Source organism: Coregonus clupeaformis, unplaced genomic scaffold (genome assembly GCF_020615455.1).
Source record: "Coregonus clupeaformis isolate EN_2021a unplaced genomic scaffold, ASM2061545v1 scaf1650, whole genome shotgun sequence".
NCBI lineage: Eukaryota > Metazoa > Chordata > Actinopteri > Salmoniformes > Salmonidae > Coregonus > Coregonus clupeaformis.
The window spans coordinates 43,141-115,229 of NW_025535104.1; the positions used below are offsets into that span (position 1 = coordinate 43,141).

Here is a 72,089-nt window from a genome sequence, read left to right on the forward strand (position 1 = left end):
CTCCACAGAGGAACTATGTACCAGTGCTGACCTTCTAGGCAGAGTTGCAAAGAAAAAGCCACATCTAAGACTGGCCAATAAAAATAAAAGATTAAGATGGGCAAAAGAACACTGGACTTTTTCTTTTCAACTCTGCCTAGGTCAGCATCCCGGAGTCGCCTCTTCACTTTTGACATTGAGACCGGTGTTTTGCGGGTATTATTTAATGAAGCTGCCAGTTGAAGACCTGTGAGGCGTCTGTTTCTCAAACTAGACACTCTAATGTATTTGTCCTCTTGCTCAGTTGTGGACCGGGGCCTCCCACTCCCTCTTTCTATTCTGGTTAGAGCCAGTTTGCGATGTTCTGTGAAGGGAGTAGTACAGCGTTGTACGAGATCTTCAGTTTCTTGGCAATTTCTCGCATGGAATAGCCTTCATTTCTCAGAACAAGAACAGACTGACGAGTTTCAGAAGAAAGTTCTTTGTTTCTGGCCATTTTGAGCCTGTAATAGAACCCACAATTGCTGATGCTCCAGATACTCAACTAGTCTCAAGAAGGACAGTTTTATTGCTTCTTTCATCAGCACAACCGTTTTCAGCTGTGCTAACAATAATTGCAAAAGGGTTTTCTAATAATCAATTAGCCTTTGAAATGATAAACTTGGATTAGCAAACACAACTTGCCATTGGAACACAGGACTGATGGTTGCTGATAATGCGCCTCTGTACGCCTATGTAGATATTCCATTAAAAATCAGCCGTTTCCATCTACAATAGCCATTTACAACATTAACAATGTCTACACTGCATTTCCGATCAATTTGATGTTATTTTAATGAACAACAAAAGTGCTTTTCTATCGAAAACAAGGACATTTCTAAGAGACCCCAAACTTTTGAACGGTAGTGTATATACTGTATATACTGTATTTCTTGAGCTTTAAAACCTTATTCCTTGTGATTTATTTTGGGACTGTATTATTTGTACACATTTAACCCTTTATTTTTGGGGGCACAAATCTACCTCCATATTTACATTCATTTGTATTGGACACCTTCAATCGAGTCCCGTGACACTTGTGGGGGTCATAGAGCGAAACAGAGAACACCATTGTGTTCCCTACAGAAATTTTTGTGAGAAGACATATTTTCGGGATGTCTCATGGTCTGACAAACACAGCTGTAGCTTGGCGACCTTCCACTGCAGATGCGGAAGGCCGCCATAGGCGAATGTGGTGGATTGAGACACAGCCCATGCAAAACACCTGATATCTCTAGCTTAAAATGACAGCTTTTGATGGGGATTTTTTTAAATTATGCAGATCAGAGATGTCAAGATTCACACCTTACATAATGCAATTTCAGAATGTGGGGAGGTCCCAGTGAAAGTTGTGTACCTGCCTCCACCAATCCAATGCATTTAAATTATGGGAAGTAGGGAGCAAGTGCACACTTCAGGAGAAAGGAGATATTATTGGTACACACCCAGATGCTCTGTTAATCAACCACATTGGTCCACCACAAGGCTACCTTGGTCCAAACTGTCACATGGTCCAGTTTTACACTTGTTGTTGATAACAGAAGGTATAGTCCCATGGGTGGAACTATGAGAGAAAAACGTCTACCCTTTTCCACCCTCTCCTCTTCTCCACCCTCTCCTCTTCTCCACCCTCTCCTCTTCTCTCCCTCTCCTCTTCTCCACCCTCTCCTCTTCTCCCCCCTCTCCTCTTCTCCACCCTCTCCTCTTCTCCCCTCTCCTCTTCTCCCCCTCTCCTCTTCTCCCCCCTCTCTCTTCTCCACCCTCACCTCTTTCCCCCTCTCTCTTCTCCCCTCTCCTCTTCTCCCCTCCTCCTCTCCCCCTCCCTCTTCTCCCCCTCTCCTCTTCTCCTCCTCTCCTCTTCTCCCCCCTCTCCTCTTCTCCCCCTCTCCTCTCTCCACCTCTCTCTTCTCCTCCTCCTCTCTCCCTCCTCTCCTCTCTCTCTCCCCCTCTCCTCTCCTCCCTCCTCTTCTCTCTCCTCTCCTCTTCTCCCCCTCTCCTCTTCTCCCCTCTCTCCCTCTCCTCTTCCCCTCCCCTCCCCTTCTCCTCCTCTCCTCTTTTCACACTCTCCCTCTTCTCCCCTCTCCTCCTCTCCACCCTCTCCTTTCTCCACCCCTCTCCTCTTCTCTCCCTCTCCTCTTCTCCCCCCTCTCCTCTTCTCCACCCTCTCCTCTTCTCCCCCTCTCTCTTCTCCCCTCTCCTCTTCACCCCCTCTCCTCTTCTCCACCCTCACCTCTTCCCCCTCTCCTCTTCTCCCCCTCTCCTCTTCTCCCCCTCTTCTCCCCCCTCTCCTCTTCTCCCCCTCTCCTCTTCTCCTCCTCTCCCTCTTCTCCCCCTCTCCTTCTCCCCCCTCTCCTCTTCTCCACCCTCTCCTCTTCTCCTCCTCTCCCTCTTCTCTCCCTCTCCTCCCCCCTCTCCTCTCCTCCTCCTCTCCTCTTCTCCCCTCTCCTCTTCTCCCCCTCTCCTCTTCTCCTCCTCTCCTCTTCTCCCCTCTCCTCTTCTTCCTCCCTCCCCTCTTTCCTCCTCTCCTCTTCTCACACTCTCCTCTTCTCCTCCTCTCCTCTTCTCCCCCTCTCCTCTTCTTCCCCTCCCCTCTTCTCCTCCTCTCCTCTTCTTCCCCTCTCCTCTTCTCCTCCTCTCTATAAACTCATCTGCAAAGAGAGGTTCACCTTTCCACGGAAGGGGAATGTGTGTACACATGGGTGTTATTGCATCATACCAACTATAAGCCTATCTTCCCCATCACATCACGTGTGTTGTTGCACCATACCAACTATAAGCCTATCTTCTCCATCACATCATGAAAGGTCATGTTGATGTTCATTTCTCCTCTCTTTTGCCCCTCCCCATCTCTCTCTCTCTCTCTCTCTCACTCTCTCTCTTAGTTCAATTCAAAGGGGTTTCATTGACATGGGAAGCATATGTTAACCTTGACAAAGCAAGTGAAATAAACAATCACAAACAGTAAACTTTAAACACACAAAAGTTTCAAAAGAGAAAGTAATTTGAAATGTTAATAATTTAACTATATAAAAAAACAAAAAATAAAAATGAGTGTATCAGTCCTGACCTGTATAGGCCGTCCGGTCAATACACTGTAAATGAAATATAAACTAGCTGGCTCCACTAGGGCCCTCTCAGCCAGCTGGCTCCACTAGGCCCTCTCATCCAGCTGGCTCCACTAGGGTGCTCTCAGCCAGGTGGCTCCACTAGGCCCTCTCAGCCAGGTGGCTCCACTAGGGCCCTCTCAGCCAGCTGGTGTTTGTAGGAGAGTGTGAGCTGTCTGTGCAAAAAGTAGAAGTACAAATGGCTGAGAATTTTGATAACTATATAAAAGAAAGATTAAAGTATTTTCACTGCCTGGAACATTAAGCCAATATTCTATAAGAGGTGAACTCAAGCAGTAGAAAGTTAGAGGTGATATTATATAACACACTATGTGAAACATTGCTGCAAGACAGATCAGTTTGCTGTGTTTAGCTGGGCTCAACCACTGATCCAAGATAAGTTGCTAAGATGTTTATCTCACATCATTGAAGTAAGGAACTAATGAGATAGAAATCATATAGCCTAGCAGTATTTTCCACTCTTCAGTCCACTCTTCATGACAGTAGACTTGTATAGCTCAGTGGAGCCCCAGTTAGAGACAGATATGATACCGGCAATGTTATTGATGATCCTGTTCTGGAGCATATGTTTTGATATTGTAAGATATATGATCATTTGCAGGGTTAGTAAATAACATGCAACTGGATGCACACAGTAAAAATCTGTCTTAAAGCAGGACAATGATGTAATCACCAGTAAATGTAATTTACTGTAGCATAACTGTCACGATCGTGACGGAAGCGGACCAAGGCGCAGCGTGATAGGCGTACATACTTTATTTAGTACACACGAGAACCAAAACAATAAACCAAACGATACGTGAAGTCCTAGGTCATAACACAAACCAAACGGAACAAGATCCCACAAAATAACTGTGCCAAACAGGCTGCAGAGAGGTGGTCCCCAATCAGAGACAACAAGCTACAGCTGCCTCTGATTGGGAAACCACCTGACAACATAGATCTAAACGATCTAGAACACAAACATAGAAAACTAAACAATGAAACCTACACACCCTGGCTCAATATTAAAGAGTCCCCAGAGCCAGGGCGTGACAGTACCCCCCCCCCAAAGGCGTGGACTGCGACCGCGCCAACCAAACACAAGAGGGTAGGGGCCGGGTGGGCATTCCGCCTCTGTGGCGGATCCGGCTCCTGGCGTGACCACCACTCTCTCTCCACCCCCCCGTAGCACCCTGATCTGGTCTGGCCCCGCTGGCCGGAGCGGGACTGGACACCGGTGGAGCGGATTGCTCTGGCTCCGGAGTGGAGCAGCTGCCCGGTGCCGGACTGACGACGCGCACCACTGGCTTGGTGCGGGGAGCAGGAACGGGCCGTGCCGGACTGACGACACGCACCACTGGCTTGGTGCGGGGAGCAGGAACGGGCCGGACCGGCTGGCGACGCGCGACCACAGCCTTGGTGCGAGGAGCAGGAACAGAACGGACCGGCTGGCGACGACGCGCACCACTGGCTTGGTGCGGGGAGCAGGAACAGGCCGGACCGGGCTGACGACGCGCACCACAGGCTTGGTGAGAGGGACAGGAACAGGCCGGGCTGGACTGTGGAGACGGACTGGAGGTCTGGAGCGGAGAGCTGACACAACCCGTCCTGGCTGAATGCCTATTTCCACACCATCTGTGTGAGGCATCAGCACAGGACATACAGGGCTGTGCACTCGTACTGGCACTACAGCACGTGGCACTGGCGCAGGATATCCGGGACCGAGGAGGGGTACTGGAGGCCACGAGCGTTGAGCCGGCATACTCCGTCCTGGCTGCATGCCCACCTTAGCACGACACGTGCGTGGTGCTAGCACAGGACGTACAGGACTGTGCCGGAACACTCGCGGCACAATACGTGGCTCCGCATAACACGGAACCTGCCCAGTCTCACGCTGCCTAGCCTGAGTACGGGAGTTGGCTCTGCTTCTAGCTCTAGGCTCCGCCAACCACCCTTCCAGCCCCCAAACCTGGTGGCTCTCCTCTCCTAGTCCGCCGATTCGCCCTGTAGCTGCCTCCAGCAGCCCCCGGCGGCCCACGCCGTGTGCCCTACAAAACAATTTTTTGGGGTTGCCTCGCGTGTCCGACGTCGGCACGGTTGGCGCCGGTTTCTCCCCTCTCCTGCCTGGGCATTTACTTTTGCCCATGGCCCTCTGCCCGCGAATATGTCCTCCCAAGACCACCATTCGCCCACCTGGGACATCGCCAACTTCTCCTGTTTGGCACGCTGCTTGGTCCTCTGGTGGTGGGATCTTCTGTCACGATCGTTGACGGAAGCGGACCAAGGCGCAGCGTGATAGGCGTACATACTTTATTTAGTACACACACGAACCAAAACAATAAACCAAACGATACGTGAAGTCCTAGGTCATAACACAAACCAAACGGAACAAGATCCCACAAAATAACAGTGCCAAACAGGCTGTCTGAGTATGGTCCCCAATCAGAGTCAACGAGCTACAGCTTCCTCTGATTGGGAACCACCCTTGGCCAACATAGATCTAAACGATCTAGAACACAAACATAGAAAACTAAACAATGAAACCTACACACCTGGCTCAACATTAAAGAGTCCCCAGAGCCAGGGCGTGACAATAACTGTCCATCTGGGGACAGGCACTAATGTCATTTAAGGTGTGATGATGTATGTGATGTTGTATATTCAGTGTGTCAATGATTGATTGTATCTGTCCCTATGGAAATGAATGAGAGTATATATTATGTATCTATTTAATATTCGTCTTAATTTTCTATGGCCTCCCGAGAGGCGCAGTGATCATAGACACTGCATCGCAGTGGTAGAGGCGTCAGTACAGACCTGGGTTCGATCACAGGCTATATCACAACCGGCCGGGATTGGGAGTCCCATAGAGCGGCGCACAATTGGCCCAGCATCGTCCGGGTTAGGGGAGGGTTTGGCCTGGGTAGGCCATCATTGTAAATAAGAATTTGTTCTTAACTGACTTGCCTAGTTAAATAAAGGTTTATTAAAGGTTCAACAGAGCAAGGGAAGGGGGGTAGCTAGAGGTCTGTTACCCAAGTCAACTGAGTCAAGCTCAACAAGCCTGATGCTATGTCAGGAAGAGAGAGAGAGAGGAGGAGGGGAGGGTAGTGGAGAGAGAGAAGAGGGGACAGAGGACGGGAGGGGAGATAGAGAGGGAGATGTCAAAGGGCTGCGAGATGAGCAGAGAGAGATGGGGTTGGAGGAGAGAGGATGGGTGGGGGGCGGAGGAGAGCGTAGAGGAGAGAGAGGGAGGGGAGGGGAGGGGAGGGGAGGGAGGGGAGGGGAGGGGAGGGGAGGGAGGGGAGGGGAGGAGATAGAGACCCCATTTAGCCATACACTAGGTTTAGTTGTGTTTCTACACACCCCATTTAGCCATACCCTAGGTTTAGCTGTATTTCTACACCCCCAAACTACTTCCTGCGGCTATTGGACAGAGGAGGAGGGGAGGGGAGATGGAGAGTGAGAGAGAAGAGGAGGAGAGAGAGGGAGATGTCAAAAGAGATAGGGCTGACAGACTAACACGCAGTCAACTGAATATCTTTTCATAACTGACTTCTCACCAGTGATGTCATCACAACCAGTAACCTTTTCCGCTCTTCCACTCTGGTACGGCTTAGCTTGACGGCTCAGCTTGACCTCTGACCTATGAAATGAATGATTTCAAAAACAGACAAAAGCAAAGGTATTAAATTATATATAAACTCATCTGCAAAGAGAGGTTCACCTTTCCACGGAAGGGGAATGTGTGTACACATGGGTGTTATTGCATCATACCAACTATAAGCCTATCTTCCCCATCACATCACGTGTGTTGTTGCACCACACCAACTATAAGCCTATCTTCTCTATCACATCATGGAAGGTGATGTTGATGTTCATTTCTCCTCTCTTTTGCCCCTCCCCCTCTCTCTCTCTCTCTCTCTCACTCTCTCTTTCAGTTCAATTCAAAGGGGTTTCATTGACATGGGAAACATATGTTAACATTGACAAAGCAAGTGAAATAAACAATCACAAACAGTAAACTTTAAACACACAAAAGTTTCAAAAGAGAAAGTCATTTGAAATGTTAATAATTTAACTATATAAAAAATAAAATAAAAATGAGTGTATCAGTCCTGACCTGTATAGGCCGTCGGTCAATACACTGTAAATGAAATATAAACTAGCTGGCTCCACTAGGGCCCTCTCAGCCAGGTGGCTCCACTAGGGCCCTCTCACCCAGGTGGCTCCACTAGGCCCTCTCAGCCAGCTGGCTCCACTAGGGCCCTCTCAGCCAGGTGGCTCCACTAGGGCCCTCTCAGCCAGTTGGCTCCACTAGGGTCCTCTCAGCCAGGTGGCTCCACTAGGGCCCTCTCAGCCAGGTGGCTCCACTAGGGCCCTCTCAGCCAGCTGGTCTGTGTAGGAGAGTGTGAGCTTGTGCAAAAAGTAGAAGTACAAATGGCAAGGGAAATGAAATAAACTGATAAATCTAGGCCTAGGTTTTATTTACTGTGGTGTTTGTTCTTCACTGGTTACCCTATTCTTATTACAACAGGTCACACATTTTGCTGCCATGATTGCACGCTGCTGTATTTCACCTAACAGATACGGGAGCTTATCAATATTATATTTGTTTTCAAATTATTTGGGGGTCCTTGTAATCTGAGGGAAATATGTCTCTCTCACATCATCGTACATTTGGCAGGAGGTTAGGAAGTGCAGCTCAGTTTCCACCTCATTTTGTGGGCAGTGTGGCACATAGCCTGTCTTCTCTCTACCTATGGTGATTTTCGGGATGCGGAAGGCAGACATACAGGCGGATGAAGTAGATTGAGATGCAGCCCATGCAAAAAAAACTGAAATTGAGTAGTACATTGTACACTCCATTCCACAGACCTTTAAACCTAATATAAACCTAACATTGCAGTGATAATTAATGTCTGGGGGCATTTTTGTTAGTTTCTGCTGTTCTCCAAATAGTATTTGAGAGTTTTTAAGTACAGTAAATGAGCTTCAACTGGTGGGGGGATTTCTACACACCCCATTTAGCCATACCCTAGGTTTATTTGTATTTCTACACACCCCACTTAGCCATACCCTAGGTTTATTTGTATTTCTACACACCCCATTTAGCCATACACTAGGTTTAGCTGTATTTCTACACACCCCATTTAGCCATACCCTAGGTTTAGCTGTATTTCTACACACCCCATTTAGCCATACCCTAGGTTTAGCTGTATTTCTACACACCCCATTTAGCCATACACTAGGATTAGCTGTATTTCTACACACCCCATTTAGCCATACTCTAGGTTTAGCTGTATTTCTACACACTCCATTTAGCCATACCCTAGGTTTAGCTGTATTTCTACACACTCCATTTAGCCATACCCTAGGTATATTTGTATTTCTACACACCCCATTTAGCCATACCCTAGGTTTAGCTAATATTTCTACACACCCCAGGTTTTGTAATGTTTTCCAGTATAATTTTATGTTTGTTTGGGCCAGATTTGTTTGGGCCAGATTGTCTGAGGGCTGTCTTGAGACATTGTTGGGTTAGTAGTGGTTTGTGAACTTAGCTTCAGGACAAGCTGGAAGAAGGGACTTTTCTCTATGTTTATCTCTTGGCATTTCAGGTCTTTGTAGTGGTAGGAGTGGTGGTCGTGTTAGGTGGTTAATCAAATTGATGGCTCATTTGCAGTGGTGATTTTAGCATGTCAATCTTACATTTCCATTACATTTACATTTTAGTCATTTAGCAGACGCTCTTATCCAGAGCGACTTACCGAGCAATTAGGGTTAAGTGCCTTGCTCAAGGGCACATCGACAGATTTTTCACCTAGTCGGCTCGGGGATTAGAACCAGCGACCTTTCGGGTTACTGGCACAACGCTCTTAACCACTAAGCTACCTGCCGCCCCCAATCTTGGTGGGGCAAACAACCATTTTTTTGGGGGGATGCATGCTAAGCGACACCACAACACAATAAACATAATAATAATAATAATTATTATTATTAATTAATCTAAACAATACATTACATGCACTATAATGGTGACAAAAGGTGCCCACAAACTTTTAGGGTCTACATAAAGTTGTCAAAGATACCAAAGATAACCCTGAAGGAGCTGCAAAGCTCCACAGCGGAGATTGGAGTCTCTGTCCATAGGACCACTTTAAGCCATACACTCCACAGAGCTGGGCTTTATGGAAGAGTGGCCAGAAAAAGCCATTGCTTAAAGAAAAAAAATAAGCAACCACGTTTCGTTTTCGCCAAAGGCATGTGGGAGACTCCCCAAACATATGGAAGAAGGTACTCTGGTCAGATGAGACTAAAATTGAACTTTTTTGGCCATCAAGGAAAATGCTATGTCTGGCGCAAACGCAACACCTCTCATCACCCCGAGAACACCATCACCACATTGAAGCATGGTGGTGGCAATATCATGCTGTGGGGATGTTTTTCATCGGCAGGGACTGGGAAACTGGTCACAATTGAAGGAGTAATGGATGGCGCTAAATACAGGGAAATTCTTGAGGGAAACCTGTTTCAGTCTTCCAGAGATTTGAGACTGGGATGGAGGTTCACCTTCCAGCTGGACAATGACGCTAAGCATAGTGCTAAAGCAACACTGAAGTGGTTTAAGGAGAAACATTGAAATGTCTTGGAATGGCCTAGTCAAAGCTCCAGACCTCAATCCAATTGAGAATCTGTGGTATGACTTAAAGATTGCTGTACACCAGCGGAACCCATCCAACTTGAAGGAGCTGGAGCAGTTTTGCCTTGAAGAATGGGCAAATTTCTTGTTTGTTTCACAATAAAAAATGTTTTTACATTCTTCAAAGTGGTAGGCATGTTGTGGAAATGAAATGTTACAAACCCGCAAAAAATCAATTTTAATTCCAGGTTGTAAGGCACTGTCACGCCTGGCTCTGGGGGACTCGCGTATGTTGAGCCAGGGTGTTAGGGTTCTAGTTTTGTGTTTCTATGTTGGTCAGGTGGCTCCCAATCAGAGACGGCTGTTGCTCGTTGTCTCTGATTGGGAGCCATACTTAGGTAGCTGTAAGGCATTCGCTTTCGTGTGGTTTCTTGTTCCTTTTGATTTGTGTTTGTATCGAAGGACTTCACGTTTCGTTTGTTGTTTTGTTCGCTGTGGTGTACAATAAAATAAATATGTACGCATCTCACGCTGCGCCTTGGCCCGCTTTTTTCAAGACGATCGTGACAGAAGAAACCACCACGACTGGGTCAAGCAGCGTGATGAGGAGAAAGGTTGGAATTACGAGAAGTGGAGAGAGAATTGGACGAGAACCATGGAGGCCTGGTCCACGGGGAGAGACAAGCCCAGAAAATGTTTAGGGGGCTCCAGGCGCCGTGGACGCGGGCAGCAGGAGTACGGGATAGAGTGGTTCAGAGGGTTGGCAGAGGAGGCCGCCAGGTTAAGGGAGTTACTGGACACCAGGGGGAAGGAGTATGTAGAGGCACGGCGAGAGGTACTGGGGTGTGTTGCCAGTCCGGTCCGGCCCGTTCCTGATCCCCGCTTAGGGCCAGTGGCGTGTGTTCCCAGTACGGTTCGGCCTGTTCCTGCCTCTCGCACCGAGCCTGTGGTGCGGCGCCAGCCCGGTCCGGCCTGTTCCTGTCCCTCGCGCCAAGCCTGTGGTGCGCGTCGCCAGCCCGGTTCGGCCTGTTCCTGCTCCCCGCACCAAGCCTATGGTGCGCTTCATCAGCCCGGTTCGGCCCGTCCCTGCTCCCCGCACCAAGCCAATGGTGCGCGTCGTCAGCCCGGTCCGGCCTGTTCCTGCGCCCGCGACCAAGCAAGTGGTGCGCTTCATCAGCCCAGTTCGCCCGGCCCTGCTCCCCGCACCAAGCCAATGGTGCGCTCGTCAACCCGGTTCGGCCCGTCCCTGCTCCCCGCACCAAGTCAATGGTGTGCGTGCGCCAGCCCGGTCCGGGCCTGTTCCTGCTCCCCGCACCAAGCAAGTGGTGCGCTTCATCGCCCGGTTCGCCTGGTCCCTGCTCCCCGCACTAAGCCAATGGTGCGCTGTCGTCATCCCGGTCCGCCCGCCCTGCTCCCCGCACCAAGCCTGTGGTGCGCGCGTCAGTCCGGCACAGCCCGTGCCTGTTCCACTGGTGCCTGGTCCGCACCGGTCAGCTGCTCCACTCGGAGCTAGAGCAGTCCGCTCCACCAGTGTTCAGTCCAGCTCCGGCCAGCAGGGCCAGACCGGATCAGGGGCGCTTTGGGGGGTTAGGAGAGGGAGTGGGAGTCATGCCCGAGCCGGATCCACCGCCGAGGCGGAGTGCCCACCCGGTCCCTCCCCTGTTGTGTTTGGTTGGCGCGGCCGGAGTCCGCGCCTTTGGGGGGTGCTGTCACGCCTGGCTCTGGGGACTCTCGTATGTTGAGCCAGGGTGTTAGGTTCTAGTTTTTTGTTTCTATGTTGGCCAGGTGGTTCCCAATCAGAGACGGCTGTTGCTCGTTGTCTCTGATTGGGAGCCATACTTAGGTAGCTGTAAGGCATTCGTTTCTGTGGTTTCTTGTTCCTTTTGATTTGTGTTTGTATCGAACGACTTCACGCTTTCGTTTGTTGTTTTGTTCGCTGTGGTGTACAATAAAAATAAATATGTACGCATCTCACGCTGCGCCTTGGCCCGCTTCTTTTCAAGACGATCGTGACAGCAACAAAATAAGAAAAATTCCAAGGGGGGTTAATAGTTTCGCAAGACACTGTACACAACTGAAATATTTGATTGTTTCATAGTCATTTCCTTTTTTTTTTGGCAATTTAACGTTCACTGTTTTTTGCTTTGAAATTTCCTTAAAAAGCTCTAAAACCATTGTAATGCAATTATTTGATAATGCATTTCATGTTTTTTTATTATCAATTCGAAAACCGTTATTTTTTTTTGTAATCGAACCGAAACCGAACAGACTTAAAAAAGTACAAATTTCTCAGCATTAACACACACACACACACACACACACACACACACACACACACACACACACACACACACACACACACACACACACACACACACATTAGATGTTGTGGGACATAAATGTTCAATTATACCAATGACATTAGTTCCTCCATTTAGCTGTATAGTGTCCTATTAGCATTTAGCTGTATAGTGTCCTATTAGCATTTAGCTGTATAGTGTCCTATTAGCATTTAGCTGTATAGTGTCCTATTAGCATTTAGCTGTATAGTGACCTATTAGCTTTTAGCTGTATAGTGACCTATTAGCATTTAGCTGTATAGTGTCCTATTAGCATTTAGCTGTATAGTGTCCTATTAGCATTTAGCTGTATAGTGTCCTATTAGCATTTAGCTGTATAGTGTATAGCCCCGTGGGCCCTGGTCAATAGTAGTGAGTGCTCTATATAGGGAACAGGGTACCATTGAATATAGGGTGAAGTTTTCCCTACACGCTGATCTTGGGTTAGTTTTGCATTTCCCCCACTAATGGATAAGGTTAGGATTGGGGGAGGAGAAGCTAATCCTAGATCTGTACCTCGGGGAAACTTTACCTGTACTTTCTTCACTGCAGTTTGGTGGAGTATGAAAGATGAACATTGAAATAATTCTCTCTGGGAGAAACTCAGCCAGTTACACCATTACCCACACACTCAGGGAGAATCTCAGCCAGTTACACCATGACCCAGACACTCTGGGAGAATCTCAGCCAGTTACACCATGACCCAGACACTCTGGGAGAATCTCAGCCAGTTACACCATGACCCAGACACTCTGGGAGAATCTCAGCCAGTTACACCATGACCCAGACACTCTGGGAGAATCTCAGCCAGTTACACCATTACCCAGACACTCTGGGAGAATCTCAGCCAGTTACACCATGACCCAGACACTCTGGGAGAATCTCAGCCAGTTACACCATGACCCAGACACTCTGGGAGAATCTCATCCAGTTACACCATGACCCAGACACTCTGGGAGAATCTAGGCCAGTTACACCATTACCCAGACACTCTCTGACGGGGCCCATGTCCACATCTCAGACGGGCCCTTTGTCCTTCTCTCATATGGGGCCCATGTCCTCCTCTCTGACGGGCCCCATGTCCTCCTCTCTGACGGGGCCCATGTCCTCCTCTCTGACGGGGCCCATGTCCACCTCTCTGACGGGCCCCTTGTCCTCCTCTCTGACGGGCCCCTTGTCCTCCTCTCTGATGGGGCCCATGTCCACCTCTCTGACGGGACCCATGTCCTCCTCTCTGATGGGGCCCATGTCCTCCTCTCTGACGGCCCCTTGTCTTCCTCTCTCTGACGGGGCCCATGTCCTCCTCTCTGACGGGGCCCATGTCCACCTCTCTGGACGGGGCCCATGTCCTCCCTCTCTGACGGGCCCATGTCCTCCTCTCTGACCGGGCACATGCCCACCTCTCTTGTGGGCCCCTTGTCCCTCCTCTCTGACGGGCCCCTTGTCCTCCTCTCTGACGGGGCCCATGTCCTCCTCTCTGACGGGGCCCATGTCCTCCTCTCTGAGGGGGCCCATGTCCTCCTCTCTGACGGGGCCCATGTCCTCCTCTCTGACGGGCCCCTTGTCCTCCTCTCTGACGGGGCCCATTGTCCACCTCTCGACGGGGCCCATGTCCACCTCTCTGACGGGCCCCATGTCCTCCTCATTGACGGGCCCCTTGTCCTCCTCTCTGATGGGGCCCATGTCCACCTCTCTGACGGGCCCCATGTCCTCCTCTCTGACGGGCCCCTTGTCCTCCTCTCTGACGGGTCCCCTTGTCCACCTCTCTGACAGGGCCCATGTCCACCTCTCTGACGGGGCCCATGTCTGCCTCTCTGACGGGGCCCATGTCCTCCTCTCTGACGGGGCCCATGTCCTCCTCTCTGACCGGGCACATGCCCACCTCTCTGACGGGCCCCTTTGTCCTCCTCTCTGACGGGCCCCCTTGTCCTCCTCTCTGACGAGCCCCATGTCCTCCCTCTCTGACGGGCCCCTTGTCCTCCTCTCTGATGGGGCCCATGTCCACCTCTCTGACGGGCCCCATGTCCTCCTCTCTGACGGCCCTTGTCCTCCTCTCTGGACGGGGCCCCTTGTCCACCTCTCTGACAGGGCCCATGTCCACCTCTCTGATGAGCCCCTTGTCCTCCTCTCTGACGGGCCCTTGTCCTCCTCTCTGATGGGGCTCATGTCCACCTCTCTGATGGGCCCTTGTCCTCCTCTCTGACGGGGCCCATGTCCTCTTCTCTGACGGGGCCCATGTCCACCTCTCTGTCGGGGCCCATGTCCTCCTCTCTGACGGGGCCCATGTCCTCCCTCTCTGACGGGGCCCATGTCCTCCTCTCTCTGAGGGGCCCATGTCCTCCTCTCTGACGGGCCCATGTCCACCTCTCTGACGGGCCCCTTGTCCTCCTCTCTGATGGGGGCCCTTGTCCTCTTCTCGGATGGGGCCCATGTCCTCCTCTCTATGACGGGGCCCATGTCCTCCTCTCTGACGGGCCCATGTCCTCCTCTCTGACGGGGCCCATGTCCACCTCTCTGACGGGCCCTTGTCCTCCTCTCTGATGGGGCTCTTGTCCACCTCTCTGACGGGCCCCCTTGTCCTCCTCTCTGATGGGGCCCTTTGTCCTCTTCTCTGATGGGGCCCATGTCCACCTCTCTGACGGGGCCCATGTCCTCCTCTCTGACGGGGCCCATGTCCACCTCTCTGACGGGCCCCTTGTCCTCCTCTCTGATGGGGCTCTTGTCCACCAGCTCTTTGGTGTCTTCCTCTCCCTTGCTGTCTATCCTGCTCCATATTGAAAGACACTGGAAATGTTCACACCCCCTTTTATATGGTGACTAATTGTGGTTCCCACTATTTGAAATCAATTAGTAATAATGAGTAGTCATTATGTATGTTCATCATGTATCATACATGTAATTTAAATGTTTATACTTTACAAACATATTTAATTTCTGTAGTTCTCTAAATCCATATATAGTCGACAAACCAGTTTAAAATATATAGCTTTACCAAACGGTTAAGTGATTAACCATTACAGTTTTCCCCAATTGTTAACACACGTATGATGAAACTACATCTCAGATACTCAAAACTCAAAACACTCACTACCCTGGCATTAAAAGCGCCATGCTCTCTACCAATTGAGCTAATGAGGACCACATGGCAATTAGTGATCCAGATTTTGTCAAATGAATGTCAAAAGTATATTTTTTGTTGAGGCATTTTAGCTAATCCTAACCCTTTTCCTAACTTTAACCTAATTCTCCTAACCTGCTACGTTAATTCTCCTAAACTGCTGCACAAATTCTCCTAACCTGCTACGAAAAGTCAAATCTGACGTTAATCTGACAAAAGCTGGATCCTTTCTAGCCATGACCCAACAGCAACACCGCCAGAACAATAGCAGTCTTCATTCTGAAATGAGTCTGGTCTTCTTCAGAAGTAGTGTAGTAGTCTACAGGGTTCAGGACTCACCTTTTAAACACTCCTTATCTCTCATATCATGAGGTTCCACATGTGTTTGGTTACATAGTGCCCAATGTTCTTCTTAGTGATAAAACAGCAAACATTAAGAGTGTTTACTTATCAGACCCACATATATAATAAATATACTAGAATATAATATACTATATTCATATGCTTTTAGTACTCACACATGAATCATATCATGTATGCAGGTCATGTGTTGTTTTGAGACAGCAGTAAAAATATACTGATAGGACAGTTCCTCTTATGGCCACTAGGTGATAGTCTGGTGTCACAGACGCATGACTGCAGTCTAGAACGATGCATTGTCCCAATAATGTCTCCTTTCTCTTAAAGTGTGCACTTGTTCACTTCCCTAAACTGAAATGACTGGTATAAGAACTATGGTGGAAACTCCTCTTGATAACAGAAGGTATAGTCCCATGGGTGGAACGTGGGAGACGAACGTGTACCCCTCTCCCCCTCTCCCTCTCCCCACCTTTCTTCTTCTTCCCCTCCTCCCTCTACCCCCCTCTTTTTCCCCTCTCTCCTCTCCCCCTCACCTCTTCTCCATTCTCCTCCTCTCCCCCTCTCCTCTTCTCCCTCTCTCCTCCTCTCTCCCTCCCTCTTCTCCCTCTTTCCTCCTCTACCCCTCTCCCCCTCTTCGTCTCTTTCCCCTTACATATATAATATACATTAGAGGAGGGGAGGGAGGGAGGGAGGAGGAGGAGGGAGGAGGGAGGAGGGGAGGGAGGAGGGAGAGAGAGATGGGGAGAAAGAGAGGGGAGGGAAAGGAGGAGAGAGGGAGGAGAGCGAGAGATGGGAGAGAGAGAGAATATATTATTATCACTGACATCTCACCAGTGATGTCATCATAACCAGTAACCTATTCCACTCTTGGCACAGCCCAGCCTGACCCTGACATATAACATCAGGCCTGATGAGTTGATCTCCCTCCCCTCTCTCCCTCTCCTCTTCTCCCTCTATCCCTCTCCCTTCTCCTCTCACTCCCCCCTCTCCCCCTCTCCCCCTCTCCTCTTCTCCCTCTCTCCCCGCTCCACCTCTCTCCTCCTCTCCCTCTCCCCCTCTCCCCTCTCCTCTCCTCTCCTCTCCTCTCCTCTCCCTCTCCTCTCCTCTCCTCCCCCTCTCCTCTCCTCTCCCTCTCCCTCCTCTCCTCTCCCTCTCCTCTCCTCTCTCTCCTCTCTCGCCCCTCTTTCTCCCTCTCTGCTCCTCTCCCCTTCTCCTCTTCTTCCTCTCTCCCCTCTCCTCTTCTCCCTCTCTCCCTCTCTCCACTTCTCCCCCTTTCCTCTCTCTCCCCCTCTCCACCCTCTCCCCTCACCTCCTCTCCATCTCTCCCCCTCTCCTCCTCTCCCTCTCTCCTCCTCTCCCCTCTCCTCCTCTTCCTCTCTTCCCCTCTCCCCCACTCCTGAAGTCCCCTCTCTCCCCTCTCCACCCTCTCATCTTCTCCCTCTCCCCCTCTCCACACTCTGATCTTCTCCCCTCTCTCCACCTCTCCTCTCTATCCTCCTCTCCCCCTCTCCCCTTCTCCCTCTCTGCTCTTCTTCTCTCTCTGCTCCTCTCCCCTTCTCCTCCTCTCCCTCTCTCAACCTCTCTCTCCTTCTCTCCTCCTCTTCCTCTCCTCCTCTTCCTCTCTCCTCTCTCCCCACTCTCCTCTCCTCTCACCCCCCTCTCCCCCTCTTCTTCTCCCTTACAATATATAATATATATCTGAGGAGGGGAGGAGAGAGAGAGGGAGGGAGGGAGGGAGGAGGAAGAGAGTAATGGGGAGACATAGAGAGGGAGAGGGAAAGGGGAGGAGAGAGGGAGGAGAGCGAGAGATGGGAGAGAGAGATAATATATTATTATCACTGACATCTCACCAGTGATTTCATCATAACCAGTAACCTTTTCCACTCTTGGCCCAGCCCAGCCTGACCCTGACATATAGCATCAGACCTGTTGAGTTGACTTGGGTAACAGACCTCTAGCTTCTACACCACATCCCCCCTTCTCCTGCTCTAACATGAGACATGGGGTGGAATGGTGGAAGACGAACCTCACCCCCTCATCCCCCTCCTCTTCTCCCCATCTCCTCTTCTCTCTCCCTCTCTCCTCCCTCTCCTCTCTCTCTCCTCTTCCCCCATCTCCTCTTCTCCTCCTCTCCTCCTCTCCCTTCTCCTCCTCTCCTCCTCCCCTCTCCCCTCTCCTATTCTCCCCCTCTCCTCTTCTCCTCCCTCTCCTCTTCTCCCCTTCTCTACTCATCCTCCCTCTCCTCCTCCTCTCCCCCCTCCCCCTCTCAAGCAGTAGAAAGTTAGAGGTGATGTTATAGGACACACTACGTGAAACTTTGCTGCTCTGTCAGCAGTTTCCTGTGGGGGTTTTTCAAAACAGAGCTGAGTTCAACCAGTGATCTAAGATAAGTTGCTGCAAAGTTTATCTCACATCAAAGACCTAATGAACTAATGAGATAGAAGTCATATAGCCTAGCATTATTGTCCACTCTTCAGTCCACTCTTCATGACAGCAGACTTGTATAGCTCAGTGGAGCCCCAGTTAGAGACAGATATGATACCTGCAGTGAAATTGATGATCTTGTTCTGGAGCACAGGTAGGATGCTGTTATACTGATATACACTTATGACAGTTACTGAGATATGATTTGATATTGTAAGATATATGATCATTTGCAAAGCTAGTAAATGAACATCCAACTGGAAGCAGACAGTAAAAATCTGTCTCAAAGCAGAACAATGATGTTATCACCTGTAAAAGTACTTTACTATAGCATAATTGTCCATCTGGGGACAGGCACTAATGTCAGTTAAGTTGTGATGGTGACAGCAATCTGACTGTTGTATATTCAGTGTGTCAATGATTGATTGTACATGTCTCTATGTAAATGAAAGAGAGTATATATCATATATTTTATATTGGTCATCTGTTAGAGCAGGAGGGGGGACACTTTGGACTAACTCCTTGATGAGATCCACAACTAGGGACATTTGTAACGCCTTCAAAAGGCCTGTCTTAATGAATTGGACCTGGAGTTACTATCAGCTCAAAACAATTAGTTTGAATGTCGTATAGAGCTGCTCTTTCTTTTTAAACAATCTTAAGAGCTGTCATTTTATTGTGAGGAACTGTAGTTTATCAGACCTTTTTCGTTCTGTCCTCTGTTGTGTGAGTGATCAGGTCACAGACTCAGGTCTGGTCCAATGATAGAGGTCTGTGACCTGAGTCAAGATCAACAGGCCTGATGCTATATGTCAGGAAAAGAGAGAGAACTAGGAGAGAGAGAGAGAGAGAGAGAGAGAGAGAGAGAGAGAGAGAGAGAGAGAGAGAGAGAGAGAGAGAGAGAGAGAGAGAGAGAGAGAGAGAGAGAGAGGAGGGAGTGGGGGAGAGAGGAGGGGAGGGGAGAGGGAGGAGGAGTGGGAGAGAGAGAGGGAGGGGTGGGAGAGAGAGGAGGGGAGGGCAGAGAGAGGGAGGTAAGGGGGAGAGAGAGGAGGGGAGGGGAGAGAGAGGAGGGGATCTGGAAATTAATCTGGAAATTAATCTGGAAGTGAATCTGGAAGTTAATAGAAATTAATAGGAATACGATATTTAGATCGCAAAAACGTTTATTATGCATGTCAGATTTCAATACTGGCCGATGTCATGACTCGGGAGGATGTCTTCTCTCGAATGAGCCATTGATCATATTTCTGCGATATTCCTACCTACTGAAATTTGTAATTTAACGGAGGGTCTAGCAAATTTTTCCTATTTGTCTGCCTCTTTAGTCCAGGGGGCATTGCATGGTGCCGTTGCCAGAGATATTATAGAAAAGAGATAGAATCCACTGAATGAATGAATGTACAATGTCCCACTCAGCAGACTGTTCGACCAATCGCGTTCAAGTTGTCATACTGCGTCAAGCGGTTGCTAAGCGAATCGTCAGGCAACTTCTCAAAGTCAGTCTATATGTCGGAGAAACGTGCCTCTATTCCTCGAAAGTACATAATAACACGATTCCAAAGCTATACGATACTACAGATAGCAAGTTCATTATTTCACATCTCGCAAAAAGATGTATGTTGCACTTCTTGTTGACGAAATTCGTGCTAATATTAATATTAATATTAGGTGTTTGAGCTAGCGCCCAACAGACTCCCATTCACTTCTTGAAGGAGAGCTCTCCTTGTACCAGAATCACCCAGAATGCACCGCGATGCCCATTGACCTAGTATGGGCAACGTTTCCCATCTCCTCCAAGTATATCTGCTGTTACGAATGTTAGACTCCACTCTGTGAGCGACATCGATCTGCAGGAGATTGTAGACTCCTAAATTGATTGTGTAGTTTGTTTAGGCGATTTTACAGCTAGCTAGCTACTTCACACGCTGATATTGTCTTTGTATTATTGTGTGTAGCCAGCCCATAGAGAGAGCATTGTATTGTGGATTTTGTAGTCTACTTGAGCTGCAACAGAGTTTCCATGTTGCTACCAACCTTATTATAACGTCAAAATGAAACATTTGTTTACAAAAATTGTTTTCACATATTAGTGTAATTAAACACTGTAAATGAAAGTGATGAGTGGCTTTGTGTGGATTTCTCCTTTAATGTGTAGATTTTCATTTTGTATTTCATGATTTTCTTCATTCTTTGGTTGAGTTTGTTTGTCTTTATACTTCCTTGTCGATTGTAGGCCTAAGTATTTCCTTTGATGTATGCCTTTTATTTCAATGCATGTGTAGGATTTATCTGGGATAGTTTGCATTCACAGTCAGCTGTTTTATGCTCCAGTAACTTTCACATTGATGTCAGTATTTGAAGTCAGCCTTTGAATCGTGTATTATGCATCTATTTCATTGCACTGTATGCACTGTTCCACAAGTAGGCTAAATGAGTCAATGGGGAGGTTGAGGTTGAGTAGTACATTGTACACTCCATTCCACAGACCTTTAAACCTAATATAAACCTAATATTGCAGTGATAATTCATGTCTGGGTCATTTTGTTAGTTTTTGCTGCTCTCCAAATAGTATTTTAGAGTTTTTAAGTACAGTAAATGAGCTGGTGGGGGGATTTCTGCACACCCCATTTAGTCATACCCTAAGTTTAGCTGTATTTCAACACACCCCATTTGGCCATACCCTAGGTTTAGCTGTATTTCTACACCCCCAAACGACTTCCTGCGGCTATTGGACAGAGGAGGAGGGGAGGAGAGATAGAGAGTGAGAGAGAAGAGGAGTAGAGAGAGGGAGATGTCAAAAGAGATAGGGCTGACAGACTAACACGCAGTCAACTGAATATATTTTCATAACTGACTTCTCACCAGTGATATCATCATAACCATTAACCTTGTCCACTCTTCAACTCTTGGTCCAGCTCAGCTTGACCCTGAAATATGAAATTAATGATTTAAAAAACAGACGAAAGCAAATGCATTAAATTATATATAAAGTAATCTGCAAAGAGAGGTTCACCTTTCCATGGAAGGGGAATGTGTGTACACATGGGTGTTGTTGCACAATACCAACGATAAGCCTATCTTCCCCATCACATCATGAAAGGTCACCTCTCTCTCAATTGGCATTGGAAACATATGCTAACATTGCCAAAGCAAGTGAAATAAACAATCACAAACAGTTAACATTAAGCAAACAAAAGTTTCAAAAGAGAAAAACATTTGAAATGTTAAATTATTAACTATGTACAAAACAAACACCAACACAAGTGTGTCAGTATGGACCTGTACAGGTCGTTGGTCAATAGACGGTAAATGAAATATAAAATAGTCTATAAATAAAGATAAAATAGTTCATAAACTAATTCAACTACATTTACAGTGATGGAAAAAAAGTATTTGATCCCCTGCTGATTTTGTACGTTTGCCCACTGACAAAGACATGATCAGTCTATAATTTTAATGGTAGGTTTATCTGAACAGTGAGAGACAGAATATCAACAAAAAAATCCAGAAAAACGCATGTCAAAAATGTTATAAATTGATTTGCATTTTAATGAGGGAAATAAGTATTTGACCCCTCTGCAAAACATGACATACAGTGGGGAAAAAAAGTATTTAGTCAGCCACCAATTGTGCAAGTTCTCCCACTTAAAAAGATGAGAGAGGCCTGTAATTTTCATCATAGGTACACATCAATTATGACAGACAAATAAAAAAAAAAAAATCCAGAAAATCACATTGTAGGATTTTTTATGAATTTATTTGCAAATTATGGTGGAAAATAAGTATTTGGTCACCTACAAACAAGCAAGCTTTCTGGCTCTCACAGACCTGTAACTTCTTCTTTACGAGGATCCTCTGTCCTCCACTCGTTACCTGCATTAATGGCACCTGTTTGAACTTGTTATCAGTATAAAAGAAACCTGTCCACATCCTCAAACAGTCACACTCCAAACTCCACTATGGCCAAGACCAAAGAGCTGTCAAAGGACACCAGAAACAAAATTGTAGACCTGCACCAGGCTGGGAAGACTGAATCTGCAATAGTTAAGCAGCTTGGTTTGAAGAAATCAACTGTGGGAGCAATTATTAGGAAATGGAAGACATAAAAGACCACTGATAATTTCGATCTGGGGCTCCACGCAAGATCTCACCCCGTAGGGTCAAAATGATCACAACAACGGTGAGCAAAAATCCAGAACCACACGGGGACCTAGTGAATGACCTGCAGAGAGCTGGGACCAAAGCAACAAAGCCTACCATCAGTAACACAGTACGCCGCCAGGGACTCAAATCCTGCAGTGCAAGACGTGTCCCCCTGCTTAGGCCAGCATGTCCAGGCCCGTCTGAAGTTTGCTAGAGTGCATTTGGATGATCCAGAAGAGGATTGGGAGAATGTCATATGGTCAGATGAAACCAAAATATAACTTTTTTGGTAAAAACTCAACTCGTCGGGTTTGGAGGACAAAGAATGCTGAGTTGCATCCAAAGAACACCATACCTACTGTGAAGCATGGGGGGTGGAAACATCATGCTTTGGGGCTGTTTTTCTGCAAAGGGACCAGGACGACTGATCCGTGTAAAGGAAAGAATGAATGGGGCCATGTATTGTGAGATTTTGAGTGAAAACCTCCTTCCATCAGCAAGGGCATTGAAGATGAAACGTGGCTGGGTCTTTCAGCATAACAATGATCCCAAACACACCGCCGGGCAACGAAGGAGTGGCTTCGAAGAAGCATTTCAGGTCCTGGAGTGGCTAGCCAGTCTCCAGATCTCAACCCCATAGAAAATCTTTGGAGGGAATTGAAAGTCTGTGTTGCCCAGCGACAGCCCTAAAACATCACTGCTCTAGAGGAGATCTGCATGGAGGAATGGGCCAAAATACCAGCAACAGTGTGTGAAAACCTTGTGAAGACTTACAGAAAACGTTTGACCTGTGTCATTGCCAACAAAGGGTATATAACAAAGTATTGAGAAACTTATGTTATTGACCAAATACTTATTTTCCACCATAATTTGCAAATAAATTCATTAAAAATCCTACAATGTGATTTTCTGGAATTTTTTTTGTAATTTTGTCTGTCATAGTTGACGTGTACCTATGATGAAAATTACAGGCCTCTCTCATCTTTTTAAGTGGGAGAACTTGCACAATTGGTGGCTGACTAAATACTTTTTTTCCCCACTGTAGTTCTTGGTGGCAAAACCCTTGTTGGCAATCACAGAGGTCACACATTTCTTGTAGTTGGCCACCAGGTTTGCACACATCTCAGGAGGGATTTTGTTCCACTCCTCTTTGCAGATCTTCTCCAAGTCATTAAGGTTTCGAGGCTGATGTTTGGCAACTCGAACCTTCAGCTCCCCTCCACAGATTTTCATGGGATTAAGGTCTGGAGACTGGCTAGGCCACTCCAGGACCTTAATGTGCTTCTTCTTGAGCCACTCCTTTGTTGCCTTGGCCGTGTGTTTTGGGTCATTGTCATGCTGGAATACATCTACGACTCCATTTTCAATGCCCTGGCTGAGGGAAGGAGGTTCTCACCCAAGATTTGACGGTACATGGCCCCGTCCCATCGTCCCCTTTAATGCGGTGAAGTTGTCCTGTCCCCTTAGCAGAAAAACACCCCCAAAGCATAATGTTTCCACCTCCATGTTTGACGTGGGGATGGTGTTCTTGGGGTCATAGGCAGCATTCCTCCTCCTCCAAACACGGCGAAGTTGAGTTGATGCCAAAGAGCTCCATTTTGGTCTCATCTGACCACAACACTTTCACCCAATTCTCCTCTGAATCATTCAGATGTTCATTGGCAAACCTCAGATGGCCCTGTATATGTGCTTTCTTGAGCAGGGTGACCTCAGCCAGCTGGCTCCCACTAGGGCCCCTCAGCCAGCCGGCTCCACTAGGATCTATCTGCACTTTGCTATGTTCATCTTTCCCTCGATCCTGACTAGTCTCCCAGTCCTTGCCGCTGAAAAATATCCCCACAGAATGATGCTGCCACCACCATGCTTCACCGTAGGGATGGTGCCAGGTTTCCTCAAGACTTGACACTTGGCATTCAGGCCAAAGAGTTCAATCTTGGCTTCACCAGACCAGATAATCTTGTTTCTCATGGTCTGAGAGTCCTTTAGGTGCCATTTGTCATGTGCCTTTTACTGAGGAGTGAGCTTCCGTCTGGCCACTCTACCATAAAGGCCTGTTGGTGGAGTGCTGCAGTGATGGTTGTCCTTCTGGAAGGTTCTCCGATCTCCACAGAGGAACTATGTACCAGTGCTGACCTTCTAGGCAGAGTTGCAAAGAAAAAGCCACATCCAGACGGCAATAAAAATAAAAGATTAAGATGGGCAAAAGAACACAGACACTGGACTTTTTTTGAACTCTGCCTAGGTCAGCATCCCGGAGTGCCTTCACTTTTGGACATTGAGACCGGTTTTGGGGTATTATTTAATGAAGCTGCCAGTTGAAGACCCTGTGAGGCGCCTGTTTCTCAAACTAGACACTCAATGTATTTGTCCTCTTGCTCAGTTGTGGACAGAGGCCTCCCACCCCTTTCATCTGGTTAAAGCCAGTTGGGATGTTCTGTGAAGGAGAAGTACACAGCGTTGTAAGATCTTAGTTTCTGGCAATTTCTCACATGGAATAGCCTAATTTCAGATCAAGAATAGACTGACGAGTTTAGAAGAAAGTTTTTGTTTGGCCATTTTGAGCCTGAATAGAACCCCATAATTGCTGATGCTCAGATATCAACTAGTCTCCAGAAGCCCCGGTATGTTATTTCATCAGCACAACAGTTTCCAGCTGTTCTAACATAATTGCAAAAGGGTTTTCTAATAATCAATTAGCCTTTTGAAATGATAAACTGGATTAGCAAACACAACTTGCATTGGAACACAGGACGATGGTTGCTGATAATGGTCTGTATGCCATGTAGATATTCCATAAAAATCTGCTGTTTCCAGCTACAATAGCCATTTACAACATTAACAATGTCTACACGATTTCCTATCAATTTGATGAACAACAAAAGTGCTTTTTTTCAAAAAGGACATTTCTAAGGACCAAAACTTTGACGGTAGTGTATATACTGTATATACGTATTTTTGAGCTTTAAAACCTTATTCCTTGTGATTTATTTTGGGACTGTACACATTTATTTTACACATTTAACTCCTTTATTTTTGGGGGCACAAATCTACCTCCATATTTACATTCGTGTATTGACACCTTCAATCGAGTCCCGTGACACTAGTGGGGGTAATAGAGCGAAAACAGAGAACACCATTGTGTCACACAGAAGTTTTTGTGAGAAGACATATTTTCGATGTCTCATGGTTGACAAACACCAGCTTGGGACCTCCACTGCAGATGCGGAAGGTGCCAAGGAATGTGGTGGATTGAGACACAGCCCATGCAAAACACCTGATATCTCTAGTTAAATTGACAGCTTTGATGGGGAATTTTTTTATTATGCAGATCAGAGATGTCAAGATTCACACCTTACGTAATGCAATTTCAGAATGTGGGGAGGTCCCAGTGAAAGTTGTGTACCTGCCTCCACCAATCCAATGCATTTAAATTATGGGAAGTAGGGAGCAAGTGCTTACTTCAGGAGAAAGGAGATATTATTGGTACACACCCAGATGCTTTGTTAATCAACCACATTGGTCCACCACAAGGCTACCTTACATTTTAGTCATTTAGCAGACGCTCTTATCCAGAGTGACTTACAGTTAGTGAATACCTTTTTTATTTTTTATTTTTTTATTTTTTTATACTGGCCCCCCATGGGAAACGAACCCACAACCCTGGCGTTGCAAACGCCACGCTCTATCAACTGAGCTACATCCCTGCCGGCCATTCCCTCCCCAACCCTGGACGACGCTGGGCCAATTGTGCGCCGCCCATGAGTCTCCCGGTCGCGGCCGGCTGCGACAGAGCCTAGATTCGAACCAGGATCTAGTGGCACAGTTAGCACTGCGATGCAGTGCCTTAGACCACTGCGCCACTCAGGAGTTTTGGTCCAAACTGTCACATGGTCCAGTTTTACACTTGTTGTTGATAACAGAAGGTATAGTCCCATGGGTGGAACTATGAGAGAAAAACGTCTACCCTTCTCCCCCCTCCTCTTCTCCCCCTCCCCTTCTCCACCCCCTCCCCCCCCCTCCTCCCCCTTCTCCTCTTCTCCCCCCCCCTCTCCTCTTCTCCCCTCTCCTTCTCCCCCCTCCTCTTCTCCCTCTCTCCTCTTCTCCCCCTCTCCTCTTCTCCACCCTCTCCTCTTCTCCACCTCTCCTCCTCCTATTCTCCTCTTCTCCCCCTCTCCTCTTCTCCCCCCTCCTCTTCTCCTCCCCCTCTCCCCCTCCTCTTATCCACCCAATCATCTTCTCCACCCTCTTCTCTTTTCCCCCTCTCCTCTTCTCCCTCTCCTCTTCTCCACCCTCTCCTTCACCCCTCTCCTCTTCTCCCCCTCTCCCTTCTCCCCCCTCCTCTCCCCTTCTCGGGCGGGAGGGGAGTTAGAGAGGGAGATGTCAAAGGGCTGGAGAGATGAGCAGAGAGAGATGGGGGGGAGGAGAGAGGATGGGTGGGGGGCGGAGGAGAGCGTAGGGAGAGAGAGAGAGGAGAGGGAGGGGAGGGGAGGGGAGGGAGGGGAGGGAGGGGAGGGGAGGGGAGGGGAGATAAAGACCCCATTTTGCCACACCCTAGGTTTAGCTGTATTTCTACACACCCCCATTTAGCCATACACTAGGTTTAGTTGTGTTTCTACACACCCCATTTAGCCATACCTAGGTTTAGCTGTATTTATACACCCCCCAAACTACTTCCTGCGGCTATGGGACAGAGGAGGAGGGGAGGGGAGATGGAGAGTGAGAGAGAAGAGGAGTAGAGAGAGGGAGATGTCAAAGAGATAGGGCTGACAGACTAACACGCAGTCAACTGAATATCTTTTCATAACTGATTTCTCACCAGTTAGTCATCACAACCAGTAACCTTTTCCACTCTTCCACTCCTGGTACGGCTCAGCTTGACCCTCTGACCTATGAAATGAATGATTTCAAAAAACAGACAAAAGCAAAGGTATTAAATTATATATAAACTCATCTGCAAAGAGAGGTTCACCTTTCCACGGAAGGGGAATGTGTGTACACATGGGTGTTATTGCATCATACCAACTATAAGCCTATCTTCTCCATCACATCACGTGTGTTGTTGCACCACACCAACTATAAGCCTATCTTCTCCATCACATCACGTGTGTTGTTGCACCATACCAACTATAAGCCTATCTTCCCCATCACATCATGAAAGGTCATGTTGATGTTCATTTCTCCTCTCTTTTGCCCCTCCCCCTTTCTCTCTCTCTCTCACTCTCTCTCTCAGTTAAATTCAAAGGGGTTTCATTGACATGGGAAACATATGTTAACATTGACAAAGCAAGTGAAATAAACAATCACAAACAGTAAACTTTAAACACACAAAAGTTTCAAAAGAGAAAGTCATTTGAAATGTTAATAATTTAACTATATAAAAAAACAAAAATAAAAATGAGTGTAATCAGTACTGACCTGTATAGGCCGTCGGTCAATACACTGTAAATGAAATATAAACTAGCTGGCTCCACTAGGGTCCTCTCAGCCAGGTGGCTCCACTAGGGTCCTCTCAGCCAGGTGGCTCCACTAGGGTCCTCTCAGCCAGGTGGCTCCACTAGGGCCCTCTCAGCCAACTGGTGTTTGTAGGAGAGTGTGAGCTGTCTGTGCAAAAAGTAGAAGTACAAATGGCAAGGGAAATGAAATAAACTGATAAATCTAGGCCTAGGTTTTATTTACTGTGGTGTTTGTTCTCCACTGGTTACCCTATTCTTATCACAACAGGTCACACATTTTTCTGCCATGATTGCACGCTGCTGTATTTCACCTAACAGATACGGGAGCTTATCAATATTATATTTGTTTTCAAATTATTTGGGGGTCCTTGTAATCTGAGGGAAATATGTCTCTCTCACATCATCGTTTATTAGGCAGGAGGTTAGGAGGGGGAGCAGTTTCCACCTCATTTTGTGGGCAGTGTGGCACATAGCCTGTCTTCTTCTACCTATGGTGATTTTCGGGATGTGGAAGGCAGACATACAGGCGGATGAAGTAGATTGAGATGCAGCCCATGCAAAAAACTGAAGTTGAGTAGTACATTGTACACTCCATTCCACAGACCTTTAAACCTAATATAAACCTAACATTGCAGTGATAATTAATGTCTGGGGGCATTTTTGTTAGTTTCTGCTGTTCTCCAAATAGTATTTGAGAGTTTTTAAGTACAGTAAATGAGCTTCAACTGGTGGGGGGATTTCTACACACCCCATTTAGCCATACCCTAGGTTTAGCTGTATTTCTACACACCTCATTTAGCCATACCCTAGGTTTAGCTGTATTTCTACACCCCCCATTTAGCCATACCCTAGGTTTAGCTGTATTTCTACACACCTCATTTAGCCATACCCTAGGTTTAGCTGTATTTCTACACACCCCATTTAGCCATACCCTAGGTTTAGCTGTATTTCTACACACCCCATTTAGCCATACCCTAGGTTTAGCTGTATTTCTATAAACCCCATTTAGCCATACCCTAGGTTTAGCTGTATTTCTACACCCCCAAACAACTTCCTGCGGCTATAGGACAGAGGAGGAGGGGAGATGGAGAGTGAGAGAGAAGAGGAGTAGAGAGAGGGAGATGTCAAAAGAGATAGGGCTGGCAGACTAACACGCAGTCAACTGAATATCTTTTCATAACTGACTTCTCACCAGTGATGTCATCATAACCAGTAACTTTTTCCATATGTGTCTCTCATATCATCGTACATTTGGCAGGAGGTTAGGAAGTGCAGCTCAGTTTCCACCTCATTTTGTGGGCAGTGGGCACATAGCCTGTCTCCTCTCTGCCTATGGTGACTTCTCTCAATAGCAAGGCTATGCTCACTGAGTCTATTCATTATCAATTTTTTCCTCAGTTTTCTATCAGTCACAGTGGTCAGATAGTCTGCAGCATTTAAGGTCACTTTGAGGTTTTGTAATGTTTTCCAGTATAATTTTATGTTTGTTTGGTTATAATTTGTTTGGGCCAGATTGTCTGAGGGCTGTCTTGAGGCATTGTTGGGTTAGTAGTGGTTTGTGAACTTAGCTTCCAGGACAAACTGGAAGAAGGGACTTTTCTCATGTTTATTCTCTTTGGCATTTCAGGTCTTTGTAGTGGTAGGAGTGGTGGTCGCTTGTTAGGTGGTTAAACAAATTGATGGCTCGTTTGCAGTGGTGATTTTAGCATGTCAATCTTACATTTTCATTAAATTTTAGCCATTTAGCAGACGCTCTTATCCGTAGCGACTTACAGGAGCAATTAGGGTTAAGTGCCTTGCTCAAGGGCACATCGACAGATTTTTCACCTAGTCGGCTCGGGGATTAGAACCAGCGACCTTTCGGTTACTGGCACAACGCTCTTAACCACTAAGCTACCTGCTGCCCCAATCTTGGTGGGGCAAACAACATTTTTTTGGGGGGATGCATGCTAGCGATACACCACAACACAATAAACATAATAATAATAATAATAATAATAAAAAAAATAATAATAATAATAATTAATTAATCTAAACAATACATTACATGCACTATAACGGTGACAAAAGGTGCCAACAAACTTTTAGGGTCTACATAAAGTTGTCCCGACAGTGGAGCTTATGGCTGACTTGCTTGAAAATATATAGTTTCTACTGACTCCTTGTGGATTTGTGTAACTGGATCAGAACCACATTCTCCTTCAATAATAATTAATGTTGACATGCGTATTGACATTTGAACCGTACACAAACATAATTTAATTTATGTTCAGTAAATTCATCATGTTTGTTCTTATATCATTAACACTTAACTCTGAGGATAAGCCAGTGGAAGCAAACGAGCTGCGACGAGGAAGGCCTTCATTCAGCACTTTCAAAATGGACACCAACAGAAATTCAGATAGATGTTAGTTCAGATAAATTCAGCAAGATGTTCAGACCTTAATTTTACTCTTCAAGTCACCACAGAGAGAGAGAGGGAGTCAGACTCAGCGGTTAGCCTCCCATTTGAAGTATTGTATTAGGCCTACGTGGTCTAAAAAGGAAGGACAATACAATCACGAGGATCCACTTTTATAGACAATAAACAGACGCACTGACAGCACATTGCACAAACAGAACAACCCTCGCAATATCAACTGGAATTACATGGGTCTATTACTGAACTTTTTGTTGAAAACTAATATTTGAATGGGAAGAGACAGCCGCTGGTAACCATGGTTAAGAGGAGGGGCCTCTATAATATAATGGTGTTGGGTCTGTAACTTACAGACATCATATTATAGTATCACCTGAGCTAATTATAACACACTAAGTTAGCAAAACTATGAATGATGAATGAATGAAAAAATGATGAATAAGATGCTAATGAGATGGACCTATATAAACAATATAACAGTGCAGATGTACAAACTATGGCATATATGACGATAAGCGGTTGAGGCAAGCCATCATTCTCCATTAAGACATGAGCGAGCTGAGACGGATGTAGCGAGCTGAGACGGATGTAGCGAGCTGAGACGGATGTAGCGAGCTGAGACGGATGTAGCGAGCTGAGACGGATGTAGCGAGCTGAGACGGATGTAGCGAGCTGAGACGGATGTAGCGAGCTGAGACGGATGTAGCCTATATGCCGCCTATTCGTTCAGCACTTTTGAAATGGACAGCGACATAATTCAGAACATGGGCCGTTCTTACAGTATTCTCCCTGTACACCAAGTCCAAGCTTCAAGTTCCTTGGTGTCCACATCACCAACGAACTATCATGGTCCAAACACACCAAGACAGTTGTGAAGAGGGCACGACAAAGCCTATTCCACCTCAGGAGACTGAAAAGATTTGGCATGGGTCCTCAGATCCTCAAAAATGTATACAGCTGCACCATCGAGGGCATCCTGACTGGTTGCTTCACTGCCTGGTATGGCAACTGCTCGGCCTCTGACCGCAAGGCACTACAGAGGGTAGTGCGTATGGCCCAGTACATCACTGGGGCCAAGCTTCCTGCCATTCAGGACCTCTATACTAGGCGGTGTCAGAGGAAGGCCCTAAAAATTGTCAAAGACTCCAGCCACCCTAGTCATAGACTGTTCTCTCTGCTACCGCACGGCAAGCAGTACCGGAGCGCCAAGTCTAGGTCCAAAAGGCTTCTTAACAGCTTCTATCCCCAAGCCATAAGACTCCTGAACAGCTAATCAAATGGCTACCCAGACTATTTGCATTGTCCCCCCCACCCCCTCTTTTACGCTGCTGCTACTCTGTTTATTATCTATGCATAGTCACTTTAACTATACCTACATGTACATATTACCTCAATTACCTCAACTAACCGGCACCCCTGCACATTGACTCTATACCGGTACCCGCTTATATATAGCGTCGCTACTGTTATTTTATTTTACTGCTACTCTTTAATTATTATTATACATTTTTTTACTTATCTATTTTTTACTTAAAACGTATTTTTCTTAACTGCATTGTTGGTTAAGAGCTTGTAAGTAAGCATTTCACTGTAAGGTTTACACCTGTTGTATTCGGCGCATGTGACAAATAACAATATTTGAAGTCTTGGGATTTTTATATTTTTGGGGAAAATCATGTATCTGAGAGATTTTGTATCTGAGAGATATAAGAAAGATCAGGAAACACTTTATTTTTATTTTTTACATGTATTTAACACCTTATTTTTGGCACTAAACTATCTCCATATATACTTCCATAAAATTGGTACCGGGAGACCTTCAGACAAGTTTTGTAAAGCTTGAGCAAAACGTGTTTTGAGAGACTCATCTTTCCATAGAGGGGTCATGTTAGTGTGTAGCCCAACGGTTCTGACACTACAGACAGAAGTTGGCGGATCGACAGTCCCGACTTCAGACGAGTCCCGGGACGCTTATGGGGGTCGTAGAGCAAAACGGAGAATATCATCGTGTTCGTGAGAGTCTCATCTTTCCATAGTTTGCAGGCCAAACCGGTTGGATGCTACAGATGTTTTCCTGAGAAGACCCATTTTCGGGATGTTTCATTTTCTGACAAACACAGCTCTAGCTCTGCCACCTTTCACCGCAGATGCAGAAGGGAAATATCTCTAGCTTAAACAGATGGATTCTGATGGGGATTGTTTTTTTAATGTTAATTAGATTTCCGCGGAAATTGTAGGCTAAGGGTTTAATTGTAAATGAAAAGAGCATCTGCCAATCATGGATTGTGTGTGGGGGGTACATATATGTGGTAGTCATATAATAATCATGTTGTGGTCTACATTTTGTTCTTCATCAAGCAGACCAGATAATTAGAGATGGTGGGAGACACTGTTAGGCTATTTAAAATGGAAGAATACAATGTATATACTGTAGCATGAGACTAATACCTCTATATACATTTTAACGGGATTTGAGTGACATTGTCGAAATCGTTTTCATAATAATACCCCAACCTCAACCAAATTGAGATGGTTTGGGATGAGTCGCACCGCATAGTGAAGGAAAAACAGCCAACAAGTGCTCAGCATATGTGGGAACTCCTTCAAGACTGTTGGAAAAGCATTCCAGGTGAAGCTGGTTGAGAGAATGCCAAGAGTATGCAAAGCTGTCATCAAGGCAAAGGGTGGCTATTTGAAGAATCTCAAATATACAATATATTTTGATTTGTTTAACACTTATTTGGTTGCTACGTGATTCCATATGTGTTATTTCATAGTTTTGATGTTTTCACTATTATTCTACAATGTAGAAAATAGTACAAATAAAGAAAAACCCTTGAATGAGTAAGTGTTCTAAACCTTTTGACCAGGACTGTATATCATTTATTTTTCACTTAGACATTATGGAGTGTACATCAATTTAAATCTATAAATATTTAAAACTATAAATATTTTAAAACTATAAATATGAAAAAATCCACAAGGTATTGGACAGGCCTATGAGGTCTAAAGGTCTGGCTTTCCAAGCCATTCTGTTCATCTGCAGACCAGATGACTATAGATGGTGGGAGAGCCTGTTATTTAAAATGGAAGAATATAACTTACTGTAGCCTATATACTGTAACAATGACAATAATCCCTTTATATATAGTTTAAGATTATTTTAGTGTAGTATAAAAAGTGTTCATTAAAACAAATTAGGATGTTTTTTGGATGGATTCAATGTACAGTGGGGAAAAAAAGTTTTTAGTCAGCCACTAATTGTGCAAGTTCTCCCACTTAAAAATATGTGAGAGGCCTGTAATTTTCATCATAGGTACACGTCAACTATGACAGACAAATTAAGATTTTTTTTCTCCAGAAAATCACATTGTAGGATTTTTAATGAATTTATTTGCCAATTATGGTGGAAAATAAGTATTTGGTCAATAACAAAAGTTTGTCAATACTTTGTTATATACCCTTTGTTGGCAATGACACAGGTCAAACGATTTCTGTAAGTCTTCACAAGGTTTTCAGACACTGTTGCTGGTATTTTGGCCCATTCCTCCATGCAGATCTCCTCTAGAGCAGTGATGTTTTACAAGACCATGGTGCTTGCCTATGGAGCAGTGAGGGGAACGGCACCTCCGTACCTTCAGGCTCTGATCAGTCCCTACACCCAAACGAGGGCATTGCGTTCATCCACCTCTGGCCTGCTGGCTCCCCTTCCTCTGCGGAAGCATAGTTCCCGCTCAGCCCAGTCAAAACTGTTCGCTGCTCTGGCACCCCAATGGTGGAACAAGCTCCCTCACGACGCCAGGACAGCGGAGTCACTCACCACCTTCCGGAGACATTTGAAACCCCACCTCTTTAAGGAATACCTGGGATAGGATAAAGTAATCCTTCTACCCACCCCCCCCCCCCAAAAAAAATAAAAATAAAAATGGAAAGTGGTTATCCCGCTGGCTATAGGGTGAATGGACCAATTTGTAAGTCGCTCTGGATAAGAGCGTCTGCTAAATGACGTAAATGTGCCCTTGAGCAAGGCACTTAACCCTAATTGCTCCTGTAAGTCGCTCTGGATAAGAGCATCTGCTAAATGACTAAAATGTAAATGTAAAATGTATGTTTTGGGGCTGTCACTGGGCAACACAGACTTTCAACTCCCTCCAAAGATGTTCTATGGGGTTGAGATCTGGAGACTGGCTAGGCCACTCCAGGACCTTGAAATGCTTATTATGAAGCCACTCCTTCGTTGCCCGGGCGGTGTGTTTGGGATCATTGTCATGCTGAAAGACCCAGCCACGTTTCATCTTCAATGCCCTTGCTGATGGAAGGAGGTTTTCACTCAAAATCTCACGATACATGGCCCCATTCATTCTTTCCTTTACACGGATCAGTCGTCCTGGTCCCTTTGCAGAAAAACAGCCCCAAAGCATGATGTTTCCACCCCCATGCTTCAAAGTAGGTATGGTGTTCTTTGGATGCAACTCAGCATTCTTTGTCCTCCAAACACGACGAGTTGAGTTTTTACCAAAAAGTTCTATTTTGGTTTCATCTGACCATATGACATTCTCCCAATCCTCTTCTTGATCATCCAAATGCACTCTAGCAAACTTCAGACGGGCCTGGACATGTACTGGCTTAAGCAGGGGGACACGTCTGGCACTGCAGGATTTGAGTCCCTTGCGGCGTAGTGTGTTACTGATGGTAGGCTTTGTTACTTTGGTCCCAGCTCTCTGCAGGTCATTCACTAGGTCCCCCCGTGTGGTTCTGGGATTTTTGCTCACTGTTCTTGTGATCATTTTGACCCCACAGGGTGAGATCTTGCGTGGAGCCCCAGATCGAGGGAGATTATCAGTGGTCTTGTATGTCTTCCATTTCCTAATAATTGCTCCCACAGTTGATTTCTTCAAACCAAGCTGCTTACCTATTGCAGATTCAGTCTTCCCAGCCTGATGCAGGTCTACAATTTTGTTTCTGGTGTCCTTTGACAGCTCTTTGGTCTTGATCATAGTGGAGTTTGGAGTGTGATCGTTTGAGGTTGTGGACAGGTGTATTTTATACTGATAACAAGTTCAAACAGGTGCCATTAATACAGGTAACGAGTGAAGGACAGAGGAGCCTCTTAAAGAAGAAGTTACAGGTCTGTGAGAGCCAGAAATCTTGCTTGTTTAGGTGACCAAATACTTATTTTCCACCATAATTTGTAAATAAATTCATAAAAAATCTTACAATGTGATTTTCTGGATTTTCTTTTCTCATTTTGTCTGTCATAGTTGACATGTACCTATGATGAAAATTACAGGCCTCTCTCATCTTTTTAAGTGGGAGAACTTGCACAATTGGTGGCTGACTAAATACTTTTTTTCCCCACTGTAGGTGTTCTGCTGTGTGTCGTGGTGTTTATATGAAAGTGGTAGATTTTGTAATTCTTTACAAGAGAAAGTTCTGGATTAATTTTATTTGGGTGACCTCAGGCCATGGTCTTAGCAACCATCAGTCCTGTGTTCCAATGTCACGTTGTGTTTGCTAATCCAAGTTTATCATTTTAATTTATGGATAGCTAGGGGCTATCCCCAACACTCAGATATAATTTACAAATGAAACATGTGTTTAGTGAGTCCACCAGATCAGAGGCAGACACTCCTAACCGCTAAGCTACCTGCCACCCCATTCAAAATGTAACAAGTACTTTTGGGTGTCAGGTCAAATGTATGGAGTAAAAAGTACATTATTGTCTTTAGGAATGTAGTGAAATAAAAGTTGTCCAAAATATAAATAGGAAAGTAAAGTACAGATACCCAAGTAAGTAATATAATAATTGTGTAGTTCTAGAAGGGTTTATTATATATCCTAGTCAGTAAATATTTAATAATTGTGTAGTTCTAGATACTGTGTGGGTTTATTATATATCCTAGTCAGTAAATATTTAATAATTGTGTAGTTCTAGATACTGTGTGGGTTTATTATATATCCTAGTCAGTAAATACATATCTTCAGGGGTACCTTACTTATTAGGTGGAGGCACTGCACTACATTATTTATTGTTAGGTCCATACATCTTTACACACATTAACCTTCACATTCTGACTACTTACAGACCACCTAGTCTAATAGTCCTGCCACACACCTAGATACTAGGTCCAAACTGATAGGAACTCAGGTCCCTCAGAAGAGAGGGTTACATGAACCTAGGGGAAAGTTCACCCTGGAGCCTACAGACTTCACTGTAGTTTGGTGGGAGTATGAAACATGAAGTAATATCACCTTCATATTACCCAGGCCTAGTACAGTATTTCATCATCCTGTCAGCTAGTTGTGTCCTCTCTCCTGGCCTCCTTTGGGTTTTGAGTAGGAGCCGAGGAGAGAGGAGTCGAGTAATCAAGGAAATGCAATTGAGATTTTCCCATAGAGTCGGCCCCAAATACCACCCTATTCTCTGTAAAGTGCACCACTACCCAAGTCCTTAGGTTAAAGTTCACCAGAGCCATTAAACCATGCAGGTACTCCAGGCACCTGTCTCCTGCTGCTGCTGCCCCTAGGGGTGGGATGTGGGTATTGGAAATGGTCTTACTGTGGTCTAAGCCCCAAGGTGAAGTTTCCACTAGGTCCAGATCAGGATCTGCTTCCCCTCCCCCAATCCTAACATCAACCATTAGTGGGGAAAATCCCAAACGGACCCAAGATCAGTGTCTAGGTGCAACGTCCCCCTACTCCATTACACCCCTCTTGTTGGTGGAGAGAAATGGTGCAGTTTTAAACCCACAACCCTGGCGTTGCTCTACCAACTGAGCTACATCCCTGCCGACCATTCCCTCCCCTACCCTGGACGAATTGTGCACCGCCCCATGAGTCTCCCGGTCGCGGCCGGCTACGACAGAGCCTGGATTCGAACCAGGATCTCTAGTGGCACAGCTAGCACTGCGATGCAGTGCCTTAGACCACTGCGCCACTCTGGAGTTAACCTGTAACCTTTTCCACTCTTCCACTCAGCTTGACCCTGACCTCTGAAAAAACAAACAAAAGCAAATGTAAATTATATATAAACTAATATGCAAAGAGAGGTTCCCATTTCCATAGAAGGGGAATGTGTTACACGATGGTGATAAGCGTATCTTCCCCATCACATCATGAAAGGTCATGTTGATATTCATTTAACATCCCTCTCTCTCTCTGTCTCTCTCTTTCTCCTCAGATCTCCAGGCTCAAAGCGTCAGTCCAGTCCAAAGCGTCAGTCCAGGTAGGAAGAGTATACATCTACAGTGATTATAGGAGTTCAATATTAGTCAACTTTATTATCCCACATGGAGAAATTCATATGTCCATAAACACCATTCTAAAACCCAATATCAAGTACTGTTTTATGGCACTACTAATACTTGTCAACCACAAAGCATTACTGCTGTTAGAATAACAGAAGCCCTGTCATAATCTGTCCTCACCACTGTTTTCCTCTCTGCTGTTTACAGCTGAATACTCAGTCAGACTGGTGAATGGGACCACTTCCTGCTCTGGGACAGTGGAAGCCTTCTACAGAGGACAGTGGTCAGGTCTAAGTCCTTGGTTTGGGAGTATGATGAAAGAGGCTAAGGTTGTGTGTAGAGAGCTGGGCTGTGGGAATGCTGTAGCTGCATCTAGAGGACCTCTGGTTGAAGATGGAAGAAGAGGAATCTCTTCAAGGGAGTGGATGTAGTGGAGATCAGTCTACTCTTAGAGAGTGTGACACCGTAGGAAGACCTGGTGTCTGTTATTATGGATATCATCATGTGATCTGTTCAGGTAAGACACTGGTAATATTGAGAGATTTAATTTGTACATTATACAAGGTTAGCATATATCATGTTTTTTTTTTCATTTCATTTCAAGACAGGGAGAGATGTTAGATGTATTTAAACATTATATTTGTGTTTGTCATATTGGTTTATGGGAGATGTGCATGGGCAGATCATTGTAGTTCAGATGTTACTGAAGTGAAGCTGCCTGATGGATGTCCAGCTGTTTATTTTCTATAAAGTGAAGTGAACTTATTCCTGTCTCCTGCCTGCATTATTCCCAACCCTATACTGAGTGACTAAGAACCAATTTCCACCTCTTACAGTATCAAACATAGCAAACTACAATCTTTTATCCAACATATTTGTGTTTAGTCCTTGACAGTGTCATCAACAAAACTGATTGAATGTTCAACCAACTCTTTTTCTCCAGAGTCTGTGCAGCTTGTGGATGGAGCTGGCCTCTGCTCTGGGAGACTGGAGGTGAAGTCCAATCAGTCCTGGGCCTCAGTGTGTGAAGCTGACTTTGACCAGCAGGATGCAGAGGTAGTCTGTGGGGAGCTTGGCTGTGGGGCTCCTGCAGCTCTACAGGGGGGGCTCTATGGAGAAGGTGAGGGTCAGACCTGGGATAAAGAGTTCCAGTGTAAAGGCAATGAGTCCCTTCTCCTGGACTGTGACACCTCAGACAGAAAAAACAACACCTGCCTACCTGGTAATGCTGTTGGACTCACCTGCTCAGGTAAGAAACAGTTTGTCACTCAATCAACATTGTTTCTCACCTGGAGTGAAGAATATGAGAGGCAATATATAGTGGGCTCCAAAATTACTGGCACCCCTGTCTGGCAATGCACAAACAATACTTACAGAAATATAAACACTATAATTATAGAGAGAATCTGAAAATACCAACATGTGAGAAATACTGTACTATATTAATGTTCCAATGGAACCCACCAAAATCATTTATTGATTAAATTAAAAATCAATGTCCTCCAAATCAAGGTTTCACAATTAATTGCACCCTTAAAGATGATTGTAAATAACATCTACCAAAATTAAACCAGTGTTAAGTGAATATTTTAATCTCAATGGTTGAACTCAACTATTTCAGTGTCTCTGTGCGTCTCTCAAAAGGTTGTAATGCTTTTGGATCAATAAACAGACAGAGTCCCGGTCTGCATAGTCAGGCCTTTATTCATTGAGAATTCTGTTCATCACAATTTCAGAGTCCATCTTTTATACTCACACATCATACAAAAACCCCACCCCTTTTAGGCGGGCTGTTTTCCTCTGCTCTCCTAACCATCAGGTCACACACATATGTTCTTATCATAGGCTGCATTCCTTAGTTATCGCCGTCCTCATACTCCTTAAAAAGCCTAACCGTTTCTCTCCTCCCTTAATTGGGAGGCCTCTTTATCTTGGTTTCTCAGTTGTCTGTAGCCAGTTCTCCTTGTCCTTTGTTGTCTGGTCTAACTCTTACTCACATTGCTAAATAGTGGCTCAATGTCATAATCTTTACTGGTCCTACACTCACACATTCTAACACATTTCACACAGTTTCAGGGTGTAATAATTAGTCATTAATAATTATTCTATCAACCAGGAAATAAATTCCACTTATTTAAGTGTATCTAAGTCTTAAGGAACTATATTGAGCCATTACATCACTTCCTGTTTCACTAGGATATAAAAATGAGGTAACACGCATACAATATCCCTTTGTCATTCAACACCATGAAGAAAACAAAATAACTGGCAGTTCAAAAGAGACAGATGGTCGTAGACCTTCATAAATCTGGTAATGGCTACAAGAAGATCCACAAATGATTGAATATACCACTGAGCACTGTCAGGGCAATTATTAAAAAATAAAAAAGATATGGAACAGTTGAAAACCTCACGGTAGAGGACGCAAATGCATTTTGCCCCCCAGGATAGGGAGGAGGATGGTGAGAGAAGCAACAAAATCCCCAAGAATAACTGTGAACGAATTGCAGGCCTTGGTGGCGTCTTGGGGTCACCAGGTTTCAAAAAGCACCATCAGACGCCACCTCCACAACCACAGGCTCTTTGGAAGGGTTGCCAGAAGAAAGCCCTTTCTGACCCCAAGACACAGATGCAAGCGCTTTGAGTTTGCCAAATGTCATTTACATTATGACTGGAAGAAGGTGCTCTGGTCAGATGAGACCAAAATTGAACGTTTTGGTCAGATACAGCATCGACATGTTTGACGTCGAAACAGAGATGCATACAAGGAGAGGCACCTCATACCCACTGTGAAATATGGTGGTGGGTCAGTGATGATTTGGGGCTGTTTTAATTCCAGAGGTCCAGGGGCACTGGATGGCATAATGAATTCCACCAAGTATCAGGCAATTTCGGCTGACAAAGAAGGCTGGGATTTGGCCGTAGGTGGACATTCCAACAAGACAATGACCCAAAACATACCTCAAGATCCACACAGAAATGGTTCTGTGACAAAAAAATATATCTTCTGCCATGGCCATCTCAGTCAGACCTCAATCCAATCGAAAATCTGTGGGCTGATTTGAAGATGGCAGTTGATAAGCGCAAACCCAAGAATGTGAAGGATCTTGAAAGGATCTGCATAGAGGAATGGTCCAAAATCCCTCCAAATGTGTTCCTTAACCTTGTCAAACATTACAGGAAAAGACTCCATGCTGTTATCCTTGCCTGAGGTGGTTGCACTAAGTACTAAATGAGGAGTGCCAATAATTATGAAACCTTGATTTAGGTGACTTTTATTTTGTATTAAATAATTGTATGATTTTGGTTGGTTCCATTGAAACATTAATAAAGTACAGTATTGTTTATATTTTTTAATGTATTGTTGGTGCAGTCAGGGGTGCCAGTAATTTTGGAGCCCACTGTAGATGTGTTTTAGTGTGAAAATAGTAAGATTACTGTCTCTCTCTCTTCTCTCTGTGGTCCTCTGTAGCTCAGCTGGTAGAGCATGGCGCTTGTAACGCCAAGGTAGTGGGTTCGATCCCCGGGACCACCCATACACAAAAATGTATGCACGCATGACTGTAAGTCGCTTTGGATAAAAGCGTCTGCTAAATGGCATATTATTATTATTATTATTATTATTATTATTCTTTTCTCAGAGCCTGATGATGTGAGGCTGGTGGGAGGAGGCAGTCGCTGTGCTGGTGGAGTGGAGCGGTACGACCAGGGAGAGTGGAGGACTATGTGAGCTTATGACAGGAACAAGGAGGCTGTAGCTGCAGTAGTGTGCAGACAGCTGGGTTGTGGCTCCACTGTTTCAGTACTACCTGGAAACACCACTAGAGGGTTTGGAGTTGAATGTTCTGGGTCTGAGCCTTCACTGAGGGAGTGTGAGAGAATTTATGATCTCCTTCCTGGACTCACAGTGATCTGCTCAGGTAATAACAAGATATTATAATTATATTCAACTGATTTCCTTCATTCATACAACTTCCTCTGCACCTCTCACAATGACTGTTTAGCTTGTAAGTCTGCTTTGCAAAACAGATCACTCAGTCAAGTAGGAATAAAATACAACTTAAATATCCCAGAATGCTTTTGTATTTGAACGTTATCTCACTGAACGTCTCTACTCACTACCACTGTCACATGTCATGTTATTGTCATATCTAAATGAGGAAAGTAGTTGAGGAGCTACGTTTTCTTTTTCTCTCCTCTTGTTCCAGATGTCCTGCTTCAGCCTGATATCAACATATGTTGTCTCAGTGACTGTAGGCCCACTACTCATGTTGCCCTGTGAGGGAGGGTGGCTAGCACTGTTACATGCTGATGTTATTGTCATATCTATAGGAAACTAGTTGAAGAGGTTTTTCTTGTTCTCTTTTATTGTTACAGATCTCCTGGTCCAGCCTGATATCTTCCTGACTGACTCAATGGGAGGGGTCTCCAGGGGCCACCAGGGGCCTGAAGTATTTAGGGGCTACAACTTCACCATCACCTGCTCCACTCAGCCACAGTACCCAGGAGGCTCCTTCCTCCTCACGTTCACCGGCTCCAACAGAACCCAGACCCAGCCAGCTGTCAATCACTCTGCTGCCTTCCTCTTCCCTGCTGCAGATGACTCCCACCAAGGGAACTACAGCTGTGTTTATGACAATTATGTTTTCTCTCATAACTTCTTCTCTGAGAGTGAGCTCCTCACCCTCACCGTCACAGGTAACTGAACATGATCCAGACTTATAACTTTGTCATTGACAGATTTCCCACAGATCTATATGAAGATGACCAGTCCCCTCATCAAAGGTGTTTCTGTTTTCAGCCTCTCCTCTGCCAGCCTTCATCATCAGACACGTTGTAGTGCTGCTGATCCTACTGACAGCCATCACCACCTTCTACCTGTACTACAAGGTAAAGACATTTACTCAGACGTTACAAGTCATTTAAATGTTTGTGTCTTTGAGCAGGGTTCAGATTCTACATTGGTCTATATCTGTGTTTAAGATGTGTGATTAACCAGATGAGAATGAGAGGCGCGCCCGCAGAGAATGAGACACAGAGACACACACACACAGAGAGAACGAGAGACCGGGATTTTAATAATAGCTGGAAAGTTCAGAATTAGTTTATCTTTCTAGAACCTTGGAAGAAATCTAAAAAGAGTGACAGCAACCATCATGATTCCTTTTAGTTTGTTTTTTTGCAACCATGGTAACATGAGGTTTTGGTAACATGGGGTTTTGGTAACATGGGGTTTTGGTAACATGGGGTTTTGGTAAAATGGGGTTTTGGTAACATGGGGTTTGGGTAACATGGGGTTTTGGTAACATGGGGTTTTGGGTAACATGGGGTTTTGGTAACATGGGGTTATGGGTAACATGGGGTTTTGGTAACATGGGGTTTTGGTAACATGGGGTTTTGGGTAACATGGGGTTTTGGTAACATGGGGTTTTGGTAACATGGGGTTTGGGTAAAATGAGGTTATGGTAACATGGGGTTTGGGTAACATTGGGGTTTTGGTAACATGGGGTTGTGGGTAACATGGGGTTTTGGTAACATGGGGTTTTGGTAACATGGGGTTTTGGTAACATGGTGTTTTGGTAAAATTAGGTTATGGTAACATGGGGTTTGGGTAACATGGGGTTTTAATTATTTTTAGAGAGTAGCTCAATTAGGTCTGTTTTGTGTTCCAGAATGTATTGCTGCTTTTAGCTTTTGTCTTTATGTCTTTATCTTATTTAGTGTTTCTCTTAGATTCTTTATCTTGAAGTGTTTCCATTATTAGTCCATGACTGACTCACTCACTCACTCTTGGTGCTGTGTCTCCCTAGACCACCAGGAGGCAGAAGAGAGTGAACAGGGTGAGCAGCATGGATCTTTATGTTGATGCCAATGCCATGGAGATGGTCTCTCTGAGCTCCAGAGCTGAAGCTGGACCGGGAGAGGAGAGAGCAGCCCAGGGGACTGAGTAGGAGTAGAATGATGCTGACCCTACATGCTGATCTTAGGTCAGTTTTGTGTTTTGAACTCGATGGTCAGCAGTGGACTGGTGTTTAAAATGTGGTGACAAACCTTAAGTGGTTCTAATTTTAATAACATGTTCAGAATTAGTTTATCTTTTTATAACCTTGGAAGAAATCTAAAAGGAGTGATTGTAACCACCATTATTCCTTTTAGTTAGTTTTTTGCTACCAGGGGAACATGGGGTTTGGGTAACATGGGGTTTTGGTAACATGGGGTTTGGGTAACATGGGGTTAGGGGAACATGGGGTTTTGGTAACTTGGGGTTTGGGTATCTTAGGGTTTTGGTTACGTGGGGTTATGGTAACATGGGGTTTTGGGTAACATGGTGTTTTGGGTAACATGGGGTTTGGGTAACATGGAGTTTTGGTAACATGGGGTTTTGGGTAACATGGGGTTTTGGGTAACATGGGGTTTTGGGAAACATGGGGTTTTGGGAAACATGGGGTTTTGGTAACATGGGGTTTTGGTAACATGGGGTTTTGGGTAACATGGGGTTTTGGGTAACATGGGGTTTTGGGTAACATGGGGTTTGGGTAACATGGGGTTTTGGTAACATGGGGTTTTAATTATTTTTAGAGAGTAGCTCAATTACGTCTGTTTTGTGTTCCAGAATGTATTGCTGCTTTTAGCTTTTGTCTTTATGTCTTTATCTTATTTAGTGTTTCTCTTAGATTCTTTATCTTGAAGGGTTTCCATTATTAGTCCATGTATTATTATAATCATCTGTTCATTCTTTGTATTTTGAAACATTTGAATAAAGGGGTCATCTTTTTCTCAAGTCATTTTGGTTTATTGTTGGGGTTGTTGTGTTGTTTACCTCTCATCATGTTATTGATTATAAGTGTTATGATATTGATTAAGATGTAGATTATTGTTATGATGTTAGTAGTATATAGATAATGATGTTATTGATTATAAATGTTATGATATTGATTAGGATGTAGATTATTGTTGTGATGTTGTTAGTAGTATATAGAGATAATGATGTTATTCTCTTATGATCTGTGGGTTACAGAGAAAGTATAGTACTTAGTGCAGGTCTGATATACAATAGATGGTGTTGTACAAATCAATCAATCAATCAATAAGTAACGTAAATGAATATTGTTTTGTATTATATCAATGACATTAAAGTTATTGTTGACAAGTGCTAATTCTACACTGAGTATACAAAACATTAAGAACACCTGCTCTTTCCCAGACATAGACTGACCAGTTGAATCTGGGTGAAAGCTATGAAGCGTTATTGATGTCACTTGTTAAATCCACTTTAATCAGTGTAGATGAAGGGGAGGAGACAGGTTAAAAAATATATATTTTTAAGGATTGAGATAATTGACACATGGATTGTGTATGTGTTCCATTCAGAGGGTGAATCGGCAAGACAACAGATTTAAGTGTCTTTGAACAGGGTATGGAAGTTGGGGCCAGGCAAACCGGTTTGAGTGTGTCAAGAACTGCAACGCTGCTGGGTATTTTACGCTCAACAGATTGCCGTGTGTATCAAGAATGTCCTCCACCCAAAGGACATCCAGCCAACTTGACATAACTGTGGGAAGCATTGGAGTCAACATGGGCCAGCTTCCCTGTGGAATGTTTTTGACACCTTGTAGAGTCCGTGCCCTGACAAATTGAGGCTGTTCTGAGGGCAAAAGGTTGGGGTGCAACGCAATATTAGGAAGATGTTTCTAATGTTTTGTACACTGAGTGGATAGTTGATGTGAGTTCAGATAATGTTTTGTTGTTATGTTATTTACCCTTTCCAGATAAAGACCTGTTGCTCTCTAAACTGCCATGCAATCACTGAATGCTTTTAATAAACTCAGTCTTGTGTGATTTCCCCTCCAGTTTTTTATTTCACAGTGGTCAAGGCGTTATTGATCATTAGTGATTCCATCAGTGACACCAGACATCAGCTCAGCCCAGAGGTTCAGCACCTTGACCCTTAGTGACCTCTCCCCCAGACAGACAGACAGACAGACAGACAGACAGACAGGCAGGCAGGCAGGCAGGCAGGCAGGCAGGCAGGCAGGCAGGCAGACAGACAGACAGACAGACAGACAGACAGACAGACAGACAGACAGACAGACAGACAGACAGACAGACAGACAGACAGACAGACAGACAGACAGACAGACAGACAGACAGACAGACAGAAGAATGTCAGAATTCTGCATCTTCATATCACAATAACAGCTTTCTAATGTATCTGGAGGTGGTATGAATATCGCTCACACAGGACAACGACTCCCATTGTTAGGGGCATAGACATGAGCATCTTGTCACTATATACAGATCTCTGGACGGGTGGATACACTTTTACACCTGCTACGTTAGGTTAGATACACACAGACCACATGACAGAGGAATGTACACAACACAACTACGAGAGGGACAGAGACAGTTGGTGAAAGTAGACCTCATCTACTCTGAAGAACTAGTAAAACGATTTGTTCAGACGGTTCTGCAGTATACTTAGACAGGCTAGCTAAATAGGATGACTAAAGACAGTACAGTATGGGGAACACATACAGTGCCTTGCAAAAGTATTCATCCCCCTTGGTGTTTTTCCTATTTTGTTGCATTACAACCTGTAATTTAAATGGACCTTTATTTGGATTACATGTAATGGACATACACAAAGTAGTCCAAATTGGTGAAGTGAAATGAAAAAAATAACTTATTTCAAAAGATTCTAACAAATAAATAACAGAAAAGGGGTGACACTGTCACGGATTCAGCCGAGGCTGCTCCTCCTCCTTGCTCGGGCAGGCTTCGGCGTTCGTCGTCCCCGGAGTACTAGCTGCTGCCGATCGATGTTTCGGTGTTTGTCTTGTTTGGTCTTTATTGTTTACACCCGATTCCCATTATGTTGGATTGTATTCCCTTTTAAATACCCCTGTCTCTCATTGCTTGTTGTGTGTGGTTGTTTTCCGTGAGGTCGGCAGTTGCTGTTTTGTATGCGCGTATTGTTCCTCCCTGTTAGGAGGTTTTGTTTTGTATGTTCCTTTACTGTGTAGTAAAGTACGTCTGCCAGTAGCTCGGTGTCCTGCGCTTGACTTCGTTCACCGCATACACGTCACCTTGACAGACACAACTGTGCTAGCTAAATAGGATGACTAAAGACAGTACAGTATGGGGAACACATACACAACTGAAATAATTGATTATTTCATAGTCATTTCCTATTTTTTGATTGATCATTACCCAGTATGGACCTGACAGGGACAATGGAATATTTTCAATGTTTTGGCAATTGAATGTTCAAATAAAGTACTGTGACTGAGTGTGTATATATAGTATCGTGACTGAGTGTGTATATAGTGTGAATATATAGTATTTTGACTGAGTGTGTATATACTATAGTGTGAATATATAGTGTGAATATATAGTATTATGACTGAGTGTGTATATAGTGTGAATATATAGTATTATGACTTAGTATGTATATAGTGAGAATATATAGTATTGTGACTGAGTGTGTATATAGTGTTAATATATAGTATTGTGACTGAGTGTGTGTATATAGTGTGAATATATAGTATTTTGACTGAATATGTATATAGTGTGAATATGTAGTACTGTGACTGAGTGTGTATATAGTGTGAATATATAGTATTGTGACTGAGTGTGTATATAGTGTGAATATGTAGTACTGTGACTGAGTGTGTATGGTCAGTGCAGATAGTTCAAGTAGTCATTAATTCACTATTCATCAGTCTTATGGCTAATTAGCAGGGTTAGAGTTAGCCTTACCTGAGTCCATAGAGGAAACTTCACTATGTTAAGAACTATTAACCATGTTGGTAGTCCAAGCACCTGTCTCCTGCTGCTGCCCCCTAGGGGTGGGATGTTGCTACAGGAAATAGACTGTCTTACTGTGGTCTCAGCTCCAGGGTTGTCCCTAGGCATATATCAGGATCAGCTTCCCCAACCCCAAGGTCATGGCAAGACAAAATCCAGCTTCTGTCAAATTAACATCAAAAGTTGATCATCTTTTGCATTTTAGCTAATCCTAACACTTTTCCTAACCTTAACCTAATCATCCTAACCTGCTATGTTAATTCTCCTAACCTGCTGTACAAATTCTCCTAACCTGCTATGAAAAGTCAAATCTGGCATTAATCTGACAAAAGCTGGATCCCTTCTAGCCATGACCCAACAGCAACACCGTCAGAACAATAGCAGTCTTCATTCTGAAAGGAGTCTGGTCTTCTTCAGAAGTAGTGTAGTAGTCTACAGGGTTCAGGACTCACCTTTTTAAACACTTCTTATCTCTCATATCATGAGGTTCCACATGTGTTTGGTTACATAGTGCCCAATGTTCTTCTTAGTGATAAAACAGCACACATTAAGAGTGTTTACTTATCAGACCCACATATATAATAAATATACTAGAATATAATATACTATATTCATATGCTTTTAGTACTCACACATGAATCATATCATGTATGCAGGTCATGTGTTGTTTTGAGCAAGCAGTAAAAACATACTGACAAGACAGTTCCGCTTATGGCCACTAGGTGATAGTCTGGTGTCACAGACGCATGACTGCAGTCTAGAACGAAGCATTGTCCCAATTATGTCTGCTTTCTCCTAAAGTGTGCACTTGTTCACTTCCCTAAACTGAAATGACTGGTATACTAAATATGGTGGAAACTCCCACTTGATAACAGAAGGTATAGTCCCATGGGTGGAATGGTGGGAGACGAACAGTACCCCCTCTCCCCCTCTCCTCTTCTCCCTCTCTCCCCCTCTCCTCTTCTCCCTCTCTCCCCCTCTCCCCCCTCTCCTTATATTATATAATATACATTTGAGGAGGGGAAGGATAAAGAGAAAGGGGAGGAGAGAGGGAGGTGAGCGAGAGATGGGAGAGAGAGAGAATATATTATTATCACTGACTTCTCCAGTGATGTCATCATAACCAGTAACCTTTTCCACTCTTGGCCCAGCCCAGCCTGACCCTGACATATAGCATCAGGCCTGTTGAGTTGACTTGGGTAACAGACCTCTAGCTTCTACACCACATCCCCCCTTCTCCTGCTCTAACATGAGACCTCATCAGTACTCATTTTGGGTGCTGGTACTGTTTATATTTAGGTGCTGGAACATTAACCAATATTCTATAAGAGGTGAACTCAAGCAGTAGAAAGTTAGAGGTGATATTATAGGACACACTATGTGAAACGTTGCTGCTCTGTCAGCAGTTTCCTGTGGGGGTTTTCAAAACAAATCCGTTGTGAAGTGGAAACATCTAGGAGCAACAACGGCTCAGCCACGAAGTGGTAGGCCACACAATCTCACAGAACGGGACCGCCGAGTGCTGAATCTCGTAACATGTAAAAATGGTCTGTCCCAGGTTGCAACACTCACTACCGAGTTCCAAACTGCCTCTGGAAGCAACGTCAGCGTAATAACTGTTAGTCGGGAGCTAAAACAACTGTTTATACTAAAACCAAATAGCCTCCAGTACAGTAACCACTAGAGTAATACAGGATACAAGATAAACATGTTCCAAAGTAGTATCGCTCCCAGTTTCCTCCATCCAGTAATACATGAAACCTTGACTTTGTTTCCCCTTACAGTATGTATTGGAATCTACAGTCTTTACTGTGCACACTTTACTGTGCACCTGAGTGGTGCAGTGGTCTAAGGCGCCGCATCGCAGTGCTAACTGTGCCACTAGAGATCCTGGTTCGAATCCAGGCTCTGTCGCAGCCGGCCGCGACCGGGAGACCCATGGGGCGGTGCACAATTGGCCCAGCGTCGTCCAGGGTAGGGGAGGGAATGTCCGGCAGGGATGTAGCTCAGTTGATAGAGCATGGCGTTTGCAACGCCAGGGTTGTGGGTTCGATTCCCACGGGGGGCCAGTATAAAAAAATATGTATTCACTAACTGTAAGTCGCTCTGGATAAGAGCGTCTGCTAAATGACGTAAATGTAAATGTCTTTATGTAGTGCTACTGTCCAGTAGTAAAAGTAGTAGACAGGTCCAAGTCTGCAGTACATACCTATTGTCATTTTGGGACGTCTGGATGATGGATGCTACAGTGAAACGGCTCATGTTGGGCTGCACTCTCTGCCCAGCCTCTATCAAGGTCAAACCATGGTGGACCACATGGTCCACCACAGTCACCCCACACTCTTTCATTACTCTCCTTGTTCTCTGTCCTCCTCCTCCTCCTCCTCCTCCTCCTCCTCCTCCTCCTCATCCCCTCCTCCCCCCCCTCCTCCTCCTCCTCCTCCTCCTCCTCCTCCTCTTCCTCTTCCTCTTCCTCTTCCTCCTCTCCTCCTCCTCCTCCTCCTCCTCCTCTCCCTCTCCTCCTCCTCCTCCTCATCCCCTCCTCCTCCCCTCTCCTCCTCCTCCTCCTCCTCCTCCTCATCCCTCCTCCTCCCTCTTCTCTCCTCTCCTCTCTTCCTCTCCTCTTCTCCTCTCTCTCTCTCCTCTCCTCTCCTCCTCCTCCTCCTCCTCCTCCTCTCCCCCCTCCTCCTCCTCCTCCTCCTCCTCATCCCCTCCTCCTCCTCCTAATCCCCTCCTCCTCCTCCTCCTCCTCCTCCTCCACCTCCACCTCTACCTGATTATAATGGTGATTCTGATACAACCATAAATTCATACATTGTGCACCTAGGCTGAGAGGATGGAAGTCAACATTTAGCTAGATGTAGTATGCTAATGTTAACTAGCTAACGTTGCCCTTGAAAGGAAGTTAGGCTAGCGAGCAAGCATTTTAGCCAGGTAGCCTAGAACAACAAAATCTTAAAGCGTGTACTGTGTGACAGTCATATAATTCATCTCATATGGCCTAGTAATACTGTAGAGCTTTTTTTACATCCATACAATATAGCTGGGTCACCCTGTCCTGTCCCTAGGGGTCCACGGCCCTGCAGCGCCCCAACCCAACACACCCCACTCAGCTTTAGGGTCTTAGTGAAACATTCATTATTGGTTTCAGGTGTGTTAGGCCAAGGCCAGAGGGACAACTCACAGGACGGCAGACCCCCAGGGCAGGACTGAGCAACACAGCAGCTATTGAAAACATGACGTGGGCAATACAGACTTCCATATAAGGCATCCAGACGTTATTAAAGTTGCCCAGTATACACTTATAAGAGGTGAACTCAAGCAGTAGAAAGTTAGAGGTGATATTAAAGCACACACTATGTGTAACTTTGCTGCTCTGTCAGCAGTTTCCTGTGGGGGTTTTCAAAATAAATCAGTTTCCTGTAGGTAGCTGGGTTCAACTACTGATCGAAGATAACTTGCTAAGAAGTTTATCATTGAAGTAAGGAACTAATGAGATAGAAGTCATATAGCCTAGCAGTATTTTTCCACTCTTCAGTCCACTCTTCATTACAGTAGACTTGTATAGCTCAGTGGAGCCCCAGTTAGAGACAGATATGATACCGGCAGTGATATTGATGATCTTGTTCTGGAGCACAGGTAGGATGCTGTTATACTGATATACACTTATGACAGTTACTGAGATATGATTTGATATTGTAAGATATATGATCATTTACAGGGCTAGTAAATAACATGCAACCGGAAACAAGACAGTAAAAATCTGTCTTAAAGCAGAACAATGATGTGATCACCTGTAAATGTACTTTACTGTAGCATAACTGTCCATCTGGGGACAGGCACTAATGTCAGTTAAGTTGTGATGATGGCATGCATCTGACTGTTGTATATTCAGTGTGTCAATGATTGATTGTATCTGTCCCTATGGAAATGAATGAGAGTATATATTATGTATCTATTTAATATTTGTCTTATGTTTTCTATGGCCTCCCATAGTTAAATAAAGGTTTAATTAAAGGTTCAATAGAGCAAGAGGAAGGGGGGTAGCTAGAGGTCTGTTACCCAAGTCAACTGAGTCAAGCTCAACAAGCCTGATGCAATATGTCAGGAAGAGAGAGAGAGAGAGAGAGGGGGGGAGGAGGGGAGGGTAGTAGAGAGAGAGGAGGGGACAGAGGACGGGAGGGGAGATAGAGAGGGACATGTCAAAGGGCTGCGAGAGATGAGAGGAGGGGTGGGGGCCAGAGGAGAGCGTAGTGGAGAGAGAGGGGAGGGGGAGGGGAGGGAGGGAGGGAGAGGGAGGGGGAGGGGGGAGGGAGGGGGAGGGAGGGAGGGAGATAGAGATTTGTGGAGGAGAGAGAAATATTAAGGGAAGATAAATATATATTTATAACTGACTTCTCACCAGTGATGTCATCCTAACCAGTAATCTTTTCCACTCTTCCACTATTGGCCCAGCTCAGATTGACCTCTGACCTCTGGAACTGAACGATTGAGGAAAAGCTGATGTATTAAATTAGATAAACTGTAAACTCATCTGCAAAGAGAGGTTCACATGGAAGGGGAATGTGTGAACACATGGGTGTTGTTGCACCATACCAACGATAAGTTTATCTTCCCCATCACATCATGAAAGGTGATGTTGATGTTCATTTCTCCTCTCTTAACTATATAAAAATGAGTTTATCAGTCCTGACCTGTATAGGCCATCGGTCAATACACCCCATTTAGCCATACCCTAGGTTTAGCTCTATTTCAACACACCCCATTTAGCCATACCCTAGGTTTAGCTCTATTTCAACACACCCCATTTAGCCATACACTAGGTTTAACTATATTTCTACACACCCCATTTAGCCATACCCTAGGTTTAGCTGTATTTCTACACACCCCATTTAGCCATACCCTAGGTTAAGCTGTATTTCTACACACCCCATTTAGCCATACCCTAGGTTTAGCTGTATTTCTACACACCCCATTTAGCCATACCCTAGGTTTAGCTATATTTCTACACACCCCATTTAGCCATACTCTAGGTTTAGCTGTAATTCTACACACCCCATTTAGCCATACCCTAGGTTTAGCTGTATTTCTACACACCCCATTTAGCCATACCCTAGGTTTAGCTGTATTTCTACACACCCCATTTAGCCATACCCTAGGTTTAGCTGTATTTCTACACCCCCAAACTACTTCCTGCGGCTACAGGACAGAGGAGGAGGGGAGGGGAGATGGAGAGTGAGAGAGAAGAGGAGTAGAGAGAGGGAGATGTCAAAAGAGATAGGGCTGACAGACTAACACGCAGTCAACTGAATATCTTTTCATAACTGACTTCTCACCAGTTATGTCATCACAACCAGTAACCTTTTCCACTCTTCCACTCTGGTACGGCTCAGCTTGACGGCTCAGCTTGACCTCTGACCTATGAAATGAATGATTTCAAAAACAGACAAAAGCAAAGGTATTAAATTATATATAAACTCATCTGCAAAGAGAGGTTCACCTTTCCACGGAAGGGGAATGTGTGTACACATGGGTGTTATTGCATCATACCAACTATAAGCCTATCTTCTCCATCACATCACGTGTGTTGTTGCACCACACCAACTATAAGCCTATCTTCTCCATCACATCATGAAAGGTGATGTTGATGTTCATTTCTCCTCTCTTTTGCCCCTCCTCCCTCTCTCTCTCTCTCAGTCTCTCTCTCAGTTCAATTCAAAGGGGTTTCATTGACATGGGAAACATATGTTAACATTGACAAAGCAAGTGAAATAAACAATCACAAACAGTAAACTTTAAACACACAAAAGTTTCAAAAGAGAAAGTCATTTGAAATGTTAATAATTTAACTATATAAAAAAACAAAAAATAAAAATGAGTGTATCAGTCCTGACCTGTATAGGCCGTCGGTCAATACACAGTAAATGAAATATAAACTAGCTGGCTCCACTAAGGTCCTCTCAGCCAGGTGGCTCCACTAGGCCCTCTCAGCCAGGTGGCTCCACTAGGGCCCTCTCAGCCAGGTGGCTCCACTAGGGTCCTCTCAGCCAACTGGTGTTTGTAGGAGAGTGTGAGCTTGTGCAAAAAGTAGAAGTACAAATGGCAAGGGAAATGAAATAAACTGATAAATCTAGGCCTAGGTTTTATTTACTGTGGTGTTTGTTCTCCACTGGTTACCCTATTCTTATCACAACAGGTCACACATTTTGCTGCCATGATTGCACGCTGCTGTATTTCACCTAACAGATACGGGAGCTTATTAATATTGTATTTGTTTTCAAATTATTTGGGGGGTCCTTGTAATCTGAGGGAAATATGTCTCTCTCACATCATCGTACATTTGGCAGGAGGTTAGGAAGTGCAGCTCAGTTTCCACCTCATTTTGTGGGCAGTGTGGCACATAGCCTGTCTTCTCTCTACCTATGGTGATTTTTGGGATGCGGAAGGCAGACATACAGGTGGTTGAAGTAGATTGAGATGCAGCACATGCAAAAAAAAAATGAAGTTGAGTAGTACATTGTACACTCCATTCCACAGACCTTTAAACCTAATATAAACCTAACATTGCAGTGATAATTAATGTCTGGGGGCATTTTTGCTAGTTTCTGCTGTTCTCCAAATAGTATTTGAGAGTTTTTAAGTACAGTAAATGAGCTTCAACTGGTGAGGGGATTTCTACACACCCCACTTAGCCATACCCTAGGTTTAGCTGTATTTCTACACCACCAAACAACTTCCTGCGGCTATAGGACAGAGGAGGAGGGGAGATGGAGAGTGAGAGAGAAGAGGAGAGAGAGGGAGATGTCAACAGAGATAGGGCTGACAGACTAACACGCAGTCAACTGAATATCTTTTCATTACTGACTTCTCACCAGTGATGTCATCATAACCAGTAACTTTTTCCATATGTGTCTCTCATATCATCGTACATTTGGCAGGAGGTTAGGAAGTGCAGCTCAGTTTCCACCTCATTTTGTGGGCAGTGGGCACATAGCCTGTCTCCTCTCTGCCTATGGTGACTTCTCTCAATACCAAGGCTATGCTCACTGAGTCTGTTCATTGTCCATTTTTTCCTCCGTTTTCTATCAGTCACAGTGGTCAGATAGTCTGCCACCGTATACTGTCTGTTTAGGGCCAAATAGCATTTAAGGTCACTTTGAGGTTTTGTAATGTTTTCCAGTATAATTTAATGTTTGTTTGGTTATGATTTGTTTGGGCCAGATTGTCTGAGGGCTGTCTTGAGGCATTGTTGGGTTAGTAGTGGTTTGTGAACTTAGCTTCAGGACAAGCTGGAAGAAGGGACTTTTCTCTATGTTTATCTCTTGGCATTTCAGGTCTTTGTAGTGGTAGGAGTGGTGGTCGCTTGTTAGGTGGTTAAACAAATTGATGGCTCGTTTGCGGTGGTGATTTTAGCATGTCAATCTTACATTTACATTACATTTACATTTTAGTCATTTAGCAGACGCTCTTATCCAGAGCGACTTACAGGAGCAATTAGGGTTAAGTGCCTTGCTCAAGGGCACATCGACAGATTTTTCACCTAGTCGGCTCGGGGATTAGAACCAGCGATCTTTCGGTTAATGGCACAACGCTCTTAACCACTAAGCTACCTGCCGCCCCAATCTTGGTGGGGCAAACAACAATTTTTTTGTGGGGGATGCATGCTAGCGACACCACAACACAATAAACATAATAATAATAATTATTATTATTATTAAATTAATCTAAACAATACTATAACGGTGACAAAAGGTGCCCACAAACGTTTAGGGTCTACATAAAGTTGTCAAAGATACCAAAGATAACCCTGAAGGAGCTGCAAAGCTCCACAGCGGAGATTGGAGTCTCTGTCCATAGGACCACTTTAAGCCATACACTCCACAGAGCTGGGCTTTATGGAAGAGTGGCCAGAAAAAGCCATTGCTTAAAGAAAAAAATGAGCAACCACGTTTCGTTTTCGCCAAAGGCATGTGGGAGACTCCCCAAACATATGGAAGAAGGTACTCTGTTAAGATGAGACTAAAATTGAACTTTTTGGCCATCAAGGAAAATGCTATGTCTGGCGCAAACGCAACACCTCTCATCACCCCGAGAACACCATCACCACATTGAAGCATGGTGGTGGCAATATCATGCTGTGGGGATGTTTTTCATCGGCAGGGACTGGGAAACTGGTCACAATTGAAGGAGTGATGGATGGCGCTAAATACAGGGAAATTCTTGAGGGAAACCTGTTTCAGTCTTCCAGAGATTTGAGACTGGGATGGAGGTTCACCTTCCAGGTGGACAATGACTCTAAGCATACTGCTAAAGCAACACTGAAGTGGTTTAAGGAGAAACATTTAAATGTCTTGGAATGGCCTAGTCAAAGCCCAGACCTCAATCCAATTGAGAATCTGTGGTATGACTTAAAGATTGCTGTACACCAGCGGAACCCATCCAACTTGAAGGAGCTGGAGCAGTTTTGCCTTGAAGAATGGGCAAATTTCTTGTTTGTTTCACAATAAAACATGTTTTTACATCTTCAAAGTGGTAGGCATGTTGTGGAAATGAAATGTTACAAACCCCGAAAAAATCAATTTTAATTCCAGGTTGTAAGGTAACAAAATAAGAAAAATTCCAAGGGGGGTGAATAGTTTCGCAAGACACTGTACACAACTGAAATATTTGATTATTTCATAGTCATTTACTTTTTTTTGTTTCGTTTTTTGGCAATTTAATGTTCACTGTTTTTTTATTTGAAATTTCCCTTAAAAAGCTCTAAAACCATTGTAATGCAATTATTTGATAATGCTTTTCATGTTTTTTTTTATTATCGAATTCGAAACCGAACAGACCTAAAAAAAGCACAAATTTCTCAGCATTAACACACACACACACACACACACACACACAAACACACACACACACACACACACACACACACACACACACCTTTTGATTGTCGTTCCAAAAGCAAGTTTTGTTTTTAAATTCTTAAAACAAAGACAGATTAGATGTTGTGGGACATAAATGTTCAATTATACCAATGTCATTAGTTCCTCCATTTAGCTGTATAGTGTCCTATTAGCATTTAGCTGTATAGTGTCCTATTAGCATTTAGCTGTATAGTGTCCTATTAGCATTTAGCTGTATAGTGTCCTATTAGCATTTAGCTGTATAGTGTCCTATTAGCATTTAGCTGTATAGTGTCCTATTAGCATTTAGCTGTATAGTGTCCTAGTAGCATTTAGCTGTATAGTGTCCTATTAGCATTTAGCTGTATAGTGTCCTATTAGCATTTAGCTGTATAGTGTCCTATTAGCATTTAGCTGTATAGTGTCCTATTAGCATTTAGCTGTATAGTGTCCTATTAGCATTTAGCTGTATAGTGTCCTATTAGCATTTAGCTGTATAGTGTCCTATTAGCATTTAGCTGTATAGTGTCCTATTAGCATTTAGCTGTATAGTGTCCTATTAGCATTTAGCTGTATAGTGTATAGCCCGTGGGCCCTGGTCAATAGTAGTGAGTGCTCTATATAGGGAACAGGGTACCATTGAATATAGGGTGAAGTTTTCCCTACACGCTGATCTTGGGTTAGTTTTGCATTTCCCCCACTAATGGATAAGGTTAGGATTGGGGGAGGAGAAGCTGATCCTAGATCTGGACCTCGGGGAAACTTTACCTGTACTTTCTTCACTGCAGATTGGTGGGAGTATGAAAGATGAACATTGAAATATTTCTCTCTGTTGGCCAGAGAACAATATTACACCTCAGGCCTACATGTACAGTACTGCATCATCCTGTCAGCCAGTTACTACCATTACCCAGACACTCTGGGAGAATCTCAGCCAGTTACACCATGACCCAGACACTCTGGGAGAATCTCAGCCAGTTACACCATGACCCAGACACTCTGGGAGAATATCAGCCAGTTACAACATTACCCAGACACTCTGGGAGAATCTCAGCCTGTTACACCAACCCAGACACTCTGGGAGAATCTCAGCCAGTTACACCATTACCCAGACACTCTGGGAGAATCTCAGTCAGTTACACCATGACCCAGACACTCTGGGAGAATATCAGCCAGTTACACCATGACCCAGACACTCTGGGAGAATCTCAGCCTGTTACACCAACCCAGACACTCTGGGAGAATCTCAGCCAGTTACACCATGACCCAGACACTCTGGGAGAATCTCAGCCAGTTACACCATGACCCAGACACTCTGGGAGAATCTCAGCCAGTTACACCATGACCCAGACACTCTGATGAAACCAAATTATATTTGTCACATGCTTCGAATACAACTGTTGTAGACTGTGAAATGCTTGCTGACGAGCCCCTTCCCAGTGATGAAGAGGTAAAGGTGTCATCATTCTCCTCAATGGCCTGCTGTATTTCAGACAGCCGTATGTCATTACTGGCCCTCACCATTTCCACCACTGCCCACTCCTGCTGGCCAGTCAGCACACGACCACAGCCAATTCTGAGGGTAGAACAGAGTATACTGTCAATAGATAATACTGTAAGAATACTGTAACATGTTTTCTGAATTTACATGCATTACAATATGTCATTTATTGTAAATGTAATGGTGAAGCATTGTGCATATCCTGCAGACTTACCGGTATTCTTGGTGAAATGTTCACATGATAGAATTGATGGTTGATCTTTTCAGATTGGGGTGAACTAACCTGGCAGCCTCTCCCATATCCTCTGTTTACCACATGGTCAATGACGATGGCCCGGACTTCATTAGACAACAGTGTGTCTCTGACGGCCACCTCTTTGACCTCTTAGATGGGACCCATGCCCACATTTGACGGGGCCCATGCCCACCTCTTTGATGGGACCCATGCCCACCTCTTTGATGGGGCCCATATCCTCCTCTTTGACGGGGCCCATGCCCACCTCTTTGATGGGACCCATGCCCACCTCTTTGATGGGGCCCATGTCCTCGTCTTTGATGGGGCCCATGTCCACCTCTTTGATGGGGCCCATGTCCTCGTCTTTGATGGGGCCCATGTCCACCTCTTTGATGGGGCCCATGTCCACCTCTTTGATGGGGCCCATATCCTCCTCTTTGACGGGGCCCATGTCCACCTCTTTGTTGGACCCATGTCCTCCTCTCTGACGGGCCCCTTGTCCACGAGCTCTTTGGTTTCTTCCTCTCCCTTGCAATCTATCCTGCTGCATGTTGAAAGAAATTGGAAGTGTTCACCCCCCTTTTATATGGTGATTAATTGTGGTTCCCACTATGTGAAATCAATTAGCAATAATGAGTAGTCATTATGTGGGTTTATCATGTAGCATACATGTAATTTAAATGTTTATACTTTACAAAAACATTTTATTTCTGTAGTTCTCTAAATCCATATGTAGTAGACAAAGGAGTTTAAAATCTATAGGTTTACCAAACGGTTAAGTGATTAACCATTACAGTTTTTCCCAATTGTTAACACACGTTTGATGAAACTACATCTCTGATGTTAGCCAATTTCCCCAAACATCATGCAAAATGAAACAGCAATCAAAATCATATACTCCCTGCTCAAAATGAAACTCTGCATGCAAATGAGACACACACACATCAAATGAATCTAACTTAGTGACAACCGAGATCACACTAATGACATTTTTCAAAACACTACTATCAGAACCTGTTTCAGTTTAAAGACTAAGATGTTGTTGTTACACTGTATATTGTTTGTGTACTCAGACAAGAAAGGAACACAAACGCAAAACTTTAAGTTGTATATTTTAACATGACTCAATACTTTGCTTTATCTTGGCCAGGTCGCAGTTGTAAATGAGAACCTGTTCTCAACTGGCTTACCTGGTTAAATAAAGGTTAAATAAAAAAATAAAAATAAAAATAAAAAACATGTCAAACAGCATACTGTAAGCACACAAACAGTAAAAATGCAAACGTACAGTAAATATATTTTGCAAATGCAAAGGAAGAAAAACAGTCCTATTTGTACTACTGAACTGTATGTTAGATCAATTGTACAGAATATATAAAAGAAACTGTCAAAATACAGTCAAATCTAAATCAGAAGACAAGAAACATATACTCCATTGTGAAAACAAAATCACTCATGTCTGTTGTTTTAGCTACAGATTTCAATCAACATCACAGGCGATATTCTCCTTGACCAGACAGCTTGATCTCTGCCAAGTTTCCTTCTATTGTTCTCTAAACACAGGAGTACTCACCTGTAGTCTTTTTGTCCATATCAAAGGTCTGATTGCAAAGTGAACATTTACTCAATTAGTGTTTGCACATGTGAAGAGAGAACGTGATCAATGGGTAATTGAGCTTAGCTTGTTGACTATTGTTGCTTTTCATTTACAAACAATATATTTTAGTTGTGAAGGTTGTGTCAAAGGTAGAGAATTGTGTGTTGTGTTTTGCCAAATGTTTGTTATAGAATTGCAATCTGAGTGTAGAGCAAACCATGGGCCAGTAGCATTGCAGATTTGGTGTCTGGTTCTGATGAATGAGTTACAGGTTTGGGTCATTGGGCCTCATGGTCCAGTAGCATTGCAGATTTGGTGTCTGGTTCTGCTGAATGAGTTACAGGTTTGGGTCATTGGGCCTCGTGAGCCAGTTTTAGTGTGTAAACAATTGGGAAAAACTGTAAACTCAGTTGGATTTAGTGATGGTCAACTGTATTTAAACAATTGAGAAACATATGTAAAGTATTGTGAGCATTAAATAGTGAAAGGCTATTACTTTATATGAAAGGTATTTCTAGATGAAACACTGATTAGGTTTGGTGAAAAAGTTACTGTGTGATTGTGTGTGTTGGACTCAATTGAAAGTGTGCTTAAAGTTTTGAGAAAACAGCCTTTTTGATGATCAGTTTTGAGTTTTGTACTCAGACTTGTTAAATGTTACCACATACTTGTGAAAATAGCAAATAGTACCAAAGCGATTTTTAATAAAATAAATAAAAGTAAAATAAAATGAAAGTAAACTAAAGAGCAGAGGAGTGTAAAAATGTAAATAGTACTGTGAGTGAGTGTGTATATAGTGTGAATATATAGTAGTGTGTATATAGTGTAAATATATAGTATTGTGAGTGTATGTAGGGTCAGTGCAGATAGTCCAGGTAACGTTAATTAACTATTTCTCAGTCTTATGGCTATTAAGCAGGGTCAGGATAATTAGCAGGGTCAGGGTTATGTTTACCCGAGTCCATAGGGGAAACGTCATTATGTTAACACTATTAACCATGCTGGCAGTCCAAGCATCTGGCTCATGCTGCCTCCTAGGGGTGGGATGTTGCTATTGGAAATAGACTGTCCTACTGTGGCCTAAGCTCCAGGGTTGTCCCTAGGCACAGATCAGGATCAGCTTCCCCAACCCCAAGGTCATGGCAATAAGGGATCTAGATTTTGTCAAATTAATGTCAAAAGTATATTTTTTGTTGAGGCATTTTAGCTAATCCTAACCCTTTTCCTAACTTTAACCTAGTTCTCCTAACCTGCAACGTTAATTATCCTACCCGCTGCACAAATTCTCCTAACCTGCTACGAAAAGTCAAATCTGACGTTAATCTGACAAAAGCTGGATCCCTTCTAGCCATGACCCAACAGCAACACCGTCAGAACGATTAGTTACCGGAGTGTAACTCCAGTTCTATGAGTGGAGCTCCACCCCATAGGGGAGCTCTGCTCCTAGTGGTTTACCCTCTGCCCTAAGGCAGCATCAGCCTGAGACAAAATTATGCACACACCTGCAGCCAATAGGAGTACAGGTGTCCCTATAAGAGGGGATGCCTCCCCTCAATCAGCCTCCCGATATATTTATCTTCAGGGAGACTAGAGAGGGTCGGCAGGGCCTTAAGTCCTATGGGGCTCCGCTTCACTCATAGAACTGGAGTTACACTCCGGTAACTAATCGTTCTGACGGTGTTGCTGTTGGGTCATCGCTCCAAAATGTACTCCCTGCCGAGCCCAACACTTCCCATCAAAATGAAAAGGTCAGGCCTAGCAATGGCTGCAACCAAGTCCCGCAGTACTGCAACTACTGAACCCATACGGGCGTCACAATATACCGCGTCATCGGTTAAAGACCCGCCCCACCTAGTCCAATGGCAATGCCAATGACTAGTGGGCAGATCACCAGAATACAGGCCATACTAATCTGTACTAGCAGATAGATGGTACCTCAATATCCTGTTACAATACTACCGACCACTAATGGAATGACACAAAGTGTCACTCTACATTGTGTACACGGTAGGCCGCCTCACTCAATCAATGGAACCCCAGAGATTAGTGGGCAGATCCCAGAACATAATTTATACTAATCTGAACAAGCAGATAGATGACGTCACATTCCGTCAAATTGTCATGACCGGTCTAATAGTATCGTAACCAAGTTACTACTAATATCCCCCATCATTCCGCCTCACTCCAGTGAATCACTGGTGGGCAGATCAATACATGCCCTCTACTGTACTGAACCTGTCAGTCAGGAGTCATGCAAAAAATATGTCCTTCTATCAGAAGCGGACCTGATAGAGACCCTGTCTCCACAGTCCTGCATTCCTCTCCTCCTAGCTCAAAGTCTCCCTTCAGCCACGCTGAGTACAGACTGAGCCAAAGAGTTAGAAGACATATCCAAGAGATAGAAACGGATAAATGGAGACAGTGTTGACCATGACGCCGCTCTACATATATCCTCTACCCCTGTTCCTCTGAAAAGGGCAGTAGAAGCTGCTACTCCACGAGTGGAGTGAGCTCTGATACCCTGAGGCAATTGTCGCCCCGCTGCCTCATAAGCTGTCTCAATGCCCTCACAGAGCCAATGAGACAGACGCTGTTTCGAAAGTGGTCTACCTAGTGCAGCAGCACCACGACACACAAACAGCTGAGGCGATGACCTAATCGCTGCTGTGTGCTCAACGTAACACGCCAAGGCGCGTACTGGGCACAGGCGATGGAGCCTTTCCTCACTCCTCTCCCTATGAGGAGGGGGAGAAAAAGCCCACAGCTCCACGGTCTGTGATCTATATGAACTCCTAATAACCTTCAGCACAAATGCCGGGTTAGGACATAACACCGCTCTGCTCAGATTGCCATTAATGGCCAGGTAGTCGGGTCTCGTCGAAAGAGCACACAAATCACTAACACGCTTAGCCGTAGTCAAAGCGAGCAACAGTGCTGTCTTCAAAGACAGCATCTAGAGGGGTATTTGATTCAATGGCTCGAACGGCAACTTACATAGCGCTTCGAGTACCAAAGCCAAATCCCACTGAGGAAGCGTGGCTCTAGGTGTTGGCCTAAGCCACCGCGTTCCTAATAGGAAACGTTTCCCTAGAGGGTGGCTAAAGACATTGTCTCTGCCAAACCCCTTGTGACAAGCTGAAATCGCCGCTGCAAACACCTTAATGGTGGCGGGCGATCTCTGCTTGTCAAACATAAGTTGTAGGAAAGAGAGTATACTCTCAACCTGACAGCTCATGGGGTCTACACCTTGTGTGACACACCATTGTGAAAACACGTTCCATCTACTGGCATACATCTTAGAAGTGGAACTGGCACGTGAACCCTGTATGGTCCTGATCACCGCATCAGATAACCCACGGCGCTCTAGCCTGTCCCTCTCAGCAGCCAGGCCTTCAGTGGTTGGCCGATTATGGGCAACTGCTCTATCGTGCCCCCCGCCTGAGACAACGCGTCCCGTCGATGTGGAATTGGCCAAGGTGGCGCAATCAACATCTGACTCATCTCCGCAAACCAAGGAGCCCCTAGGCGATCGGGGGCTACCAGTATCACTGACAGCCCTCCTGACCTCACCCTGGCTAACAGTGGGAGAATGCAGGACAGCGGAGGGAATGCATACAGAAGAACTCTCGGCCACGGGTGGTGCGCAAAGGCGTCTCTTCCTAGTGGCGGTTCTTCCTGTTCCCTCAGAGAGAACCATAGGGGACATTGCGCGTTCACACGTGACGCGAATAGATCCACATCGGCTCTCCCGAACTGTTCCCAAATTTGGAGAACAATGTCCGGATGCAGACACCACTCGTCGTCTCGAGGACCCCCTCTTGACATGAGGTCTGCTCCTACGTTCAAGTAGCCCGGAATGTGTGCTGCTCTCAATGAGCGAAGGTGCTCGTGAGCCCACAGCCACAATTCCTCTGCCGCCCGATGGAGAGCAAGAGACCTGACTCCTCCCTGGCGATTTATGTGGGCTACTGTGGTCCGGTTGTCTGACCAGACCAGCACATCGTGACCCCGAAGGGTAGACGCGAAGTGGGTCAAAACCAGTCGAACCGTTTCCAACTCCAAGAGGTTGACGTGGCGACTCGAAAGAGGCCACACACCTCCTATCGCTTGGTTCTGACATGTCCCTCCCCATCCAGTCAGAGACGCATCTGTGAACACTGGGATGTAAGAGGACATTTTGCCTATCGGGACTCCGTGCGTGAGAATGCGCGGGTTTCTCCAATAGTTCAGATCTGCACTGAGCGAGAGGGGAACCACCACCAACCGATGACATTGACGCAATGGGTCTAGTCTTAGTTGGGCGAACCATCGCTGCATCCTGCGCATGTGCAGGAGTTCCAGCGGAACCACAGAGTGGGCTGACGACATGAGACCCAAGAGTGACATGATCGACAGCGCCTTCACCGTGTGATTCGGACGACACTTCCTCCGGGCTAGCAACAAGGCTACCCTTCGGGGGTCCGAAATTCGAGCCCTCATCATTACAGTGTCTAGCTGTATCCCCAGGTAGTCAATCTGATGACTGGGCCAGGGCGCGCTATTTTTCCAATTCACAGCGAACCCCAGACGTGTGAGATGAATCACTGTCTGTGTTGTGTGAGTGATCACCAGCTCTGCTGACGGGGCGAGAACCAGTAGGTCATCTAGGTAGGCTAGTAGCCGTATTCCCTGACGACGCAACGGTTCCAATGCCGCCTCCACACACTTGGAAAACGTGCGAGGTGCCAGGGCGTACCCAAATGGCATCCTCGTGTATACGTACGCCACCCCTTGAAAGGCGAATCGGAGAAACTTCCTGTGACGCGGCTGTACCGGCACATGAAAGTACGCGTCCTTTAGGTCTATGCTCGTACAAAAGTCTCCTTTCTGGACACATTCCAGCAGACGTTTTGTCGTTAGCATTCGAAAGGGCCGTTTGGTTACGCTCTGGTTGAGAATGCGTAAATCCAATATTGGCCTCATTCCCCCCATCTTTTTGGGCACCAGGAAGTAGGGTGAATATAGCCCCTTGTTCCTTTGCTCCTGCGGAACCACTGTGACCGCCTCCTTCGCCAAAAGTTCAGTAATCTCTGAAACCAGAGCGGCCACTTTTTCGGCCGTTTTCATCACCGTCTCCACCACTCCCCTGAATGGGGGTGGGGTCCGATGGAATTGGAGAGCATAACCCTTCTGCAACGTCTGATCTAGCCAGCGTGAGAGGGTGCAGCGTCGCTGCCACTGCCAGCAATAAAGAGAAAGCGGCCGAGCGCGAAGCTCTGGTACATTCAGTAGGAAGGACCTGTATTCTTCTATGGCCCTTGCCGCCGCTGTTCCCCAACACTGAGGTGGTGGAACAGCCCAAGGCGGTTCTCCCATGAAAGGGAGAGGAAACATTAGTGCGTTTTGAACAAGAAGGAGGGGCAGAGACGTCAGTTAAACCCGTAACCGTCGAATTCCTGCCCTCCGTGAACGCAGCGCGGGTCTGAATTGCACTGACCGAGGCCACAGCCTGCGACAGGGCACCATCCCCAGCAAGCGATTGCGTCATCGTAGATGACTGAAATTCGCTATTAGAGCCCCTCACTACAATACTCCTAGGAGTCTGTAATATGAGGTCTCTATGAGGTAACACAAGGCGGCACCTCGATACCTTCTTAACCTTCACCTTCTGTGTGTGTTCAACTCTGCACCTCTGGTGGGTGGAGTCACGCTCAGTGTGGTGAGTATTAGCGCGTTCTGTGAGAGGTGGGGGCGCCGATACGTTGGTTATTCCCGTAACCTTAGTAATCCGGCCCTCCGTGAACGCAGCATGGGTCTGAATCCCACTAACCGAGACCTTAGTCTGCGATAGTGCGCCATCCCCAAATAGCGGCTGCGTCATCATGTCTCCTGACTGAGACTGCAGCCTGCTATGAGAGGCACTCACTACAGTACTCCTTGGAGTCTGTAATGTGAGGTCTCTTTGAGATATCCTAAGATGGTGCCTTGGTATCTTTTTCCCTTTCACCTCCTGTGTGTGCTCAGCTCTGCACCTTTGGTGGGCTGAACTACACTCAGTGTGGTGAGCATTGGCGCGTTCTAAGAGAGGTGGGGGCGCCGATACGTTGGTTACTTTCGTGACCGTGGTAATCGGGCCCTCCGTGAACGCAGCATGGGTCTGAAACGCACTAACAGAGACCTTAGTCTGCGATAGTGTGCCATCCCCAAATAGCGGTTGCGTCATCCTGTCACTATTTGACTGAGACTGCAGCCTGCTATGAGAGGCACTCACTACAGCACTCCTAGGAGTCTGTAATGGGAGGTCTCTATGAGGTAACACAAGGCGGCGCCTTGATACCTTATTTACATTCACCTCCTGTGTGTGCTCAGCTCTGCACCCCTGGTGGGCTGAGCTACACTCAGTGTGGTGAGCATCAGCGCATTCTGAGAGAAACGGGCCGCCGATATGTTGGTTAAACCCGTAACGTAGTATTCCGGCCCTCCTTGAATGCAGCACGGGTCTGAACTGCACTGACAGAGGCCTTAGCCTGAGACAGTGCGCCATCCCCCTGAATAGCAGTTGCATCATCCTGTCACTATTTGACTGAGACTGCAGCCTGCTATGTGAGACACTCACTACAGCACTCCTAGGAGTCTGTAATGTGAGGTCTCTATGAGGTAACACAAGGCGGCGCCTTGATACCCTTTTTAACATTCACCTCCTGTGTGTGCTCAGCTCTGCACTCCTGGTGGGTCAGAGCTACACTCGGTGTGGTGAGCATAAGCACGTTCTGAGAGAAACGGGCGCCCGATACGTTGGTTAAACTCGTAACCACAGTATTCCGGCCCTCCGTGAACGCAGCACGGGTCTGAACTGCACTGACTGAGACCTTAGTCTGAGACAGAGCGCCGTCCCGAATAGCGGTCGCGTCATCATGCCATTATCCGGCTGAGACTGCAGCCTGCTATGTGAGATACTCACTACAGCACTCCTAGGAGTCTGTAAAGTGAGGTCTTCATAAGGTAACATCTTAAAATTAATATCCTTTTTTATACCTACCTTATGTGTGCGCTCAGCAACGCACCGTGGTGGGCTGAGCTGCACTCGAGTGGTAAGAGAGAGAGCGAGAGTGAGGAAGGTCGAACGCTCTCGGATGTATTATGGAAAAGGGGCTCTTTTTTTGACAAAGTCAGGTAGAGCCAACTCTTTATTACACACATCAACAAAAAACATTCTCCTCCATACACTCAACGGTAGGGTGGCGGGGAACAGTGGGCTCAGTCACACCAGGCGCTGCGCCGTCTTCCGTTCTCTCCCCCTCGCCATGTCATAAACGGTATCTCTTCTGGCTGTATTTAACCTGTATGTTTTCCCTTTGGGTTTGTGGGTTTTTGTTCCGTGTTGGTCATTGTTACCAAGGACGTTACGAGTCGTTTGTTGTTTTGTTTGTTGTATACATTATCACTGAAGATAATAAATATACAATGTTCGTTCAACACGCTGCGCATTGGTCTACTTCTCTCCCTGACGATCGTGACAGAAAAACCCACCAAAACTGGATCAAGCAGCGTGTCCAGGAGCCATCGCCAGGGGAATCGCTTGCAGATCTCCGTGGCAACCTCGACTGGGTCCAGCCTTGTAAAGAGCAGAGTGGATGGACTTGGGAACAGTTGAGGAAGAGTCTCGACTCGGTTAAGCCAAAGGAGGAGCAGAATGGCTGGAGTTGGAAGCAGGAGAGCGAGAGTTGGGCGAGAAATATAGAGGCCTGGCCCACGGGGAGAGAGACCCCCAGAAAATGTTTTAGGGGGGCTAACGCCGTGGACGACGGGGCCAGCAGGAGACCGCGGCAGAGCGGCCCAGCGGATTGGCAGAGGAGGCCGCCAGGTTATGGGGGCCACTGGTCGAAGAGGGGGTGGAAGATGTAGAGGCACGGCGAGAGGTACTGGCGTGTGTTGCCAGTCCGGTCCGGCCTGTTCCTGATCCCCCACGTGAGGGCCATTGGTGTGTGTTCCCAGTGCAGTCCGGCCTGTTCCTGCCACTCGACCAAGTCTACTGTGCGCATCGCCAGCTCGGCCCGGCCCATTCCTGCTCCCCGCACCAAGTCTGTGGTGCGTTTCGTCAGCCCTGTCGGCCCGTTCCTGCTCTCCGCACCAAGTCTGTGGTGCGCGTCGCCACCAGTCCGGCCCATTCCTGCTCCCGCACCAAGTCTGTAGTGCGTTTGCGTCAGCCCTGTCCGGCCCGTTCCTGCTCTCCGCACCAAGTCTGTGGTGCGGCGTCGCCAGCCCTGTCCGGCCCATTCCTGCTCTCCGCACCAAGTCTGTGGTCGCGTTGCCAGCCCAGTCCGGCCCATTCCTGCTCCCCGCAAGTCGGTGGTGCGTTTACGTCAGCCCTGTCCGGCCCGTTCCTGCTTCCGCGCAAGTCGTGGTGCGCGTCGTCAGCCCGCACGGTCGTTCCTGCTCCCGCACCAAGTCAGTAGTGCGTCCAGCCGGTTCGGCCAGCTCCTGCTCCCCGCACCAAGTCAGTGGTGCGTTTCGTCAGCCGGCTCGCTCCTGCTCCCCACCAAGCCAGTGGTTGTGCGTCGATCAGTCCGCACGGCCCGTGCCTGTTCCACCAGTGGCGGGTCTGGCACCGGTCAGGTGCTGCGTCACGCCGGAGCTAGAGCAATCCCGCTCCACCAGTGTTCAGTTCAGCTCTGGTCAGCAGGGCCAGACCGGACCGAGGGTACTTTGGGGGTTAGAGAAGGAGTGGGGTCAAGCCGGAGCCAGAACCGCCGCCGAGGAGGTATGCCCACCCAGCCCTCCCCTGTTTTGCTCTTTTTTGAGGCGCGGTCGCAGTCCGGCCTTTAGGGGGTACTGTCACACCCCTGGCTATGGGACTCTAGTTGTTGAGCCAGGGTGTGTTTGTTCTATGTGGTGTGTTTCTATGTTGGGGGTTCTAGTTCGTCTATTGCTATGTTTTGCCTGAGTGACTCCCAATCAGAGGCAACGAGTGTCAGCTGTTGGCTGGTTGTCTCTGATTGGGAGCCATATTTAAACTGTATGTTTTCCCTTTGAGTTTGTGGGTTTTTGTTCCGTGTTGGTCATTGTTACCAAGGACGTTACGAGTCGTAAATAATAAATATACAATGTTCAGCCACCAAGGGAAACAGCGACATTGAGCTCTGAAAAGAGCTTTTGTTAAATACTTACCCTATGGATAAGCTTGGTGTGCTCATTGTAGGGGCACGTACGATGATCTGGGAAATCAACTGCGCGTTTTCTTAGTCCTGAGTCTTCTCTTCGTCTCTTCTTGGCTTCTTCAGTCTAGTCCAGTCGCTAAAGATAAAGGGAGGCTGATTGAGGGGAGGCATCCCCTCTAATAGGGACACCTGTACTCCTATTGGCTGCAGGTGTGTGCATAATTTTGTCTCAGGCTGATGCTGCCTTAGGGCAGTGGGTAAACCAATAGGAGCAGAGCTCCCCTATGGGGCGGAGCTCCACGATATAGAACTAAAACGCAGTCAACTGAATATCTTTTCATAACTGACTTCTCACCAGTGATGTCATCACAACCAGTAACCTTGTCCACTCTTCCACTCCTGGTACGGCTCAGCTTGACCTCTGACCTATGAAATGAATGATTTCAAAAACAGACAAAAGCAGAGGTATTAAATTATATATAAACTCATCTGCAAAGAGATGTTCACCTTTCCACAGAAGGGGAATGTGTGTACACATGGGTGTTGTTGTGTCATACCAACTATAAGCCTATCTTCCCCATCACATCACGTGTGTTGTTGCACCATACCAACGATAAGCCTATCTTCCCCATCACATCATGAAAGGTCATGTTTATGTTCATTTCTCCTCTCTTTTGCCTAGGTGGCTCCACTAGGGTCCTTTCAGCCAAGTGGCTCCACTAGGGCCCTCTCAGTCAGCTGGTTCCCCAATCCTCCTCTCCCTTTCCCCTTCTCTTCCCCCTTTCCTCCTCTCCCACTCTCCCACTTTCCCCCTCTAATTTCTTCTCCCCCTCTCCCCCTCTCCTTTTCTCCCTCTTTCCCCCTCTCCCCCTCTCTTTTCTTCTCCCCCTCTCCCCCTCTCCCCCCTCTCACCTCCTCTCCTCCTCTTCCCCCTCTCCCTCTCCTCTCCTCTCCTCCCTCTACTCCTCTCCCTCTCTGCACCTCTCCCACCCTCTCCTCCTCTACCATTCTCCCCCTGTCCCCCTCTCTCTCCCCTCACCTCCTCTCACCCCTCTCCTCTTCTCCCTCTCTCCCCTCTCCCCCTCTCCCTCTTCTCCATCTCTCTCTACTCTCCCTCTCTCCCCCTCTCTCCCTCTTCTCTTTTCCCCCTCTCCCTCTCCTCTTCTCCCTCTCTCCCTCTCTTTTCTTCTCCCCCTCTCCCCCTCTCCCCCTCTCCTCTTCTCCCTCTCTCAACTTCTCCCACCTCTCCTCTCCTCTCCCCTCTACCCCTCTCCCCCTCTATCTTCCCTCTTTCCTCCTCTCCCCCTCTCCTCCTCTCCCTCTCTCCCTTTCCCCCCTCCCCTCTCCCTCCCTCCTTCTATCCTCTACTCTTTTTCCTCTCTCTCTTCCCCTCTTCCCCTCTCCTCTTTTCCCCTTCTCCCCCTCTCCACCCTCTCCTCTTCTCCCTCACTCCCCCTCCCCTCTCTACTCCTCTCCATATCTCCTCCTCTCCCCCTTTCCCCTTCTCCCTCTCTCCCCTTCTCCCCCTCTCCTCTCCCTCTCTTCTCCTCTCCCCATCTCGTCTTCTCCACTCTACTGTTCTCCCCCTCTCCCCCCTCTCCCCCTCTCCCCTCTCCCCCTCTCCTCTTCTCACTCTCTCTCCATCTCCACCCTCTCCTCTTCTCCCTCTCTCCCCTCTCCCCTCCCCTCTCCCCTCTCCTCTTCTCCCTCACTCCCCCTCTCCACCCTCTCCTCTTCTCTCGTCTCTCCCCCTCTCCCCCCTCCTCTCCTCTCCCTCCTCTCCCTCTTCTCACTCTCTGCTCCTCTCCCCTTCTCCTCCTCTCCCTCTCGCACATCTCTCCCCTCTCTCTTTTCTTCTCCCCTCTCCCCCTCTCCCCCTCTCCTCTTCTCCTCTTCCACCCGCTCCCCTCTCCTCTCTACCTCTTCTCCTCTCTCCCATCCCCCTTCTCCTCTCTTCTCCCCCCTCTCCACCCTCTTCCCCCTCTTCTCCTCTGCCTCTCTCCTCCTCTCTCCCCTCTCATCCTCTCCCTCTCTCCCCCTCTCTCCCTCTTCTCTTTTGCCCCTCTCCCCCTCCTCTCCTCTCTCCCTCTCGCTCTCCCCCTCCTCCCTCCCCCTCTCCCCCTCTCCTCTTCTCCCTCTCTGCTCCTCTCCCCCTCTCTACCTCTCTCTCTCCTCCTCTCCTCTTCTCCCTCCTCTCCCTCTCCCCCTCTCCTCCTCTTCCTCTCTCCCCCTCTCCTCTTCCTCTCTCCCCTCTCCCCCTCTCCCTCTTCTCCCCCTCTCCTCCTCTCCCCTCTCCTCTTCTCCCCCTCTCACTCTCCTCTTCTCCATCTCTCCCCCCTCTCCCCCTCTCCTCTCCTCCTCTCCTCCTCTCCCCTTCCTCTCTCTCTCCCTCTCTCAACCTCCTCTCCCCTCTCCTCCTCTCCCAACTCTCCCTCTTCCTCCCTCTCCCTCTTCCCTCTTCTTTTCCCTCCACTTACATTATATATAATATATATTTGAGGAGGGGGGGAGAGAGAGAGAGAGAGAGGGAGGGAGGGAGGAGGAAGAGAGTAATGTGGCAGACGTTGAGACGGGGAGGGAAAGGGGAGGAGAGAGGGGAGGAGAGGAGAGATGGGAAAGAGAGAATATTTATTATCACTGACTTCTCAAGTGATGTCATCATAACCAGTAACCTTTTCCACTCTTGGCCCAGCCCAGCCTGACCCTGACATATATCATCAGGCCTGTTGAGATGACTTGGGTAACAGACCTCTAGCTTCTACACCACATCCCCCCTTCTCCTGCTCTAACATGAGACCTCATCAGTACTCATTTTGGGTGCTGGTACTGTTTATATTTAGGTGCTGGAACATTAACCAATATTCTATAAGATGTGAACTCAAGCAGTAGAGGTGATATTATAGGACACACTATGTGAAACATTGCTACTCTGTCAGCAGTGTCCTGTGGGGGTTTTCAAAACAGATCAGTTTGATGTAGTTAGCTGGGTTCAACCACTGATCCAATATAGGTTGCTAAGGCGTTTATCTCCATCAAAGACCTAATGAACTAATGACACACTAGCCTAGCAGTATTTTCCACTCTTCAGTCCACTCTTCATGACAGCAGACTTGTATAGCTCAGTGGAGCCCCAGTTAGAACAGATATGATGTACCTGCAGTGATATTGGTGATCCTGTTCTGGAGCACAGGTAGGATGCTGTTATATGACTATACCACTTGTGACCAGTTACTGAATATGATTTGATATTGTAAGATATATGATCATTTACATAGCTAGTAAGAGCCATACAACTGGAAGCAGACAGTAAAAATCTGTCTCAAAGCAGGACAATGATGTGATCACCTGTAAATGTACTTTACTATAGCATAATTGTCCATCTGGGGACCAGGCACTAATGTCAGTTAAGTTGTGGTGGTGCCATGCATCTGACTGTTTGTATATTCAGTGTGTCAATGATTGATTGTATATGTCTGTATGTTAACAAATGAAAGAGTATATATTATATATTATATTGGTCGTATGTTAGTGTAGGGAGAATGGGTGGTGTAGATGCTAGAGGTCTGTGACCTGAGTCTCAGCTCAACAGGCCTGATGCTATATGTCAGGAAGAAAAAAAAGACAGAGAGGAGGGGGTGAGGAGA

At 45.9% G+C, this 72,089-nt stretch overlaps 1 long non-coding RNA gene across 1 annotated transcript; it reads left to right on the top strand.

Annotated features, from left to right (window-relative positions):
• Positions 1–37,694: 37,694 nt before the first annotated feature.
• Positions 37,695–40,995, top strand: LOC121561947. The gene is made up of 3 exons (XR_005999358.2): positions 37,695–37,788; positions 38,215–38,520; positions 40,913–40,995. It is a non-coding gene; the product is annotated as an uncharacterized LOC121561947 (long non-coding RNA).
• The last annotated feature ends 31,094 nt before the right edge of the window (positions 40,996–72,089 follow it).